The 70,937-nt window shown below is 40.1% G+C and overlaps 7 protein-coding genes and 1 long non-coding RNA gene across 10 annotated transcripts; 6 read left to right on the forward strand and 2 right to left on the reverse strand.

Annotated features, from left to right (window-relative positions):
- Positions 1–31,447: 31,447 nt before the first annotated feature.
- LOC110777647 (AT-hook motif nuclear-localized protein 7) lies at positions 31,448–35,418 on the forward strand. Its single transcript, XM_021982239.2, has 5 exons — positions 31,448–32,142; positions 33,985–34,052; positions 34,174–34,305; positions 34,553–34,714; positions 34,868–35,418. The coding sequence occupies exons 1-5, from the start codon at positions 31,749–31,751 to the stop codon at positions 35,198–35,200; spliced, it is 1,089 nt and encodes a 362-aa protein (XP_021837931.1). The 5' UTR covers positions 31,448–31,748; the 3' UTR covers positions 35,201–35,418.
- A 168-nt stretch (positions 35,419–35,586) lies between these two features.
- LOC110777651 (uncharacterized) lies at positions 35,587–37,487 on the reverse strand. Of its 3 annotated transcripts, none has more exons than XR_008921526.1 (5): positions 36,883–37,487; positions 36,729–36,810; positions 36,329–36,609; positions 36,174–36,234; positions 35,587–36,085 (listed from the first exon to the last, which is right to left on the reverse strand). It is a non-coding gene; the product is annotated as an uncharacterized lncRNA (long non-coding RNA). The 3 variants fall into 3 exon arrangements; XR_008921525.1 differs by having other exon boundaries at positions 36,329–36,489; positions 36,580–36,810; XR_008921524.1 differs by having other exon boundaries at positions 36,329–36,810.
- A 1,011-nt stretch (positions 37,488–38,498) lies between these two features.
- On the forward strand, positions 38,499–39,521 carry LOC130461457 (uncharacterized). Its single transcript, XM_056829571.1, has one exon. The coding sequence runs from the start codon at positions 38,499–38,501 to the stop codon at positions 39,519–39,521; it is 1,023 nt and encodes a 340-aa protein (XP_056685549.1).
- Positions 39,522–43,537: 4,016 nt separating this feature from the next.
- LOC110777646 (uncharacterized) lies at positions 43,538–44,314 on the forward strand. Its single transcript, XM_021982238.2, has one exon. The coding sequence runs from the start codon at positions 43,778–43,780 to the stop codon at positions 44,174–44,176; it is 399 nt and encodes a 132-aa protein (XP_021837930.2). The 5' UTR covers positions 43,538–43,777; the 3' UTR covers positions 44,177–44,314.
- A 5,373-nt stretch (positions 44,315–49,687) lies between these two features.
- LOC130461458 (uncharacterized) lies at positions 49,688–50,152 on the forward strand. The gene is made up of 2 exons (XM_056829572.1): positions 49,688–49,750; positions 49,844–50,152. Exons 1-2 carry the CDS (start codon positions 49,688–49,690, stop codon positions 50,150–50,152), a joined length of 372 nt encoding a protein of 123 aa, XP_056685550.1.
- Positions 50,153–50,619: 467 nt separating this feature from the next.
- Positions 50,620–53,425, forward strand: LOC130461459 (uncharacterized). Its single transcript, XM_056829573.1, has 5 exons — positions 50,620–50,980; positions 51,182–51,325; positions 51,434–51,981; positions 52,295–52,479; positions 52,741–53,425. The coding sequence occupies exons 1-5, from the start codon at positions 50,620–50,622 to the stop codon at positions 53,423–53,425; spliced, it is 1,923 nt and encodes a 640-aa protein (XP_056685551.1).
- Positions 53,426–54,216: 791 nt separating this feature from the next.
- On the forward strand, positions 54,217–57,104 carry LOC110783470 (uncharacterized). The gene is made up of 4 exons (XM_056830361.1): positions 54,217–55,416; positions 55,489–55,761; positions 55,842–56,308; positions 56,394–57,104. Exons 1-4 carry the CDS (start codon positions 54,855–54,857, stop codon positions 57,102–57,104), a joined length of 2,013 nt encoding a protein of 670 aa, XP_056686339.1. The 5' UTR covers positions 54,217–54,854.
- A 10,570-nt stretch (positions 57,105–67,674) lies between these two features.
- On the reverse strand, positions 67,675–68,734 carry LOC110777645 (peroxiredoxin-2E, chloroplastic). The gene has a single exon (XM_021982237.2). It carries the CDS (start codon positions 68,547–68,549, stop codon positions 67,878–67,880), a length of 672 nt encoding a protein of 223 aa, XP_021837929.1. The 5' UTR covers positions 68,550–68,734; the 3' UTR covers positions 67,675–67,877.
- Positions 68,735–70,937: the final 2,203 nt, after the last annotated feature.

Here is a 70,937-nt window from a genome sequence, read left to right on the forward strand (position 1 = left end):
CTGAATTATCACATAATGTTCCCCTTTGAACTCATAGTGAGTAGGAGTTCATTACCTTACAATTCATCAAATGGGCCTCAATCCCATCCCCTCCGACGTTTCCAAAACTAGTGTCTTACATAGGCCTTTCGTTAACGGATCCGCGATGTTCTTTTCAGACTTTACATAGTCCAGTGATATCACTCCACTTGACATCAATTCTTTGACAACCTTATGCCTCAAATGAATGTGTCTCTTCTTCACATTGTAGGCTTGGTTATTTTCCACGGCAATAGCAGATTGCGAATCACAATGAAGTGCAACTGAAGGAGCTGGCTTCCCCCCACAATGGAATATCTGCAAGCACGTTCCTCAACAATTTTGCCTCATGACCTTCCAATTCAAGAGCAATAAACTCAGATTCCATAGTATACATAGTACTACAAGATTGCTTACAAGATTTCCAAGAAACATCTTCACCCCCCTAGGGTGAAGACATAACCACTGGTGTAGTTGACTTCATCATTTCCGGGTACCCAGTTGGCATCACAAAATCCCTCCATAGCTCCTGAAAACTTGGAGTAGTGCAATCCCCAATCCATGGTACCCCTTAGATACCTAAGAAACCACCTCAAAGCACCCCAATGCTCATTGCTTGGGTTATGAGTGTACCTGCTCAACCTACTTACAGAATAGGCAATGTCAGGTCTAGTATTGTTCATAAGAAACATGACACTACCAATAATTTTAGCTTACTCAGATTGACAAACAGGATCACCTTTATTTTTCTTTATATGGATGCTTATATCATATGGGGTCTTGATTGGATCGACATCGAATGAATCAAACTTTTTAAGAAGTTTTTCAACATAGTGAGCTTGACTGAGACATATGCCATTTGGAGTTCTAATAAATTTTACTCCCAAAATCACATTTGCCTCACCCATGTCCTTCATTTAAAATTTTGAACGTAACTCAAAAATTCTTTTGTTTCATTCACTCGATCCAAATCAGTACCAAAAATTAGCATATCATCCAGATAAAGGCAAACAATCACAAAACCAAAAGAATCATGTTTATAATAAACGCAAGAGTCACCTTCATTTACATGATATCCATTACCAGTCATTGTCTTGTCAAACTTGTCATGCCACTGCTTAGGGGCTTGCTTAAGCCCATACAATGACTTGACCAGTTTACAAACTTTGTTCTCTTGACCTGGGACAACAAAACCTTCAGGTTGAACCATATAAATCTCTTCATCTAAATCACCATTCAAAAATGCAGTTTTCACATCCATTTGATGCACAACAAGATCATGAATGCATGCAAGAGCAAAGAAATCCAGATTAGTAATGTAGTAGAACGCATGTCCCGTCATTGTTACATTGAACTAGTAAGGACCATTTCATGGGCTAATACTGGGCACTCCCCTATTAGTAAATGTCCCCCGAACCCTCAATCTCAACTCCGTTTGATGTATGTTGAGCGATCTCCACACCAAGGATCACAAGGGAACCTACAGACGTTGTGGTCAAATACGTGAGCTTGAACCTAAAATCTGCTAATTCAGTATCACAATGACTGGGTTTCGTCAGTTTTTCTCATTGCCGTTGAAAACTGAATGGCGACTCCAAAGACTAGTAAAATGAGGCTAACGCCCATAGTTAGTCTCGTTTTACTTAATATTTCTTGCCACACATTCGCGAGGGAATAGAACGAAAGAGACCCCAAACCTGTCTTTTTCCGACCCCCTCACACTACCATGCATGCAATAAATTATCGTGGTAAATTATCCAGGTAACTACCATGAAAGCATAATCCAATGCATGATAACACCTTTATAAATAGACGTCTGTTTTTATTTCCAATATCCATCACTTCCCTTTCTTTCTCTATGAAAACCACCATCCATATTTTATGTCTTTTCTCCTCTTATTCTCGTCAGAAATTGCTTCCAATGTTCAGTACGTTCATCCTTACACAATTGTCGTGAAAAACTTGCCGAAAGAGTACATCGGAGGGAAGCCAACAAGAAAAAGTCTTTCTTGGCTTAAACATGAACTCATCGGCCTTGGGTTCAAGGTAACCAAGGTGAGGGATCAATAAGACGGGTCTGGTTTCTTAGGATATGCTTTTGTTGATTTTGGGGGGAGCCAAGAACATTTTGAGTCTGCTGCACGGTTGGCCAGACATTATGAGTTGGCAGGACATGGTAGAACACACTACTTGTCTAATATGGGAGCCCCGACTGGGATTTATGCATGGCTGGCTACGAGGAAAAATGCTCGTCTGTTTAGGGGTGCTCATTTGTGCTATCAGTCTGTTGATATAGCAGCAACAACTAGAATCAACGCGAAAATGACGGTGCATGACATCATTGGGACATACGAAGCAGTTTCAGCCGGTTTTAAAAATATGTACATGTAATACCCCGATTTTTTTAAAAACACGGTTTACTATGTTTAATAATTTAATTTTTATTTTTATTTGTTGGAAATCGTTTTAAATCTTAATTTCATACACTAATTTTTAATTAACAAATAATAGTATTTGACTCGGAAATTTTAAATATTTCAGTCGTAAAAATACTTTGAGTTTTATAATTCAATTAGTTTTTGATTTAAATTATAATTATTTTTGAATTATCTTTAAGCTTAAATAGGGAGTAAAAATTCTGAAAATTTCTCTAACAATTCACAATTCCCAAGATATCTTTATTCTCCTAAATAAGCCAAAGTCAGTTTGTCTCTTTCCTTCCTTCTTCTTCTTCACGCAGCTTTTGCTCATTGAAGTCAAACTTCCCTTTTACACCTGTCTCACACATTCTTACAATTTGATCCACGTATCTTTGCCTAACTCCTTTAGTCACCAGAATTGCAGGTTTCTCTTCACATTTGTCATTCCAACCAATCTCAACTGAGTCAATGAACACCAATTCACACTAGAAATAGCTCTCAAAATAGGCAGAAAAGGAGAAAATCAAACTCAAAATCGTGAGTAACAATCAGTTTCAACCTCATTGAATTCCAACAAAAACTAAACACCATTCAATTTCACTTCCTGGTTTTCTTTCTGTAATTTAAACCACCACCACCAACGACCATCATCTGCCTACCACCATCAACCACCCAACACCACTGCAACCACCACATATTCCCCTGCTGCCTCGCTCACCAACCACCACCGCACGTACCATCTACGCCTCCTTTGCCTTCCTCTCCTTCTTCGCCCACCGTGCCATCAACGCCACTCAGCATCACCGACGCAATGCCCCACCACCGTCCAGCATAACCCCCACTGGCGCAACCCTTACGCGCCGCCCAGCCAGCCGCCAACGGCCTTTCTCCTCCCCAGAACTCATCCAAAAACCCACTCCCAAACTCCCCTGTTTTCTCGCCTCCTTCGCACTCCCTCCTCCTTCTCTCGCCTGTACCACCGCCGCACAAACCACCACCACCTTCGCCTTCACCGTCAACACCCGTCGCCACCGAACCCAGCTGTGAGGGGGTCGAAAAAGCACGAGGCTAATGCGTGACCTCGTCCCTCGTGGGTGTGACGATTCTTTTATTCAATCAAGTGTAATTGGATTTCCTGTGAGTATACACCCAATTGACTAGTAATATAGGAGTCGCCATTCAGTTTTTAACGACAATGAGAAAAACTGACAAAACCCGGTTATCGTGACATAAAGGGAGTGCAATTATGTTTGACCACGACAGCCGTAGGTTCCCTTGTGATCCCTGGTGTGGGGATCTCTCAACATACACCCGCAAGGTAGAGATTGAGGGTTCGGGGGACTGTAACTACCGAGAGGAGTATTTCGCTCGTCGATAACTCCAGAGGCAGGATATCCTTACTAGCTCAGCATAAATAATTGAAGGGACATGCGTTAACTATTAAACTAATCTGAGTTGATTTTAGCAATATGCAACATATAATACTAGATCGATCGCGATTATCTGATTTAGATTGCATTAAGGGACCTAGCATGATAATCCAATTTCCCAAAAATATTATATTTGTTAGGCGTGATAGAACAATCAGATTTAGTTAGTTTAACAGTTCATAAAAAGGGCGAGGAAAGCAATTAAATCATCGAGAAGGGACACATTACGACGCACCCTTGAGAGGTGCGTCACGGTTCTCAGAAAACTAACCACTTTGACTTTGCTATTTCTCCTTTTTATTTAACGAATCTCAATTGTGGGACAGGATACGTTCTGTTCGATTTATGGATCGATTGCGACAGAACGCGTGAACAGTTTCGCAGCGTGAGGCTTAGGCTAAGGGTTGGAGTCAATACACAGAATATAATTGTGTTGTGTGTTGTTTTCACGTCGAATTTAGGGCTGTATTTATAGGGAAGAGTTCGTGGAAAGATAGAATTGCAGAGTTCTAATCCATAAAGAATTAGGAAAAAACACGTACCCAGGTATTTTCAGCGCCCAGGCCTGGGCGCCGAAGATTTCGGCGCCCAGAGCCAGGCGTTGAAAATAGGGCCTGGGCTGTTTTCTTTAGTCAGATTTGGATTCCTGAAATCCGTAGAGTTTGAGACTTAATCGAGTCTTTTAGTGCGTACTAACCTTGCAACGGGATGCGTCTGGGCCCGTTACGAACTCTAGGCTCGTTAGGATTTTAATTAAAACGTAACTCTTATTTCCGAATCATATTAGGAATAGGATTCTCGCAGTTTTCTATCTCATTTAGGATTTATGTTGGAATGCAACACCTAATTCTGACAGGTTTCTATCCTTTATGATTTGCCACTTTTAGAAGCTACCTTTTACGGCAGTTACTATTTTTAGCAGGTTTCCATAAATAGCAGTTTTCTATAAATATCAGGTTTCGGGTGAAATGAAAAGGGGAATTGAGATTCGTTTATTTTAAGGAGATGCGTTGTCAAGTGGAGATTTATGTTTTCATCATCGAACCTTCCCCTTTCGGGAATGGGGACAAACGTAGGTGTCTACAGTTAGCCCCCACTTTGACTGAGTCTTGGAGTAAGACGATGGTCAAAGTACTAGACGGAGTGCGTCACACAAGCCATGGTGTATGTGACCTGTTTTGCGAGGGTCTCACGAGCCCCCGAGTGATAACATTTGACTTAAGGGTCATCACTTGAAATGTCGACATATCCCTCACGTGTCATTGGGATTAGTCAACGGATAGTATAGAATACTCCCTCACTTTGTCATTGGAAGTATCTAAAGAGGCGTAGAAACTCCCTCACTTTGTCATTGGGAGTAGCTACAGATATTTTCGAAATCAAAGCTATAAAGTGTAATTGGGCCTGGCCAAGCCCAACCACGAGGTAAAAATGTTTTTAAAGATTCTCATTTTCAGGGCTAGCTAAACGAGAAAACCCCCTTGTTTTTATGGGACGTAAAACGAAGGAAAATCCAGCACATCGCTCTTTTTTGGAAAAAACGGAAAACCAATCCTTTTAATTTTTGGAAAAGGGAAAACCAGAAAAAGTTATCGCTGCAGCGACTAAGGACCTGCACGGTTAGTGATGCAGACCCCGCCGGCTAAAGATGGCGAGCTTGTCCGCTAAGGGTGGACGCCCCCTCCGATAGAAGTGGACGAATCTGTTTTTGAAATTTTGAAAATAAGGACCTACGCGGTTTGTGACGTAGACCCCGCCCTCTAAAGATGGCGAACCTGTCCGCTAAGGGTGGACACCCCGTCCGATAGAAGTGGACGAATCTGTTTTGAAGTTTGTTTGCTTTTTTGAAAATAAGGACCTACGTGGTTTGTGACGTAGACCCCGCCGGCTGAAGATGGCGAGCCTATTTTAAATTTGAAGACTTTATTTTTTCCGAAAACTGAGGACCTGCGCGGCTAGTGACGCAGACCCCGCCCGCTGAGGGTGGGCGAGCCCTGTCCGCTGAGGGTGGACGTCCCTGAATTCGGTTTTTTTCGATTTGGGAACTCGCGCGGTTTGTGACGCGATCTTGCCGGCTGAAGATGGGCAAGTTCCTATTTCTTTGGTTCTTTGTGATTTCTTTTGAGAATTTCTTTTTATTCATTCTTGCAAGAGCGAATTCTTTCGAGGGATGCTCGAATTTAGTTGTAACCTGAATGTGGGCTGACAACGTGTTCAGACGGACCTTTTGTCTTGCGACCGTCTGCTTTCGTGATTTTGAGCTAGTCTTTACGGCTCGACTTGGTCTTCGATCAGAGGACCGTGCACAAGTGTCAATGACGACCTTTCGATGAGGTCGAACCTATTGTTTTTTTTTTGAGATATCCAAACATGATATGGTGTATGGCGCAGTCCGGGAATATGATTTTGATCGTGCGCTCCTTGTTGGAGTCTATTTTTTGCGACCCCCCAAGCATTGGGGCTCGTCGGTCGTTTTTCGCATCTTGTTATCATGTTTGGGGTCATGCTCGTATGTGCGAGCGACCTTTTATAGTAGTGTGCTACTTTAGCGAAGCCGTGGTGTGCGACTTTAGTTTTCAGGCGACATCCGGTTTTAGCTTGGCCCGGATTAATCCTTTGACTGACAAACATTTTTTATTTGGAAAACCAACGACTTAACGATACACATTTTTGGTGTTTCGAAGAATGACCATGATATTTAACTTGTTTTTTGAAAAGTGTACATAAGCATTTTCTGAGACGAGTCTAGGTTTCGACCAAGTTTTTAATGTTTATTATTTTGCTTATTTGGGAGCTAAAGGTACTTTGGGCTTGATCCTACTTGCAATAGGGCCTCGTGTTTAGCAACACGGTCTTAAGTCCTTTCCTGTTCCGTGTTTTGTGAAATCTGGGCCTTGGGCTGCATTTTCAGCGCCCAAGGCCAGGCGTTAAACATTTCGGCGCCCAGCCGTGGGCGCTGATAGTCTTTTCCTGGTGATATTTGACTTTCGGATTTCCTAACACGTTTCCGAATGGGATCAGGATGTCATTGGGTGCGTTCAGCTATATATAAGGGCTAGATACGTCCCTATTTTCCACCACTCTCAAATTCTTTCTCTCCTTTTTGCTGTGCTTTAATTATTCATTGCTTTTGCCATGTCGATCCCTACTTTCTCACTCCAACGGACTGTTAGGCGTTGGCTACGGGCCCTTACTCCCACAGAAAAAGCTTTGTTAAAAGAATACCACTTAGAGGCACTTTTAGGTTTACAACAAATTAATATTGATTATAACTTTCTGCATGCTGCCCTAAGCTTTTGGGACTCCGATCATCATGTTTTTGCCTTTCGGGGCAACGAAATATGTCCTTTGCCCGATGAATTTGCTGCGATCCTTGGTTATCCTACTAATGCTACTCTTGTTACCCCTGGCACTATTGAAGAGGGTAAAACAACCATAAGGGCTTTCCTAGGACTAGATGATAACATGTTTGCTGAAATTGTTGTAGATGATAAGGTTAAGTTGGCAAAACTTGTAAAACATCACTTTAGGCCTAGTAAGAATATGACCGAACAGAAATTGAATATTCGAGCCTTTGTATTTTGCTTGTTGAATCATTATTTGCTATCGAATAACAATGGCGAGTTCGGTGACATAAGGTTGATCCCCTTGATTAGCCAGATGGAAAGTTGATATTCTATCATGCCGTTGGTTGTTGCCGAGACTTTGCTGAGTGCGGATGAGCTGAAGAAGGATGCCAAATCCGAACATTTTAAGGGAAGCCCCCTATTACTGCAGGTGATCGATTTTCCCTTGCGCACGTATACGTCCCTTTTGCATATATTTTTTTGCCTGGGGCTGAGTTTCAGCGCCCGGGGCTGGGCGCTGGAGTTTTCGGCGCCTGGTCCTGGGCGTTGAAACTGCGCCCCAGGGACCATTTTTTTCATTCTTTTGATTCGATCGTACCTGTTTTTGCAGATTTGGCTTGCGGAACGGCTTAGACTTTTGGAAGCTCCTGCCGATCCTAAACATTATCGCCCTATAGCCTTGGGTAACCGAAAATACTTGCACCAAGGCCAGGACGAGGCCGAATGGACCTCCCTTTTTACTTATGGATTTTGTTCTATTAAGTGGGTGGTACCATGGTGGGGTTTGACTACTATGACAGGGGGTTCTGATGTATCGGTTTATGTTTCTTTGTTGGGGCTATCTCGTCCCATTTATATTTTCCCTTATCGAGTCATGCGTCAATATGGTTTAAGGCAGACTATCCCCTTTTCTGATACGGTACCACCTAAGGTAGCGGCCTTTTCACAAACACGGGTCCTAGCGTGGGCCAAGTATTATGATGGTCTCCCGCGTTGGGCCGTAGCTACAAATGGCTTTGTGGGTCTTTCTGAAACTAAAAGTTGTGGATGAGCTCCGATGATAAAGATGTGAGGACCGAGGCTCGTAATGGGGAGCCGGCTGATCTTTTGATACCTTGTATTCGTGTTAAGTATGAGGGTCCTGATTCTGCCAGACCTCGTACCTATAGTATTAAGACTGTGAAAGCTCGTCCTGATCGAAAGCGAAAGGAAGTTCCTCCCCGTTCCAGTTTTAGGCCTAAAAAGATGCCTAACATGAAGGGGCCTGCTGTTGTTAAAAGAAATGCAAGCTTTCGCGAAGATCGTCGCCGGAACAATGTATGGGTTAGGAAGGCTCAGCCGCCTGTAGAAACAGTGGCTAGTCTAGTTGATGATAATAATCCTTCTCCCACCATTGTCTGTGCCCTTGAGGCCGAGCGGGCTATAACTGAGAATGTTTCTGAAGCCTTGGCATCTTTGGAAGTCAGTGTCCAGGAGCCGGTTCTTATGGAGATTGACATTGGGGCAGCGCAGAAGACCGTGGGGGTGGATCCTGCGAACATTGCTCTTTACAAGACTTTATTTGATGATCCGGAAGAACTAGAGTAATGTAGTTCTTGCTAGGGTGTAGGTGCCCTCTATTTATTTCAGTTGTGTTTGTTTTTATTCCTAGCACTTTGTTTTCCTTCTTATTATTTCTCAATAAAGGCGTATTTTTATTTTTCATTTTCATTTATTTTTGTTTCTCCTTTTTTTATGTATTTTATATGTCTAACACTTTTTGCACAAAGAATATTCGTTTTTTTTATTGGACCGAATCCTTGGTAAGGATTGCCTACGTATCTTGTCAGAATCAGGTCGCGCGTAGTTCTAGCTTTAGAATAAGTTCTAGTATGCCGGATTTCGGTAGATATGCCCTGAGGTGGAAACATATTACTTAACCGGTCAAATGAGTGAAGTATTATCATTATTTTCATCTGCCGTTTTTTTTTGCCATAAGTTGCGTAAAATATGAAACTCGAAATCCGACTAATTTGTATGGCTATATTCTTGGTTGGTAAGCCTATTTGGATACTTGGATACGTACTGTACCCCCCAAGTGTTCGTTATTTTTCCGTTGTGTGCGGATAAAATGACGAGCACTTTCTGAAAAGAAAATTTTTGTCAGGCAGAGAGTTTCAACGCCCAGGCTGGGGCGTCAGAAATTTCGGCGCCCAGCCCTGGGCGTTGAAAATGACTTGGGCGGTCGATTTTTGACGCTTTGCTTCACATGTTCTTGCATTTCTTTTTTTTTGTGCCTTGATATTTTGCTCGTATTTAAAGGCCAATTTTGAGGCTACTTTGGAGGCTTTTTTGACTGTTAGCGTGAAATGCGTTTTTGTCCGAATCAATTTTTTCTATTCGTGACTCGAAACAGTTTTGAAAATGGGGTTAGGGTGCGGAAGTTATGAAGATCTTTGTGTAGGTTTTTGAGGTGTTGTTAGTGAAGGGTATGATGGAATCTATGTTTTATGAATCTGTTTTTTTTGGTAACATTTGCATTGTTTTGGATTTTGATTTCCTTTGATTCTGGGTTGCATGGATTGACTCTTATTATGACACTGGTTTGGCTTTTTAGGTTTTGGGGATATGAATGGGATAGTGTGGTTTATTTTGTGGGTTTCGGGAATTGGTTCCCATGGCACTATTTCAAAACCGAGTGGGCTTTGTTTGTTGGGCCTGGAGTGGGCCGCCTCTTTATTTTTGTATTTTGCAAGTACATTTGGTGTTATTTAGTGTTAGAATAAAATATTTAGGAGAAATATTACGCCTTTATTGATTCGGAAAGTAAGGAAAACACACTGAAATAAAACTGACCCATATTCTAAGGGGCCTTAGGACCATCTAAAGTCTCTATTATTTTTTTTTTTCTATCAATCTAAAGAACTACTAGGCGCTTTTTACTAATGGTGCTCTATGTGGCTCAAGCCTGGGGTTTAGTCTCATAAAACTTCGGTCCTTCACCGGTACTCATCTTGAATTCCATTCATTTTGCATTGACCCACTGATATGTCTTCACCCATCCGTTCTTGACCTCTTCTAGTGTTGATGCAGGAGAGATTAACCGGGTTGGATCGAAACCTTCATCTTGTAAAGCTAGGGTAGTCATCACAGTCTCGTTCTCCATAGGCCTCGATTCGTTAAACAATGTCCATAGAGCCTGGTTGTCCAATATTTCAGCTGTTTTAGTCTTGGTGAGGTGGGGTGCCTCATCCAAGGTGTGGCAGTCATGGAAAATTTCAAATCCGGGTTTTAGCAAGCCATCCTGAACGAAGGGTTCAGGGAAATCATAGCATGGGTGTTCTTCTCCTTCCCGAACGAACATCCCGTTAAGGGTCCTTTGATATGGGGGAAGGAGGGTGGTTTGTTTGGCTTTGTTAAGGCGTAGCCTAGACAGGCGGTCAGCAATATCTTCCTCCGTTGGTTCATAACCTAAGCCAAAGGGAGTAAATTTGCCGGGAAAAGGATGGAATGTGTATTCCTTCTTCCTCATGCCCAATGGGGTTCGTGGGAAATAACCTTGAGCTAACAGCATTCTAGGGATGACTCGGGATGCATGCGGGGTCTAGGAATGTTGGGTCATAATCTTCGATGAACTGGATTGTTTCTTCCATTTGAAACCCGTAAAGGTCGTCTGCAGTTTCGGCCGTTCCAACCATAGTGCAACTGACGTCGAGAGGAGGGGCGCGGATTTCTAGTATTACCCCGTTATGGTTAAGTTTAACCATTTGGTGCAAGGTAGAAGCCACACCTCCTAAGTCATGGAGCCAAGGTCGCCCCAAGAGGAGGTTGAAAGTGGGCTTGATGTCGATTATTTGAAACTCCGTGGTGCGTGCCACAGGCCCGGTTTGTATGGTAAGGTTGATTTTTCCCAATACAGGCCTTCGGGAGTTATCATAAGCTCGTACCCCTTGCGTGGAGGTTTGGAAGTTATCGTTTCCTAGCCTCAAGCAATGGGCGGTTCGCAATGGGCAGACATTAACCGCCGAACCATTATCTACGAGCGCTAGGGGGATGTTTTGTCCTTTGCATCCAACCACTAGGTAAAGGGCTTTATTGTGAGCACCCCCCTCTTTGGGTAAGTCTTTATCAGTGAAAACTATGGCCTTTTCTTCGGCATCTCTCGTGACATGGCTAACCAATGAGTCAGGTGTGATATCTGTAGGTACTGAGATGAGGTTAAGTGAGCGAATAAGCTTTTCGCGATGTTCCTTTGAAAGCTTTTCGCGATGTTCCTTTGAAGTACACATAAGATCCCAGATGGTAATCTCGGCCTTGGTTCTTTTTAGTTGTTTCAGGAGAGGATTTTCAATGACTTCCGCGACGGTGGCGTGCCGTCCATTCTCAGGAGTTTGCCTAACCGGGATGTCGTCCATAGGAGGTGGGTGAATATCCGGTTGGTATATTCTTCCGGATCGGGTGAGGTTGTCGACCTCGGGCTCCTGAGGGGTGGTGTCAATGAGAGCATACCCGGGCCAAGTTTCAGTGAAGAGGTCCTGGCCCGACACTTGAGATAGGTAAATATCTTCATCATCATCATTCCACACACCGCACACTTCCCTCTCGATTCGATCCATAGGGACCACAGCGAGTGGTGCACCTTGAGGTGTAATATACACCGTGGGGTCGAAATTCTCTGGTTGGTCGAGAGAGATGTGACAAGAGCCGAGTGGGCTCTTGTTGTTGTTGGGTTTGCCAACGTTAGGGAGAGGTATCACTTCATCCTCTATCATGTCCTGGATCGTATGTTTTAGATTCCAGCAGTTTTCAGTGTCATGCCCATTTCCTTGATGGAATTTGCAGTAAGTACCTTCGACCCAATATTTGCTTTTGACAGGAGGGTCACGGGTGGGGCCTATAGGTCTCAAATTTCCTTGATTGGTTAGTCTTTCAAAGGCTTGTACCAAAGTCGACCCGAGTGGGGCAAACTTTCGGTCTCGGACCCATCTTCCAGGGCTTCTTCGGGCGGGAGTCTCTTCTACAGCATGGACTTCTTGGGCTTGGGATGTGTTACCCCGATTATAGGTGTTGTTCTTATATGTGGGTTTTCTTTGTATGGTTTTGGCGAGGTCGTCCTCGATCTTTATTCCCACATCATAAACTCTTTTGAAAGTGTCAAGTCCCAGGTACCTAAGGTGTTGTCTGTAAGCCGGGTCCAGGTTGTCAATGAATTTTTGGACCAATTCTGTTTCGGGAGGCCTATTGATTAGCTGGGCCGCCTGGTCCCTCCATCTAGCAAAGTAGGTCGTGAAACCCTCATTTTTCTTTTGGAAGAGAACTTCCAGCTCGCGCATGGTGACTTGGAAATCCATGTTCGACGAGTATTGCTTGATGAAGACATTGACAAAGTCTTCCCAAGTGGGGAAGAGCTTAGGGTCCTGGTGATAGTACCATTTGAGCGGCACAGGTTCCAAGGACAAAGGAAAGGCGGGTAAGTACATGGACTTGTCCACGCCTTTCAAGTTCATGGCATTCACAAAGCTCAGTAGATGATCACGGGGGTTGTCCGTGGCCTTGAACTTTGGTAAGTCAGATGAACTGAACTTTTCTGGTAGTTTGCCAGGAAAAGGTTCAGGATCGAGGGAGAAGTATTTGCTCCCTATGGTTTGCTGTAGGACCATTTTTTCAATCCTCTTCTCGTTATCGAGGTCATTTTTGGCTTGCGCAGCCACTAAAGCTTCATTTTCCATTTTTAGTTGGCCCATGAGTCGGGTCATTTGAGCCATCTGCTCTTGCAAATCTTCGATGGACATGTTTGAAGGTGCGAATCGAGGTTGGGGAAGCGGAGATCCTTGAAATGAGGGATGACGGACGGAGCTTGGAGTCACTAAACCTGATGTTGGCGATGTATCTTCGAGACGCACTAACCGTTGATTCCCTGATCGGCACCAAGTGGCAGGACCAGTCCTAGGCATAAGATAAGCTAAAGTTTAGGTTCCCAAAGTTTCAAGCATTACTTAGTCTAGACTTCGTCTCTCTAAATTGGTTTTTCACTCTTTCTTTTGTCGGTACACTTTTTGGTTTTTTTTTTTTTTTTGGCCATTCTTTGGATTTTCGAAACACTTGCCCGTGTGACATTCATAGTTATTAGCACGTTCGGTTTTGGTGCCGAGCATTGTCGTCGTAGGAGGCCTAACAACGACACAAAGAGTTATTAATTTTTTTACGAGTCGCTTTTGAAATCGAGTTCTTTTCTTACGCCCTCGTAGTAATTCTTTTTACGAACATTTTTTGTGCTACGTATTTTCCTTTCGCGCGGGTACCGAGGCTGCTGAGCTTGACCAGAAGGCCAAGCAGCAACTTCAGCGCCCAGCGAGGGGCGTGAGAAATTCTGGCGCCCAGCCAGGGGCGTTGAAAATGCGTCCCTGGCTGGTTCTCGTTTTCTGTCTTCTGTTTATGCGACTTCGATTTGCGTGCTTGCCTAATAACGTCCTTTACGCGTAGCAGCGTTTGTGGGATTCGTTACAGGCCATCCCGAGCGTCGCTTATTTTTGTGGCGATCATTCGGGTTTGCGGAACACGTGTTTCGGTATAACTCTTTGGCAAATTAGTCTATGAATATTTGGGCAATTTTTAAGGTCGTTGGTTTTCCGGGATAGTTTGTCACACACAATCACATATTTCGCTACACATAACTACATTACAAACATGGATTTGAAAGTTAAACATGTCACATAGTTTATGATAGGCTTCTATGGGTAGTTTATCTGCGCCTGGCTTGGTACCGCTTCTATCGTAGATCCAACACATGCCCCGGTCGAGGTAGTGTCTTCAACAGACGAATTTCGCCCAAGAGGCCAACCCGCAAGTGCAAGCCAAGGGGGCATGCAGGCGAGAGGGACCTAATGAGCGAGCGATTGGGTTCGGGATAGGTGTACTACCTGCACGAGTACCGAGTGGGCAACATGCGCGGCGTATGCACCCCCCTATTGGCGGAAAAAGGTATCCTTAGTCCCAACTCCCGAGGGAGCCGAGATTCGTTATGCGGTTTTTGCCCGTTCACATTAATATGCTGATTTTCAGGTCGTCCCAACTTGATGGGGAAATAAACGCGGGGTAGGATCGTTTCACCCTTCGGCTATTTTGATTACCTAGAAGCACGAGTATTTCCTTCACTATCCCCAGCGGAGTCGCCACTGTGAGGGGGTCGAAAAAGCACGAGGCTAATGCGTGACCTCGTCCCTCGTGGGTGTGACGATTCTTTTATTCAATCAAGTGTAATTGGATTTCCTGTGAGTATACACCCAATTGACTAGTAATATAGGAGTCGCCATTCAGTTTTTAACGACAATGAGAAAAACTGACAAAACCCGGTTATCGTGACATAAAGGGAGTGCAATTATGTTTGACCACGACGGCCGTAGGTTCCCTTGTGATCCCTGGTGTGGGGATCTCTCAACATACACCCGCAAGGTAGAGATTGAGGGTTCGGGGGACTGTAACTACCGAGAGGAGTACTTCGCTCGTCGATAACTCCAGAGGCAGGATATCCTTACTAGCTCAGCATAAATAACTGAAGGGACATGCGTTAACTATTAAACTAATCTGAGTTGATTTTAGCAATATGCAACATATAATACTAGATCGATCGCGATTATCTGATTTAGATTGCATTAAGGGACCTAGCATGATAATCCAAATTCCCAAAAATATTATATTTGTTAGGCGTGATAGAACAATCAGATTTAGTTAGTTTAACAGTTCATAAAAAGGGCGAGGAAAGCAATTAAATCATCGAGAAGGGACACATTACGACGCACCCTTGAGAGGTGCGTCACGGTTCTCAGAAAACTAACCACTTTGACTTTTCTATTTCTCCTTTTTATTTAACGAATCTCAATTGTGGGACAGGATACGTTCTGTTCGATTTATGGATCGATTGCGACAGAACGCGTGAACAGTTTCGCAGCGTGAGGCTTAGGCTAAGGGTTGGAGTCAATACTCAGAATATAATTGTGTTGTGTGTTGTTTTCACGTCGAATTTGGGCTGTATTTATAGGGAAGAGTTCGTGGAAAGATAGAATTGCAGAGTTCTAATCCATAAAGAATTAGGAAAAAACACGTACCCAGGTATTTTCAGCGCCCAGGCCTGGGCGCCGAAGATTTCGGCGCCTAGAGCCAGGCGTTGAAAATAGGGTCTGGGCTGTTTTCTTTAGTCAGATTTGGATTCCTGAAATCCGTAGAGTTTGAGACTTAATCGAGTCTTTTAGTGCGTACTAACCTTGCGACGGGATGCGTCTGGGCCCGTTACGAACTCTAGGCTCGTTAGGATTTTAATTAATACTTAACTCTTATTTCCGAATCATATTAGGAATAGGATTCTCGCAGTTTTCTATCTCATTTAGGATTTATGTTGGAATGCAACACCTAATTCTGACAGGTTTCTATCCTTTATGACTTGCCACTTTTAGAAGCTACCTTTTACGGCAGTTACTGTAACACCCCGACAATTCTCTCTTTTCTAAAATAACCTTTTAATATAAAACATAGAGAATTATCAAAGTATTATCGCCCGTGTGAAAACGTTACGGCTTATTCAGAATTTTGCAGCGGAAAACATAAAACTAACTTTTAGGTTCATAAATAATCTATTACATATTAGGTCCAAACCAATTAACTGAATTAAAGAAATACGAATAGTACGACAAATTTCAAATCCAAGTTAACAAATTAAATCACTTAATTAAACGAATAGAACTACAAGCTCTCTAATCCCGATCCCAATGATGCATCATCTTCAAACCTGTAGATGGGCAACGCTTATTGATCCTTAGAGACTGCTCACCAAAGATGGGTCATCACAGGATCAATAAGGCATAGCCATGATCAACACACACAAACAAAGCACGTAATCAGCATAGCTGAGTACTACATACTAAAACAACAACGATCCTAGCATGATACTATCAAACCAACAACCCTAACATGATACTAATAAATATAAGTAAGGACAGGCAAAACATAATAAATTGACGATTATACTTGACTAGACTAAGCTAGGCTTAATAACCATAATATTATTTTAGTTGAAATAGACAATGGACCGAGTTGACCATCCAGAAGTCTTCACTAAGGAAGACGAGGTACGGGCGCGACTCCGTAACCTCAGTGACCTGCGATATCGAGGAACGTTTAAATAAAAATAGGACACGGTGATCAATCCGGTCCCAGAAAAGGCCATGGGCTACCACCATGAACCCCAACTCCTGTTTGTCCATCACTTCAGACGTGCACCGTCTAAAGCTATTGCTATTCAGTTTCACTTTACATGATTTACAAATTGAGATTCCGTTATGACTCAACCATTACATAAGACAGACAATTCACATTTGTTCACAACTGTTTTTATCTTGGAATTAAGTAAGTGATCATAAAAGCATCAATCAAGACTCATTCCAACTTAACCAACCTTTCCTTTAACCATGAGCAACCCTGTATATGGGCATAAAGTTTCAACTTACTAAACAAGGTCCTCCGCCCTTATAAAGTAGTGAAAAGATAGAAAAGGAACAACAACCAATTGATCCAACCCAATCATATAGAATAATCTAGTGTCCCCAACCAACATGTTTGTATCAAACATCCATACTAACATGTTACAGTTCTTATAGTGCAAAATAAGTTCAATAAGTTTGTCCAACAGTATTAAACATGCACATTCAATATAACCAAGTTCGTCCATAATATCAACATCGCCAAGTTCAACAATAATATCAACATAACCAAGTTCAACAACAAGATTCAACATGGTTTCAACAATTAGCACACATTCCAAGCACACAGGTATGTACGTACCTTGTGTAAACAAACTGATAGGCCACTTTAACACTTTCAAAAGTCGCCTAAAGAGAATTCTCCGCCTAAAACAACCAACAAATAATCCCAATAAATTCCTAATCATTGACAACCATAAGAAAGCATTCTAAATGCATCCTAAACATATTTAGAACTTTCCCCAATATCAAAACTTAAACATTTGATTTCCTAGAATCATGATTATTGAATTAGTGATTGAAATTCGTTGAAAACTTTTGCAAACATCGTACTTTAAATTTTCAGCAATATAATTTCATTTAAAAGCTTCACCATGGTCAATCTACGTTCCTAGTATCTCAACACAACCAATTCAATGATCCATACTCAACCCATCATGATTAATAATCATAAAAACCTTGAATTTCATACTTTAAATAATCAAAAATCAATATTTCAATGTAATTAGATAATCTGAAAATTAATAACTTTATTATAAAATCCATATAATCTCAAATTTATAATTTAAATCACAAAAACTGAAAATTAATTCGTTTATAATCTCAACCCAAATCTGAAAATCATGTTCAAACCATAAAAATTATAAATTTATTATCAAGAACATAATTTAAATTAACAATTATAATTAATTAAAATAATTAGTTACTTAGGGTTTAAGAAATAACCAATTCAAGAGGGAGAGGGGAGTGCTGGCCGGCGGACAGGGTGGCGCGGCTAGGCGAGGTGGCTGCGACCGGAGGTGGCTGCCGGCACAAACAAAACACGAATGAGCCATGAACGAAAACAGAAAAAAAAGAAAGAAAATGAAATACAAAGGAGAAGGACGACATTGGTCGGTGTGGGCCAGGAACGCGGCGGCGCAGCGACGCAGGCTGGGCGGCAACGTGGCGGCGATGACTGCCGTACGTGAACAAAAAGAGAAACAAGTAAGGAGAAGGAGGAAAACGGGAGAGGAGGAGCAGGGCAAGACAACCGAAAGAAGAGAGAGGAAGAAGGAGTTACCACGAGGGTCGACGGTGGTCGTCGGTGCAGGTGGTGGTCCGGCAGTGAGCGTGGTGCGGCGGCTGACAAGGGAGAGGAGAGGAGTTGCTGGTGTTGTGCGTGAGGTTGAAGGAGGATGGAGGGGTTTTGGTTTGCCTTGTTTCCACGTGAATTTGAAAAGAGAGAGGGAGTATTGGTTTGGGTTTAATTTTTGTTTTTGGTTTGGGCTTTTCCCAATTGGGCTAGGAGTAGGATTTAAGGTTGTTTGAATCCAAAATGATTAGGATTGTTTTCTAAATTCAATCGATCGTGTTTTCGTAATTCGAATTCGTTTTAACTTAAAATTCTAAAATCATTTTCAATTTCGTAAATCGTTGAAAATATTAAAATGTAATAAATAAGTATACGTGAATTATATATTTATTACTCAAAATTCCTAAATTCTAATTAAATATAAATAATATACGTTAAAATATATTAATAAAATTTATAAATTTACGGGGGATTACAATCTACCCCTCTTAAAAGAAGTTTCGTCCCGAAACTTGACACGAAATTTACCACATTTTCCCCAAAAGCTTTTAACTTATTCTTACTAAAGAAGTACTTGTGCCACCTATGTGCACTCTTTTGCCAACTCAAAGCTGCTTGTGTTACTCATGAACACATTTTTCTTATGCGGAGAATCTATTTACTTGCATCAACATGTATAATTTGCTAAAATAAGCATAAAAATGCATAAAAACACCATAAAAATAGGTAAAAAGCGCGAATTTATATCGCATTCTACCCCTCTTAAAGAAAACGAGTTACGCCCTCGTAACTCATCTCAGGGAATAACTTTGGATATTTCTCCTCAACGAATTATGTCCTCAATACAATATTCTCACTGAACTCATTCCAACAAGTAAGACTTCTACAATTCTTTCCATACAATGCCTCAACATGTGTCATCGTAATGCTTGCATGGTGACTATTGATGCACGAAAATTCAATCGAACCTAGGTGGCCTTCCCAATTACCCTTAAAATCCATAACACACGTTCTCAACATATATTCCGTTAGTAATCTTAGTTTGTCTATCGTTTGCAGGGTGGAAAGAAATACTCATTTTCAATGTTGTCCCCAAGATTCAACTGGACCTTATTGCCAAAATTTCGGACTTTTGTTTTCGGTAAGGATCTTACAAGTTGCCCTATAAAGGTAATGTCTCCAAATATTCGTAGATAACACCATAACAGTTATCTCTAAGTCATGGGTTTGGTAATTAGCCTTATAAGGTTTCAATTGACGCGACAACAGCTAAATCTAGAAAGCTTCCTCACATTTCTCACTTCACTTGAAATTCGATTCCTTTTTCATCAAGTTGGTCATTGGTTTTGCTTACTTCGAAAAGTCTTTCACAACTTCCTATAATAGTCGTCTAGGCTTAGAGAACTTCAAATATCGGACACGTTCTTTGGAGTAGGTCACTCACTCACATCTTGAATCTTAGCAGGATCTACAGAGACTCTTTCTGGTCAACTTTTCCTTTTTACCAAACCTCCTTATGTCATAACTCTTGGTCTTAACTCTTAGCACTTCCACCAATTCATACATTTTCATCTTTTCAAGACAACAAATGATTTCTAACGATCCTGGACCACTCGAATCTTCTCTTAATTTTATTCCCTTAAGTAACGTAGTTTTCAATCAATTTAGTCGTCACTTTTCCGTCGATGTTACTTATACACACATGACTTCAAGATCCGTATACTTAATTCATATAAAATAAATTCTTTCTAAGCGTCTCCAATATAATTCCCAAGTGTTTGACATGCTCTTTCTCATTCCTTGAATAAATCAGGATATCATCAATATAATAACGAACTTAATTCGGAATTCGTGGAAAATCTTATTCATCACATCCATAATTATGGCAGGTGCATTGTTTAACCCAAAAGACATTATTCTAAACCCATAATGACAATAACGAGTCCTAATGAGGTCTTAGGCCCTTATCAGCTATCCTTAATTGGTGATACTTCGAACACAAACCAATCTTCGAGAACACACTCGCCCAATTCAATTGATCCAATATTTCATCTCTCCTATGCAAAGGATACATGTTCTTGATGGTGATTAATTTCCTAAAATCAATGCATAATTCGATACTCTTATCTTTCTCCTTAACAAACAACGCAGGAGCTCCCCACGGTGATGCACTAGGCCTAATATACCCCTTAACGAAACAACTCTTGCAATTGTGTCTTAATTAGCTCATTTCAGGAGGTGTCATTCTATATGGTGCTCTAGATATATGCGTCATTCTAGGAACTAAGTCTATAGGGGACTCAACGGCTCTTAGCAAGTGGCATACCTGCAATCTCACTAGGAAACACATCCATGAATTCATTCACATTTGGAACATCCTCGATCTTCATTCCGACTTCTTAACTCACATCTAGCTCCTACAGAAAAATAGTTCACACTCCTTATCATCAATTTCCTCACTTGCATTGCAGAAATAACCCCAAGGTTCTTGGTTTTCCCAAAACGTTTATATGAGGTCAAATTTCCAATAGGGTTCCTTATACTTAGTTTCTGAATTACAAACTCTAACTTGGCCCTGAACAAACTTAGCCAATCCATCCCCAAAATTACATATAGGTTTCCCAGATTAAACTCTATCAAATCGGAAAGAAAACGCAATCTTTTATCTTCAAAGGCGGATTCTTAAACAACTTGGTACACCTTATGGTTACACCAGTAGGTATACTAACAGGTAAATCAATTACTCAAAATCTACCAAATTCAGACTCTTAACAACAGATGACGAAACAAAAGAATAAGTTGCTCCCGAATCACATAATGTTTTAACTAGCACAGAGTTAATAGAAAAAGTACCATGAACTACGTCTGCAGAATATTCAGCTTCATTTCTAGTCATCAAGAACGGTTTGCCCGGAGTCTTATTCTGGTTGTTGTTATCATTTGCGGGCTTATTATAGTTTCCTTGATTGTTTTGTGCCCCTCCAGGCTTTGAATCTTGTCTTCCAGACTGGTTAAACCTCACTTGATTTTCACTTCCATTACCATTTTGTTCCTTTTTCTGCTTGGTGAAGCACTCATACTCCCTATGGCCCCTTTTCTGACAATAGTTGCATGTCACTAATTCTCCCTTGCAGTTTTTACCAGGATGGTTGTTGTTGCATCTCTTACAGTGATGCACTCTCTCAGATTGGTTGCTATTGTTGTGCCCCTGATTGTTCCTCTGTTGAAAATTTCCATTTCCACCCTCATTCCTGTTCACTTTCGTACTTTTCTTGAAATTCCCTTGGTTTTTCCCAGCATTAAACTCTTTTCTTTTCTCCCCAACCACATTTTTCTTGTCCCTTCTAGACTGCAATTCATAAATATGGGTGGTTTTCTCACGCACATTATCTAGGGATGTAAAGGTTTCTCCATCTAATCCCAACTGAATCTCATCGGTCAACCCTTGCTCAAACCTCTGAGCCTTTAGCTCCTCAGTAGCTACCACCTCAGGTGCAAACCTCGACAAAGTTATAAACTTACTATAGTATTCAGCGATAGTCATACTCCCCATCCCAAGGTTTATGAATTCTTGCGCTTTTCGTTTTGTTATGAAAGGAGGATAAAACTTTTCCCTCAACGCAACAACAAATGAGTCCCAATTAAATCCTTCAACAACACTTAGCCTAGTTCCATTCTCTTTCCACCATAGATCGGCCTCATCTTTTAGGTAAAGGACAGCTTGACCTATTTTCATATTTTCAGGACAGTTTACCACCCAAAATAGTTTTTCAAACTCCCTAATCCAGTTTTCTAGGAAGGTCGGGTCTGCTTGCCCCTTGAAGTATGGTGGCTTAACTTTCGCAAGCCTTTCAAACATGTCTCCTGCAGAATCGGGGCGCTCAGTTCTTTCCTGGGCTAGTTTTTCCGCCAAGAGGCGAAAGACAGCAGCTAGGTCATTACTGTTGGTCATCCTAGAACGCGACCTGAAATTAATATACTCTAATTCAGGTTCAAAACTTTACTTATATTATCCTCTAGCAATGTAATATCACACCAACATCCAAAATTCACATAAAATGAACAATCATCTACGAATGATATTTGCATGCAGAACATTCAGCTGAGAAACAAGGAATAACTTCAATCATCACGAATAATAAGGTAGAATAAAGAAGAAAACATTCCCCTTGCGTGCCCGTAATAAACTTTGATCCTTTGGATAATCCATAATCTAACTTTTATTCCTCAAAAGAATGTCGATAACAATCCTAAATATTAACACACACCTGTTCTCAAAATAAAGTAAAAAGGTTCTACGATATAAACATAAACTATGGTTGGGCGAATTGTCCAACATTTTCTCACACGCAACTAAATATGTAAGCAAAGTTAAAGGGAGACATCATCGGACTTGTCCTTTGATTCGTTATAATCGTCTAGGGTGAACAACTCATACTTAAGTTCATCTTCATCATCCATATCAAAATAATAATCTTCTTTTCTTGGCCTTGAGGATCTTCGTAGACCTTGAAGTTGATGATTATTTTCCTCTAGCTCAGGCTCGGGCTCGGGCTCAGGTTCAGGCTCAAACTCAAACTCAATCTCAGGCTCAGAATCAGATTCAACCCTCAGAAAGGCTTTGTAGATATCCATTTTTGTTTGACCCACAGCACGGTCATACTCACGAATTGCCTCATCATCACTACCATATGCACTTGTTTTCATTACTTCGCGACAAATGTGCTCTAGACTACGAATTCTACTGTCAGGTTCATAATTCATCACCTTTTCATCATCACTCATAATAAGATTGGAGTCACCATCACTTAGAACGATAGGGCTGGAGTCATCATCACTCAGAACGATAGGGTGATAGTTGCTCCCTACTCTATTCTCTTCTATGTCAGACATGATTAGTGATCTATGACGATTAAACATAGTTTCTATGTTAGTAATTAGTACTCTCACTTACCGTACGATCCCACAATACACCATAAGTAAGAATAATAGCAATCGCAAAGCATAGGAAGGACACAAACAGTTAGTAGGCAGATAAAGTACAATCATGTTGATATAATGCAAACACAATGCTTCTATTCTATATGCCCTTTCCTATACTACCCATCTCTCATAATAAATCATAGTAAAACACAGAAACGTTTAAAGAATAAAACGAGAATGAATAATAAAAACGATTTTTTTTTTATATATATATATATATATATATATTTCGAATATATTTAATTAAATTTCGAAAAGAAAAGGAACGTACTTAATTCGAATAAATGAAAAGTTTCAAATTAATAAGTTAATTTCGAATTTAAATAAGAAATATAAATATGCTTTCAAACAAAATTAAAATGAATTTGGTCCCCCAAAAAAAAGTACGCATTTTTTTTTGAATGATATAATAAGTAGAAGCTCAATTCTAGGAAATTTGTTTTAGGAACCTAGCTAGTTTAGGCGCCTAATAATTTGAAAAGCAGACACGAAAAGTCAGTAAAACCTTTAGCTCAAAAATACCACTTTGTAACACCCCGACAATTCTCTCTTTTCTAAAATAACCTTTTAATATAAAACATAGAGAATTATCAAAGTATTATCGCCCGTGTGAAAACGTTACGGCTTATTCAGAATTTTGCAGCGGAAAACATAAAACTAACTTTTAGGTTCATAAATAATCTATTACATATTAGGTCCAAACCAATTAACTGAATTAAAGAAATACGAATAGTACGACAAATTTCAAATCCAAGTTAACAAATTAAATCACTTAATTAAACGAATAGAACTACAAGCTCTCTAATCCCGATCCCAATGATGCATCATCTTCAAACCTGTAGATGGGCAACGCTTATTGATCCTTAGAGACTGCTCACCAAAGATGGGTCATCACAGGATCAATAAGGCATAGCCATGATCAACACACACAAACAAAGCACGTAATCAGCAAAGCTGAGTACTACATACTAAAACAACAACGATCCTAGCATGATACTATCAAACCAACAACCCTAACATGATACTAATAAATATAAGTAAGGACAGGCAAAACATAATAAATTGACGATTATACTTGACTAGACTAAGCTAGGCTTAATAACCATAATATTATTTTAGTTGAAATAGACAATGGACCGAGTTGACCATCCAGAAGTCTTCACTAAGGAAGACGAGGTACGGGCGCGACTCCGTAACCTCAGTGACCTGCGATATCGAGGAACGTTTAAATAAAAATAGGACACGGTGATCAATCCGGTCCCAGAAAAGGCCATGGGCTACCACCATGAACCCCAACTCCTGTTTGTCCATCACTTCAGACGTGCACCGTCTAAAGCTATTGCTATTCAGTTTCACTTTACATGATTTACAAATTGAGATTCCGTTATGACTCAACCATTACATAAGACAGACAATTCACATTTGTTCACAACTGTTTTTATCTTGGAATTAAGTAAGTGATCATAAAAGCATCAATCAAGACTCATTCCAACTTAACCAACCTTTCCTTTAACCATGAGCAACCCTGTATATGGGCATAAAGTTTCAACTTACTAAACAAGGTCCTCCGCCCTTATAAAGTAGTGAAAAGATAGAAAGGGAACAACAACCAATTGATCCAACCCAATCATATAGAATAATCTAGTGTCCCCAACCAACATGTTTGTATCAAACATCCATACTAACATGTTACAGTTCTTATAGTGCAAAATAAGTTCAATAAGTTTGTCCAACAGTATTAAACATGCACATTCAATATAACCAAGTTCGTCCATAATATCAACATCGCCAAGTTCAACAATAATATCAACATAACCAAGTTCAACAACAAGATTCAACATGGTTTCAACAATTAGCACACATTCCAAGCACACAGGTATGTACGTACCTTGTGTAAACAAACTGATAGGCCACTTTAACACTTTCAAAAGTCGCCTAAAGAGAATTCTCCGCCTAAAACAACCAACAAATAATCCCAATAAATTCCTAATCATTGACAACCATAAGAAAGCATTCTAAATGCATCCTAAACATATTTAGAACTTTCCCCAATATCAAAACTTAAACATTTGATTTCCTAGAATCATGATTATTGAATTAGTGATTGAAATTCGTTGAAAACTTTTGCAAACATCGTACTTTAAATTTTCAGCAATATAATTTCATTTAAAAGCTTCACCATGGTCAATCTACGTTCCTAGTATCTCAACACAACCAATTCAATGATCCATACTCAACCCATCATGATTAATAATCATAAAAACCTTGAATTTCATACTTTAAATAATCAAAAATCAATATTTCAATGTAATTAGATAATCTGAAAATTAATAACTTTATTATAAAATCCATATAATCTCAAATTTATAATTTAAATCACAAAAACTGAAAATTAATTCGTTTATAATCTCAACCCAAATCTGAAAATCATGTTCAAACCATAAAAATTATAAATTTATTATCAAGAACATAATTTAAATTAACAATTATAATTAATTAAAATAATTAGTTACTTAGGGTTTAAGAAATAACCAATTCAAGAGGGAGAGGGGAGTGCTGGCCGGCGGACAGGGTGGCGCGGCTAGGCGAGGTGGCTGCGACCGGAGGTGGCTGCCGGCACAAACAAAACACGAATGAGCCATGAACGAAAACAGAAAAAAAAAGAAAGAAAATGAAATACAAAGGAGAAGGACGACATTGGTCGGTGTGGGCCAGGAACGCGGCGGCGCAGCGACGCAGGCTGGGCGGCAACGTGGCGGCGATGACTGCCGTACGTGAACAAAAAGAGAAACAAGTAAGGAGAAGGAGGAAAACGGGAGAGGAGGAGCAGGGCAAGACAACCGAAAAAAGAGAGAGGAAGAAGGAGTTACCACGAGGGTCGACGGTGGTCGTCGGTGCAGGTGGTGGTCCGGCAGTGAGCGTGGTGCGGCGGCTGACAAGGGAGAGGAGAGGAGTTGCTGGTGTTGTGCGTGAGGTTGAAGGAGGATGGAGGGGTTTTGGTTTGCCTTGTTTCCACGTGAATTTGAAAAGAGAGAGGGAGTATTGGTTTGGGTTTAATTTTTGTTTTTGGTTTGGGCTTTTCCCAATTGGGCTAGGAGTAGGATTTAAGGTTGTTTGAATCCAAAATGATTAGGATTGTTTTCTAAATTCAATCGATCGTGTTTTCGTAATTCGAATTCGTTTTAACTTAAAATTCTAAAATCATTTTCAATTTCGTAAATCGTTGAAAATATTAAAATGTAATAAATAAGTATACGTGAATTATATATTTATTACTCAAAATTCCTAAATTCTAATTAAATATAAATAATATACGTTAAAATATATTAATAAAATTTATAAATTTACGGGGGATTACAGTTACTATTTTTAGCAGGTTTCCATAAATAGCAGTTTTCTATAAATATCAGATTTCGGGTGAAATGAAAAGGGGAATTGAGATTCGTTTATTTTAAGGAGATGCGTTGTCAAGTGGAGATTTATTTTTTCATCATCAAACCTTTCCCTTTCGGAAATGGGGACAAAAGTAGGTGTCTACACCAGCCCAATCGCCTCCCTCTTCTTCGTGCCCTGCTTCTCGTGCCTCCTCCCTTTCTCATTCTCACGTGCCCTTTTCCCAGAAACCAAAGAGAACAAAATTCAGTTTTAATTTTAAAACTTAGATTCATTTTCCCAAACCCATATTCCGTTGGCCCAACTCTAAATTTTTTGGGCTTTGGTTAGTCATACTAAGTTTTCAGAATTTCTATAGTATTTATAAATTACTTTTGTGATATAATTATTTACTAATAAAACTGTTTATTATTTTTCAGGTTTTATTATCAATTTTATGAGAATAACATTCTAGTTTTATTTATCAAAATGGAATTTAAATATTAGTTACATGAAAATCGATTTATAAAATGTATATGTATTTCGATTGAAAATTCGATTAATAATAATATTTTCTTTAAATTTCGAAATTATATTTTATTAAAATTCGTTATTTATAAATTCGTTACTCTAAAATTTATGATCTTATAAAATATTAATTTTTATAATTATTTATCGATCTAGTACTAATTCAGTAATTTATTATTTTGAAAGAAATTGGACTCGGAGCTTAGGACGAACGAACCAACGAAAATCCTTAGCAAAATCGTGGAAGTGAGGTAACGGCTATTGCTAGTACCCGCAATCCCCTTATAAATGTATTATGAAATTATGACGTTATGATTGGATTTATGAATTAAATGTTTTGACATGTTTTATGGATTGTGTGAATGAATTATTCTTTATAATATGATTTGATTGAGTTTTCTCATAAAATGATGTTTATATGATGCCATGAATGAAATGATGTTTTATAGATCCCAGGATCTAAATGATGTTTTATGATCTAAAAAGAGTTATGTTATTTCAACTGAAATACAAGCCAAGGCTTAGTAAAAATACATAAAACATGATAAATGAAAGTGAAAGACATAGTTTGTCTGGCGGTATATAAACTACCATCTTCCTATCTACCGGTCATGCATGCACCACGGACACCTGTCCACCCATGGATTACGAGCCCAGGCTCCCATGGTTATGAGCCCAGGCTCAGGGCCTAGGCCCGATGCTATAGTTCGATGATGAGCCCAGGCTCTTATAGGCCCAGGCCCAGTGGAGAATTCCTTCACGGTTCGTACTTGCCGACAACTAGCATGTTAAATTGCAAAGTTTATGAATGAATTAAATGTGATGTTTTATTAAATATTTTACCTATTCTATTCTCCCTGTGTTATGAAATAAAATGAATTGAAATGAATTTACGCTGCTAGAATAGTTCGTTACTGAGTCTTCGGCTAACCGTTTTTGTTTTCTGTTTTAGGTACTGATGGGGACGATGGACACGAGTAGTGGCGAGGAATTTCACTTTAATAATATCCACCTAGTTTATGCTTATAGTTTTAATAGTTTTAATAGTTTTAATTAAAGACTTTTAGTAAGTTATGTACTTTTATTTTGGTAATATAAAGGATTATTATATATTTTGGAGTAGTTAATGGCTTATGATTGATGTTTGCCTTGTAATTTCCAAAAAGGAAGTTAATGTCCCGACCAATTAGGTTAATTCCGCTGCTAATTATGCTTTAATAATTGAATTAGAGGTCGAGGCGTTATAGTACAATATTGTTTGAACATCTCGTCCATGCAGTGATGGTGGTGAAGCTGGTGGTGCTTCCGTGGATGATAATGCAGGCTCTGTTTCATGTCTTGTTTTTGTATTGGGAGTTTTATTTCCTGTTTTCTTTATCTCTGTTTTATTTATCTATTTGCAGCCAAGTTCATCTATAAGATGAGCTATATATGTTGCCTCTACATTTTGTGGTTTTTGTGGTTTTCTATGTTACCCTAATAATAAATAAATTTGTTTGTGTGTTATCTCTTTAATTCAGAATCTTTTTAATATATATGATGTACTTCTTTGTTATCTTAGACGTTTGATAGTGTCCTAACTTCTACATTTATATGTTTGGTAACGTCAATATACCTATTTGGTAATTTTCACTCGTCTACTAGACTATTGAACTTCATGTTATGTGTTCGGTAATGTCCATAAACCCATTTGGTAATGGCATATTGAATTACCATACTGGTTTTTAATCATCATAATGGTTGTAGTGGTCAAAAATATTCATAGACAGTACTATAATCAGGGCTTGTCACTCAACTTTGGTAATTGACACGCCCGAGAATTAATTCTAAATTCCACTACCGTTCACCATCTTCTTCCTTCAAACCCAAAACGCAATTTTCAGCATCTTTTTCCTCGGACTCCCAATAGCTCACATGCCCCCAAACTGTCAATGTATAGCTGTGAATTCAACAAAACAACATTACGAACTACACTATCAACAAAATTTCTAGATCTAAAACATATTTTTGAAACACTTAGATCTGAAAAAATTGAGAAACCAAAAATTTAATTGTGTCGGAATTTCTCAATCTTCGACAACCATTTCTCCTTATTATCAAGTTATTCTGCGTTTGGTAACGTTGCAGCTCTCGTTGACAACCATCGTCCCTCAATTTTTTTTTTGTGTTTGTTTTTTCTTCTGGAGTATGAGCAGAGGTTGAAGATGATGGAAATCATAGAATGGTGTGGTGAGAGATTTGAGAAGGGGAGTGGATGTCAGGGGTAGGAGATGGAGAGAACGCGCTTCGATTTGGTTTTCGCCGAGTTTTCCAGCGCCGACAGAAGAAAGGGAGACGAGAGAGAATTGAACGAAACCCATAAATTAACAAAACTCAAAAGTTAATTGTTTTCCTGATTAGTTTTGGAAATTATTTATTGATTTTCACAAAAATAAATAAATTTATTTTTCATATTTCCCAAAAATCATTTAATTGATTTTTGGATAAAAAAATAAAGATAAAAGAAAATAAAAAAGGTAACATAAAATCAGTTTATGTGGTTCAAATTAATTCCACTACCATGGTCATTTTTATTAAAACTATCTTAAAATTTTCAATAAAAAGATCATACATTTTACCGACATAATTTTTTTTATCTTTTATTTTTATATATTTGCAAGCACAAAGACTCTGTCCAATCAATCGCTAACTGCTGTACCCGGGTACAGCCAGCTCTGGCTGTACCCCCCAAAAACGACACGCTCATATTGTTTGTTCATTCTTGTCGACTGTTTGTTCTTTTTTATTGTACTGTTTGTTCATTCTTATTGTACTGTTTGTTCTTTCTTGTTGTACTGTTTGTTCTTTCATGTTGTTTTTTAAATTCATCATCAAATTTTCATAATTGTCGTATTTTTTGTTCTTTCTTCTGGAATTTTATGTTCTTTTTATATTGTTTGTTCTTTCTTGTTTATTTGTTTGTTTATAATAATCATATGGTTAATGTTCATAATTAAACTCTTCATTAATCTTTTATTCTTTCTTTTTGTATTGTTTGTTCTTTGAATTTTATGTTCTTTTTTATATTGTTTGTTCTTTCTTGTTTATTTGTTTGTTTATAATAATCATATGGTACGTTAATGTTCATAATTAAACTCTTCATTAATCTTTTACTCTTTCTTCTTGTATTGTTTGTTCTTTCTTGTTGTACAGTTTGTTCTTTCTTGTTGTTTTTTTAAATTCATTCATCAAACTTATTGTTGTATTGTTTGTTCTTTCATGTTGGCTTTAAAATTCATCATAAAATTGTTCATAATTGTTGTATTGTTTGTTCTTTTTTCTGGAATTTTATGTTCTTTTTTATATTGTTTGTTCTTTTTTGTTGAATTATTTATTTTTTCTTGTTTATTTGTTTGTTCACAATAAATATATGGTTAATGTTCATAATGAAATTTTTCACTTCATTGGTCTTTTATGTTTTTACAAGCGCCTATATTGTTTATTTCCAAATAAATAAATAAATGTTCATTTTCAAAATAGTAAATGTTCATTCCAAATAAATAAATAAATGTTCAATTCCGAAATAGTAAATGTTCATTTCCGAAATAGTAAATGTTCATTTTTGTAGTTTATTTCCAAATAAATAAATAAATGTTCATTTCCAAAATAGTAAATGTTCATTCCAAATAAATAAATAAATGTTCATTTCCGAAATAGTAAATGTTCATTTTTGTACCAGTATTTTTTCTTTCTTGTTGTATTGTTTGTTCTTTCATGTTGACTTTAAAATTCATCATAAAATTGTTCATAATTTTAGTATTGGCTGTTCTTTTTTCTGGAATTTTATGTTCTTTTTTATATTGTTTGTTCTTTTTTGTTGAATTATTTGTCATTTCTTGTTTATTTGTTTGTTCATAATAAATATATGGTTAATGTTCATAATGAAATTGTTCACTTCATTGGTCTTTTATGTTTTTACAAGCGTCTATATTGTTTATTTCCCAATAAATAAATAAATAAATGTTCATTTCCAAAATAGTAAATGTTCATTCCAAATAAATAAATAAATGTTCATTTCCGAAATAGTAAATGTTCATTTTTGTAGTTTATTTCCAAATAAATAAATAAATGTTCATTTCCAAAATAGTAAATGTTCATTCCAAATAAATAAATAAATGTTCATTTTCGAAATATTAAATGTTCATTTTTGTACCAGTATATTAATGTTCATTTTAAACAACACAAAACGACATCGTTTTGGATGGAGGTACAGCCAGCTTTGGCTGTACCCGGGTATAGCCAAAAATTTGCGCTATCCAATTACTTGATTTATCTCTCATAATTTCAATAAAAAAAATCATTGAAGTATATCCCTTTTCCAACCAATTCTAGAAGTAAATAAACCAATAACCACTATCATATTTCTACATTTTAAAAAGGATTTTATGATTACTAAATAATATTCTATATCCATAAAAAGAGTTTAATAGGAAAAAGTCATTTAATTACCTAGTACTCTATAATTACTATAAATTACAATATTTTGCACATCTTAATTTATCATTTGCCGAACTGCCTCTCAATCTCTCAGAGTCTCACTAGTAAAAAAAATACGAAGTGATAATTAGAAAAAATAAAAGTCGGGGAAAAAAAGCAAAATAAAGAAAGAGAGAAAACGTTCTTCCTTTCATAGTTGTGGCGCCACTCTCTCACCATTTGTATTCAAACTTCAAATCTCCTCCTCCGCCAACCTGCGTCACATCTTCCTCCTTCAACCACCGTATTCTCCTCTCTTTCATTAATAATTATTTTTTTCATTTTCATTGCCTTAAATTTCAAAATCCTAAAAATTTATTTATTAAAAAATGGAGGAGAGAGAGAGCCCCATTTCAGGGTCTCCGGAAAACACCGAAAGCGGTTCACCAATTTCCATGAGTGCCGGCGTTATTTCTGCACCGCCGGATGCAGTTTCCGGTGAAGGAAATTTTAACGGTGCAGTGATTGCGCTTGCAAGTGGTGCTGGAAATTCAGTGGGGTTAAAGAAGAAGAGAGGGAGGCCTAGAAAGTATGACGCTCATGGTAACTTGAATCCTTCGTATGCCTCCGCTGCCGGAAGAAGGATCTCGTCGCCGCATTCGGAAGCTATGTCTCCGCCGCCGGGTTTTACTCTTACGCCGTCGTTTGCATCAGATAATGGGCCGAAGAGAGGGCGGGGAAAAGCTTCTTCTCAAAATAACTGGAACCAATTTGCTTCCGTAGGTGAGCTCTCTATTTTCTCTTTTTGTTTTTGATTTTTATGAGCTTTTCTAATTGGTGGAAAAATAAATTAAAAGGTGAATTCTTGTTTTATTGAAATTTTTTCTTTACCTGATTAATTTATTGTTTGGGGTTAAAATCTCTAATTACTCTCTAGTAATTAATTCTGCATCTTTTGAAATTTATTTTTTTGACTCATAGTCAGATTTTGTCCTGTTTGCTTGACCGATATGTAAACGAAATTGAAATTGAAATTGAAATTGGATTAATAAGTTACATTTCCTTCACTTTTTATGATCAAATCAAAAGACTATCGATTATTGATTGTGATAAATATAAATAGCTAGAGTCATATATGAAAGTACTTCGTACTATGGAGTATATACTCCCTCCGTCCCGGAATACTTGACCTGTTTTCCTTATCGGGCCGTCCCTTAATACTTGACCTGTTTCTAAAAATGGAAATATTCTAACAATATTATATTATTTCTCACTCCACCCCTATTAACCCACCTACCCCCTACTCCATACAAAAAATAATTAAAAATCAACCCCTACTCTCCCCCAACCCCACCTCTTAATCCACCTCCCACTAATTACATTAAAATAATACCCCACTATCAACTACTAGAGTATTTTAGTTTTTTTTTGACAACACAGTACAAAAATACACCGCATATGACTCCCCTATTATACGTTTGTTTGGACCACTAAATCAAATACGGTCTTATATGTTTAGAAAGTAGATAAAATATCGTTTTAAATAAGTAATTAAATAATAGTACTAATTCATTGATTCAATTCTTGAAATCCGTTGTAATTGCAGTCTTTGACCGTGAATATCATACTATTATCCTGATTTTGGAATCTAGAAAGCAGGAATTTCGTTTTAACTTTCATGGGTTTGTTGAGACTTGGAAACAATTAAAATCTCAAAATAAAAAAGAATACGAAGTATAAAAGCTTTCACAAAAATATCTTTCATTTTTAAAACAGATCTTAAAGCAAGACACGAATAGGACTTAAAAAAAATTATTGTGAAGAGTTTACAACTCAATAATTAAACCCGTAATTTAGAAGGTGGATCATAGTGCACAGTGAGCAGATATTTTTTTATATATATTTTTAATAAATAGTGAAATAATATGTTATTTTTTACAACAAAAAAGTGAAATATTATATCGCATGTTCTTTTGTCGTAGTGTCATGTTCTTTTGTTTATGCGCATGTGTTCTTTTGATGCACATGGTGCACCATGCTCACTGTGCACTATGGTCCATAGTCCACGGATTGAATGAAACCGGTCGACCCGAAACGGATCTGTTGAGGATAACGTAGTTATCCTAGAGGATAGAATATCGATCATATGAGTTAGAGTTATGTTATATGATATGAGATAGAAGTCTATAGGACTTATGAATCCTACAAAGTATAGGACATCTAGTTTATAATATAAAATAGAGGCGTATGCCACGAATAATATTAGACAAACAAATATATATTACTCTATATTTTAGCAGGATCCCACGACATGTTTAATTAGATGTGCGCTTTTTATTTCTGATTTTCACTTATCTTTAACTGAACTAATATGAACTAATTTAAATATATCTTAACTTATAAATTGTACTTGGTATTTTGTTAATCATTAGGCAAGAAATAAGTGAAAACGAGGTGAACGGAGTCTAGTTAAGTAATGTTGAGATTTCCCTAATCTGCTAATCCCCTTTTATAGGACAAGAACCGTCGAACACGACTTGACATAACACATTAGTGAGTTATGAGCTTAATTATCTGAATTAATGATGTAAGAATGTTGACCTTTTGATTGTGTGGTGAATGAAGGTGGAATATTTGCAGATACAGCAGGGGTGGACTTCACACCCCATGTCATAACAGTACAAACTGGAGAGGTATATCTTATATGTCCTGTTGTACTAGTTAGTTTTGTCACCTGAATTGTTATACCTAATTGTAGCAGAAATTGGGATTTGGTTGGTGTAACAGATTGTTGTTTTCCCTGTGGGATTGCAGGATGTAGCGGCCAAAATACATTCAGTTGGTCACAAGGGGGCCCGAGGAGTCTGCGTCCTCTCCGCTAATGGTTCCATCTCGAACGTTACCATCCGCCAACCAGGATCTTCTGGTGGCCTCTTGACATATGAGGTACTTGTAGAAACGCTTTTAGTCCGTAGTCCGTACTCTTGAATTGATCTGTTATTGATCAGATATAGAATATAGTGATGTATGATTAACTCGGCATTCTGTTGGAATTATCTATCTTCACGTCAAGAACAAAGCTGTTGAAAGGAGTTCCTAAAAGTTGGATTGAATATCATGTTTATTATGTTTAGTGATTTTATTTAATAACACAAGTAATTGAATAGGGTACTTGGTTGATGTCAACGAACAGGGGCGGTTTGAGATATTGTCTTTAAGCGGGTCATACACAAGGAGTGAAGCTAACGGGGTGACAACTAGGAATGGTGGACTAAGCATCTCATTAGCTGGTCCTGATGGCCATGTTGTTGGTGGCAATGTTGCTGGCTGGATTACTGCCGCAAGCCCTGTTCAAGTAAGCCCTAATCAATCATCTAAGGCAATACTAATTCTAATACTCTCAACTCTATAACTGTATTTGCATCTTCCATTACACATGGTTCTCTCTGTCTCTCTCGCTCTCGCTCCCTCTCATGATGATGATGTTTTATGTTTCCATTTTTATTAGCTGGTTATTGGAAGCTTTGTTCCTTATGCTCAAAAGAGAAGGCAACATCAACATGGCGAATCCCCAGCTGCAATTTCTATCCAGGCTTTTCCTGATACAATGCCTGCAGGAATTTCAAACCTACAGTCTGTTCCCCTAGGTAATGAAATGGGCACACCAAATGTACAGCTAATGCCATTACAAAGTCTTAGTCAGGCAGATGAAAGCATAGGGAACGGGCATAACCTAAATGTAGTCTCTTCACATAATACTCCACAATGGAATAATGGAGTGCAACCAACCCAACAGCAGAAAATTTATCCCGATATCAATGTGTGTGTGCCTGGAGTATGAGTATGAGGTTTTGGGTCTCTTCTCTTTCTTTTTATTAGAGACACCTTTCTTACTCTGGTAGTCGATTTCAGAAAAAGGTTTATATATGGACTGAAACTATAAAATACATTGTTAAGCTGAAGAGTGAAGACTTGTTTGTTGTATGATTCAATCGCATCAACTCCAATTGACTTTACACTTACTGTAGCTGAAAATGAAAGGTTTTCGATCTTTGTTCATCTATCAGTTGCCAGTTTTTCAGGTTTCTGTTTCCATTATGGTTAAGCTTGGTAATCGGTCTTTTGTCAGTTTCCAATGGGCTTTTCGAACAACTAATGATGTGTGGGTTAATAATTTGTTAGTCGCATCTGAGTTTTTTCTCCCAAAGTTGATTACTTTGCACATAAATAATACTCCGTACGAATAACCTAGCTTAATGGTCGATTTATTGAATTGGTTGGTAAACATTTGTAAACAAAAAAACAACCTAATAATACTATGAGGTGGCCTTTCTGTTGACTATTTCAACACTTTTTGCACAAGTTGGAGATTATACACTTATATACATGATAATAATAGCCATCATATCCATGACGCTGAATAATAAGACGGAATATTTTGTATCTGAAATCACAAAACACAGGCGTTACATAGCAAAGTTTATATCAGCAGATTTATCCTAAGAGTCATTTTGATAGTTTATTCAGGTTGTTTGCAAAATTAGCCTGGTTGGGTAATGACTAATGAGTGGTGGCGTGGCACAACGCAGAACTTTGGAGTAGAAGGTCCAATTAGGGTGTTGGGGTCCTATAGCAGGCTGTCCGAAACAATTTGCTTTGACATATGATGGAACATCCTCGGCATCTGCTAACCCTTGTAGATAGGAACACAGGCCCCTCTTTGGATCTTGTAAACAAATACACACCATCAATTAACCACTTAAATCTTCTTAATTAGTACTCCAGTATTTGGTAAACTTGATTTATTTTCTTACCTAAAAAATCATCATTCAGATTTCCTGCATCATATACCCTGGGAAATATGGCGGTGTTTGGCTGCAACAAGAACAAGAACAAGAACAACAAAACTAAATTAATTAAGTTGCTTAAAAAATAAGTCAAACGGACAATTAAATAAAGATAAAGTTACCGGATTAAGGAGGCTTTTGTGAGGTGCATCATCTATCAACAAAGTATTTGATTCTCTAAAAGGCGCCAAGGTCTCCCAAAGTTTGTTGAGCTCTTTGAAAAAAGTGGTTTGTATTTGTTCCCTAATGCCTTAAACCCAAAATCAGAACATCTTTTTTGGTCCTATATATAATATCAACGACAAATCAATACACTAAACCAACTATTACAGTAAACTCAAATAACTTGATAGAATCATCAGTAATGAGTTACCCAAACAAACAAGAAGCTGCTCCTCAATTCCTTGAAAACACAGTCAAAGATGCCATCAATGTTGACATTCATTAAATTACCTTAAGTTGTCATTTGTAAAAGTAGATTAATTCAAAGATATATAATGCATGAATTGATGAATAACATACTCTTTCGCGGAAGACCATATGCCTACTTCAAACCTCTCAAGGCAGAATTTCAAGAACTCGTCAAGGAAAGGCCTCTTATAAACTGTAGACAAAAAAAAGTTGTAATAATAAAAAAAAAACGCAAACTAAATTTGATCATAACAATGAGTACTACCTAAGCGTTGGCCATAGACAGCATCAGGACGGCGATTGATCGAGAGGGATATCAAACTTATTGGCGCGGTGAGTACCATGAATGAGCAAGCCATTCAAATCAAGAACTAACAGCTTCTTCTCCTTCTTAGGAGATACACTTAATGATGATAACCCAACTTCAATTTCTACTTTCTTATCATTATCACCATCAACCTCGGAGCAACTCAAGTTCACACTCAAGGACAAAGGAATTTCGTCTGCCATTATTATATTTTTATTATTATTTATTATTTATTATTTATTATTGTTAAAGGGTCTACAAATCAAAATTATGATCGACACTTCGTATTTATTTGACTAAGAGTAGTTAAAAGGTCTTTAATTATTTACTTTTAGGGAGAAGATGAGACGTTTGATATATAGTCAATGTCGGCATGCCGCAACTCATTACTCATGTACATGCATCTATTATAACTTCAACTCGCCTTTTGTTATCAAAAAAAAAAAACTCAAGTTGGGTTTGAGGTTGCCGTTTCTATCTTTCCACGCTTTTGTTATTGTTATTATTTACTGCACCGATGCTAAGTTTTCTCAATCTAATTATAAAACCGTGATTTCAATTTTTTTATTCATGTTTATAGTATTACAATAATCCTGATTTATTAGGAAACCTAACGTGATTAGAATTATACAATTATACCCTGAGATAATTTTATTCTGTCACACCTCCAAAGTCATAGCGGGGAAGATCGTACCTTAAGACTGTTTCTAAAATCTAAAAATAATTATCACTGAAGGCTTTTCGTAAATCGAAAATGATATCTCGAACAAACATGGACCCGTACTTGACCCCAACGCAACCTTCTATAGTTCCAGGATAGAATCTCCATATCTTGTTTGGGTGGGCCTTTCCGGCACTCATACCAATTCCACAACAGATTCCTCCCAATGATAGGGATCGAGGTGTCAATATCTTCGTTCCCTCTTCCTTCCTCCGGTTTAATTATGTTCTTTATTACTCCCTCCGTCCCGGAATACTTGACCTGTTTTCCTTATCGGGTCGTCCCTTAATACTTAACTTGTTTCTAAAAATGGAAATATTCTAACAATATTATATTATTTCTCACTCCACCCCTATTAACCAACCTACCCCTTACTCCATACAAAAAATAATTAAAAATTCAACCCCTACTCTCCCCCAACCCCACCGCTTAACCCACCTCCCACTAACTACATTAAAATAATACCCCACTATCAACTACGTACTACCTATTAAATTAAATAAGTCAATTCAAGTCCTTTAAACTCTGTGGCGGTCAAACCGGATCGAGTATTCCGGGACGGAGGGAGTATCATCTTATTTATGCTTTTGATCTAATCATTATGTTTATAGTCTTTGTGCTGTGATTATTAGTCTTACGAAACCAAGCAAATTACACGGATCTTCCTTCCCATGTTTCCTCTTTACTTGATCCGCGTTCTTACGCGTGGAATGTTGGTTTAGTGCGGCGTCTTTTCCCCGACTCTATCTCTAGTCAAATTTTAGCCCTGGATCGTCCTTCTTCTTTGGAGGATGACTTCCTTTATTGGAAGTTCTCCCTTGATGGATCTTTTTCAGTTAGGTCAGCTTATGCGATGCTTCTCAGCAATTACCACAATGCCGCCTCTTCGGTTACGATTCCGTCTGCTTCCTGGTGGAAACACTTCTGGGGATTGAAAGTTCTTCCACGGTTTAAGATTTTTTTCTGGAAACTGGTGCGTGATGTGTTACCGCTTGCCTCTTTGTTATGTCATCGAGGCATGCCCGTAGATCCTTTGTGTTCTCTTTGTCATCAGGATTTGGAGGTTAGTTCTCACTTGTTTAGGGATTGTCCGCTGTTGCTTAATCTCTGGTCCTTGGGGCCTCTTCGTCCGTTCTGTCCGTCAAGTTTGTCAGGGTCCTTTGTTCACTGGTGCCTTGAGTTTCTTAATAATCTTTCTCTAGCTCCTGTGGGTCTCTTGGATCTGTTTTTCTCTATGTTATGGACTATTTGGTCGCTCCGTAACAGTGCTCGGTTTCGGAATGTGGTCTGGGATCCGGGAGCGTTTATAGCTATTGTGGATGTCTGGCGAGGCCGTTGCTCTGAGGTGCGGTCCCTTCACCAGCGTACCGTTGTTCGTCATCGATGCCTCGGGGCTGCTATGAGTTCTGCTTCTTTTGTTGCTGTTTGTCCTTCGTCAGCTGTTTCTGATTTTTCCGCTTTCGATATCTGTGTTATTTGTGATGGTGCTTGGATGTCCTCTTCGAATGAGGGAGGCCTTGGTTGGATCCTTCAGAATCCTTCCACGTCAGCTCATGTGGGAGGTGGAGCACAAGCTTGTGTCTTGGCTTCCGCTCTTCAGGCTGAACTCTCTGCTTGTCTTTGGGGGGTCCGAATGGCTATCTGTCGTGGGTATTCTCGGATCTTGGTTTATACAGACTCTAGCTCTGTGGTTGCTCTGCTTTCTGGTACCCCTTCGTGTCCAATTCAGGTCTTTTGGTTAGTTTGCCAACTTCGGGAACTCCTTCAGGACTTGTCAAGGATTTCCATTCGCAAGGTTCCTCGTGCTGCGGTTAAACCAGCTCATACTTTGGCTACTTCGGCTCGTCGTCGCCATCTTTTGCACCATCGGTTTTAGTTGTTTTCTTTGTTGTTGTTTTTTCTGTTTTCTTGCGTTGTTGTTGCTTTGTTAGTCCTCTTGTCAAAAAAAAAAAAAAAAAAAAAAAAAAAAAAAAATTACACGGATCTATTCTATGAAAGTTTTCCCAGAACAGCGTGTAACTCCAGTTTTAACATTTAGCATGTGAAATTGTGAAGCAAATACAATGATTCTAACTGGGGACTTGGATGACGATTTTCAAATCACCCTTATAGCTTAAGATTCTGACACATTTGCATCAAAGATGACGACTTTTTTCACCCTCTTTGATCTTATAGGTTGCAGTGTTATGTATACATCTGGTTTTTTTCTTTTTTCTCGTCTCATCCAATCTCTCCTTTAACATTCAGGTACATTTAAATCCTTACTACCTTCATGATGAAGAGCTGGGTCTTATATTTTTATTTGAAGCTAAGCATTGAAAGAGAACATATTATTATCATAAATTGAAAGGTTAAATTGTTTATTGGCAAAAAGCGATAAACCAACAGGCCGGTTTATTCTAATACATTCAATTTATAATTGAACTCTTATTATTGAGAAAGTAATAAGTAGCCGGCAATGGCATTCTCCATAACAATTGATTTCGAAGATGAACAAGTACTGCTAAGCTAGTTGTTCTTCAGATGACGGCGGCAAACACGGGAGTAGAAGTCCCATTTAGGATGATCTGGCCCTATAGCAGGCTGCCCATAAGTGTTTGCTTTCACATAAGATGGAACATCATCTTCCGTATCTGCTAATCCTTTCAGGTACTCTCCTAGTTCCTCATTTGGATCTACTTGTCAATAAAACAAATTGATCGATAAATAAACCCAATCAAATTTATGATATTACTTACGTAATTTAAACCAGTAATGTAACCTCTCACCTAAACCTTTATCATCGTCATTGTTCGGATCATATGATTCCGGAAAAATTCCAGTGTGTGACTACAAAAACCCCAAAACAAAACAACATAAATTATTAAATTAATAATTAGATTTTTTATAATTGCAATTGGGAGAGTAGGCATATGACAAATTAATTCAAGTTTACGTACCGGATTGACAAGGCTTTTGCAAGGGTCATCATCTACCATCAAAATGTTAGATTCAGAAAATGGCACTCCTCGACTAGAATTAGCAAGGTGTGAGCAAAGTTTACTCAAATCTTTAAAGAACAAAGGCTTTCGTTTGTTCTCCAGTGTCTTGAATCCAGAATCAGTGCATTGTTCTTGGTCCTATTTACAAATTATTTTTCAGTTGAAATCATAGTAATTAATTCAAACTATAATTAACTCACGTACGTACGTATTTTCAACATAAAAATTGATAAAGGTCGTAAAAGTCGCGTCACATTGATGACATGACATGCTTATGTTTATGAACGTAATTGGAAACTAAAATATTATACTCCCTCCGTTTCTTTTTGTTTGTTACGTTTGGACTTTTGCACGTTTATTAATTAACATATAATAAAGATTCTTTTTCTTTTTTATTAAAAAAATAAACTCAAGTAAGACCTCAATCCACTCATCACTACAACAATCAATAAGATTGTTTTATTCATCAAAATGAACCAATAATGAAAAAGCACTAATATTGATAATTTAATAAGTTGAAAAAATTGGACCAATTAAAATTAAAAGTTTGACACAAAAAATAATAGTATAATAAGTTTATAAAAGGAAAGATTCTCCCATGTAACAAACATTGTGAAACAGCATAGAAGGAATACGTAACAAACAAAAAGAAACGAAAGGAGTACATGTTACAAAAAATGTAGAAAAATATTAATATTCTAATTTATTATAAATATAATAAATACTCCATTTGAATTCCTATTTGTACCGACTACCTCATTTATATATTTTCATAGTAAAAATATTGTATTGATAGAAAAAATATTGACGCCTATATGTACAATTTAGAATCTGACACGTAAGATTGCGACAACACAGCTTACTATTTTTTTCATCACCCATTCAACATTATACTAATACACAATTAAATAAAACTTTTGTGTCAAAGTAAATCTAAATTAGTCTATTACTTTTACGGTTTACCCCTTATTTAAATGTGCAAAAGTATTACGTAAATACAAAATATTACTATGACTCACCCAGATGAACAAAAACCTTGTCTTTAAACCCTTAAAAGCGGTATCCAGAACAGCATCAACATTTTGCCTGATGTAACGACAATGTGCAAACAAGTTACAAGTATTAATTAAGTTAAAGACACAAAAAAAACTTTATAGTATAAAAAAAAAACTCAATGTTTAAATAAAACTTACTCTTGAGCAGACGACCACAAACCCACCTCAAATCTCTCAAGACAGAATTTCATAATAATAATTATTAGTATGATTATAATGATTAGAAATTTTTAATTTTGTTATACAGATAAAAATTGGATAATAATAATAGACCTAATTTGTTGCCATTGTTATAGACTCCATCAGGGCAGCGATTAGCAGGAATGCTAGAGTTGTCGCTCTTGTGAGCACGGTGAATAAGCAACCCGTTGAGGCTTAACACAATGAGTTTGTTCTTTTTAGGACCAAGGTTCAGCTTCTCTATCATAAGCTCAAGTGTTTGATCTTCTTCCTTATTGTCATCCTCGCTGCTGTTATCACTGTAATTATCATAGTAACCACCGTCATCAGAGGAGTTGGATCCCATAATTTTGACAACTAAACAAGGGAGAAAAAACAAGCTAGGTTGATATTTTATTTTCTTAAGTTATCTGATTAGATAGGAGTAGCAAATTCGAAGGGATAAAAGCATGCATTTATATGGTACAACCAGAACCAGTAGGAGTTACCTAGTTAAGAGTGATTAATTTATTAATTAATTCATTCATTTTTAATAATAATAATGTACGTAGTAGTTAGTATTGGAATTGGGAGAGACTGAGACTGCATACGGACTTGTAGCTAATTCTAGTAAATTGGTTTAGACTGATGACTGATGACTGATGACTGATGACTGATCTGTATTATGATTTATGATGCATGCCTTTCTATCTTCTCGGGGACGTCAAGGGACGAGTAGTACTCTGTAAGTTACTCGATCCGTCCTAACTAGCTCCGTGTCGTGCTTTGCAACGGTTGTCAATTTTCAACCCGAACTGTTGAACCCATTGATTTAATCGGATTGTTTAGAATCTAAATTGTTAATAACTCGAGAGATGAAACTCGAAACCTAATCCCATTATGTTCAACCCGAACCCGAATCGACCTGAAAATATTAACCCGATAACAAACTGTTCCGCCGCAACCAGAACCGAAAGGTTCTGAAATCCGTTTCAATCCAAACCGTTTCTACCCAAGAAAAACCCGATCGATCCAAATCGTTTACAACCGGTCTGTTTCAACTCATAGCCCGTTTAATCCGAATCGTCTACAACTTGTAACTCGTTTAAGCCAAACCGTATATAACCTGTAACACATTCAATGCAAATTGTTTACAACCCGTTTAACCGAACTATTTACAACTGTAACCGTTTTATTTGATCCAAATTAAAAGGTGTACTCTATTGTACGTTTTATAAATTAATGTTGAGATAAGAAGAATTTCCGTTTAGTTCACCTTATCTCTCCTGATCTGATCTGATCTAATATGATTTGAACTTATTTTTTCTAATCTGGTATGATTTTTTAGAATTAAAATTAAATAAAAATTTACAATTATTAATATTAAAATATTAAAATATAAAATAAATGTTATCCAAATTTATAGTATTATTGCTATTATAATTTTACACTATTATTTAACTTAATTTGCTGATAAATTATTTAACAACTCCTTATATTTATAAACTTGGACAAGATAAATTGGTTCTTTTCTAGACATGATTTGGACATATGGATTTTTATCATTCAAATTAATTTAAGTGGATCAGATTAACAGTTTAAAAATGGAGGGCTAAGATATTTTTTTTTTTTAAGGGACTCGTCCACATGGGCAGTGCGGTGTTTTAGGTACAAAATTGATGAAATGGAGGCTTATTAGGGAGAAAGGTCCCAGCTAGCACGTGTTAAGCTTAGAACGTTCTAGTAACAAGTGTCCACTTGGGCCTTGTTCTCATCCTAATCCTAATTCCTAATTCCTAATTCCTAAGGTTGTTCTAGCATTTTCTACAATCTAATCGTGAACCCACTATTAAAACGTCTGCGTCTGCGTCTGCGTCTGCGTCTGCGTCTGCAAACCCAAAGTCATACTCCGTAGTTCCAAATTATTGCATACGAAGATGAACACAATAAGAGGGGACGAGTCAGTGGTAATCCGAGGAAAACACCGGGACGAGGAAGGGAGAGTAGTGGTGGAGAAAGTAGAGGTGCACACCCACGATAAAGACACCCTGAAGCATCTCGAGAAGAAGCTCGTAGACACGGGACTCCACCGCCTTGAGCGTCACTCTGCTGATAACAGGGCATCGGTGAAGAAGCCACCTCCAAAGAAAGGACACGGGGGTAAGTATACATGGGAAGGGCCTGACCTTGAGGTTGAGAATGAGTTTGAAGCTGACCTTGTTCTCGACAAAGGGGATCCTAATTATGTTGATCAAGAAGAGGAGCTGGATCATGAGGTCAAAGAGAGGATCAAGGGTCAACTGGAAGTTGCTAAGCTGCCTCAGGCTAGAGAGTAGAGATTAGAGAAGGTGTTAATTGCTACCCTTTAGAATTGAGACGACGACTTTATAATAATATAATGTAATCACCACAACTAGTGTCTGATATTATGTAATTGTTTTTCTTATGCCTTTTAATTACGTAGTAACTGCTTATTTTGGTTTTGCGCCCAACAACTTTGTCTTTTTTTTTTTTCTTTTTTTTTTTTAATTTACTGCTTATCTTGTAATTTGTAGTTTTCTTTTTTTTGTTTTTTCCCGTCTCCGTAACCAATTTTGCATAGCTACGTTATGATTACTTTAAAATGATCATAACTTTAAAATAACATAACACGATCTAATGTTTCCGACTCTGGTGCGATTTGTAAGCATCACTAAGGGCGTGTTCGGCGGTAGCGTTTGAGGTAGCGGGTAGCGTTTTGACCTAGTCAAGACGCTACTTGTAAAATCTGTAAGTGTTTGATAAAGTAGCGATTTAGGTAGCGGTTAGCGGTTAGCGGTTGAGGTAGCGGTTGAGTAGCTTTTGTCAAACGTTAAAATTAGTAGCGTTTAAGGTAACGGGTAGCGTTTGACAAATTTATAATAAAGTTTTAAATAATATTCTTGCTTTTATTTTTATTTTTATAATATCAACCGCTACTTTTACCGAACACTCATATTAGTTACCGCTACTTCGACAGCTAACCGTTACCCGCTATTATTCACCGCTACTCGCTACTCAACCGCTACCCGCTACCGTTAATTTTGCCGAACAGGGCCTAAGTTTCACATCTGAAACATGTTACAGAGTAATAAGTTCCAATCCTGACTTATAAATTGATTTTTCATTATACTTCGATTTGATCACGTTAAAAATTTCAATCAGATTCGGTCGGCTTTAATTAAAGTTAAAATTATTCTGATCAAATAAGTTCAGATAAATTCTGATTTTATCTGTGAAAAATGTCGTTAAAATCAAATTTAATAATTTCACATACATCCTAATTTCATATGGCGAAAAGAATGCCCTTGAAATCAAATTGTCAATAAATAAAAAGGATAGCCTACCAAGTACAGAGTAGGGTAAAACTAGTCATCTCAAGTCTCAACAGGGTTTGTCGAAAGAATCAAAACACTCAAAAGGCCCAAAGGGTAAGGTAGCAACAATTGCTTTTGATAAAGGCCCAAAGCGTAAGGTAGCAACAATGAATAACCCTGTAAGTATGGCTGAGCAAAATTATATGAAAATCCGAATATCCGATAATCTGATTCGTATCTGACCCGATTTTTTGGATATCCAATCCGAAAATTGAATTCGGATAAGATATCCGATCCGAAAATTCAAATACCAAATACCTATTTAGATATTGATTTTCATTATCTTTTCGAAATAAAAATAAAAATCTAATGCAATTTATTTTTAATTTTTACAATGTGAACAATTTATGAAGTATATGCTCCGTAACACATTAAAAGTAAGCAACACTAGGAACTTGTTTAACACTAGGGCACAATTAGTTGTTTGTTTGAAATCGTCGATTAATATATATTTTTCGGAGATTTTAGCTCTTTTACTTGTTTTTTATACAAAGTAAGAATTTATGTATTATTGAAATACAGATCTCCATTTCATAATAAGGAACTTTATTTATTTATTTTGGATAGTGAACGGTGAGATTGCAGGTAAAAGTAAGAAATTAATGGATAACAAAGTTAAATTTTTTTAAAAAACATTAAGAAATTGGATGTCGGATATCCGGAAAACCCGATCCGAAAATTTTCGGGTATCGGATATTGAATATCCAAAACTTTTCGGATCAGAAACAAATATCAAATTTCACAATTTTCGGATTCGGATATCCGATCCGAAATCAAATTTCGGATTGGATATCTGATCCGTGCTCACCCCTATCTGTAAGTAATTAGAAGTTAACCTTAATAAAGACGAGTAGATCACACCAAAATGCAAAGCAAAGTAGTATCAGAATATCAGATCATGAACCATATAATGGTACATGGAATGACAATTTTATAACACTAGAGTACATTGGTACTGATTCGACCTGAACCGACCAAACCTGTAACCAACCATTATTCGAAATTACAAGATAAGGTAACATGTTAATCGAAATGTACCCATTCGAGAAAACTGATAATTCGATTTTAATCAGATGTTGTATAACCCGAACCTGAAAAACGATTGATAACCGAACTGACCCGACTGGGTAATGATCCTAACCCGATTCGATACCCGACCCGACAAGGATTTTAAACTGATTATTACCAGACATAAGCTGCTAGGGACCCTACCTCTGGAGTAAATATATTACGCTTGAATATTTTGAGATGACCAAACTAGTTATTGACTCGAACTCGTATTAACTTTATATATAATATGTATTGATTTGACAAGAACACACGATTATTTGAAAAAAAAAATCAAATTTTAAATAAAATGAACATTAGTTTTTAAAAGAAGGAAAAGATAATTGTTAAAAATTTGATCCGACTGAATAGTTATCGGTCCAGATCTTGACTGTATCCGAGAGTGAACCGGACCTGAATTTTGATCGACCCGGTAATTACCAGATCTAATCTTGACCCGAATCTGAAATTACCTGCTAGAAAAATCGGCTAAACCTGATTGGATAACACTGAAGCCCTGAACATGACCCGATTCCAACCCGACCTATACCCGAAATGGAAAATTAAACCGACATGACCCAAGCGAAAACCAACCCGACTAAATCCGAGCTGAATACGGGTGATAAAGTGACCCAATACGATCCATCATAACCCGAGACCCGAACTTACCCGACTTGAACCCGACCCGAATAAACATTTTGACAACTCTAAGTCCAACTATCATTTGTCCTAGCATAAACAGGTATAACATGTATACTCGTATAAAGGTAGGTATAAATTGGTTGCACATGTAAAATTGTGTCTTTTTTTTTTTTTTTTTTACATAGGCTTAGAGATGGCCAACGTAGCGAGTTGGGTGGGTCAAGTCGTTTGCTGTATCGGAAAAAATGAACACAAAACATGATGGGTCGTGGGTTACGTGGGTCATGGATCAAGGTGGGTTGTACCACATAGATAATTAATTAAATGCAGGGGATGCTCAGGCCAACAGCGAGCCACCTCGGAATGGCGGCGAAGTTAGGGTTTGAGATTGGAGTTTTAGAGAGCACGGAGAATTTTTTATTTTTAGACACTGTTATCCCGCTTTTTGGACTAACGACATAACTGCTCTGACGTTTGATCATGTCGTGTCGACCAGGTTTTGTCATGTCACAGGTAAATGTCGTGCCAGGAAGACGTGTCGGACGTGACACCAAGCGACGAAGCACAAGCGACAGTGGACTGGCGACAAAGGACCAGCGACGTTCGACGATGGAATAAACAGAGATAGGTCAAGAGCCAGGCCCAAAGCCCAAGTTATATTGCGCCATCACAATGGAAGAATAAGTCAGAAGAACCATTCAAAGATCACGGGAGTGGTTGAAGCTGGGAGAAGATCATGGGCAACGGCTAATGAGAAATCCCTATCTTCTAGGGATTCTCCCAACCAACAAAGCTGGATGACTCGCGTATAAAAGGGAAAGAACGATGACAAACAAGGGAAAAGTTAACAAAATCTCTCAATACTCAAGCATTATTTACATTCGTACTTGAAAGGAATTCCTTGTATTAGTTATTTTGATTAAGCATAAACGTTCATAAAAATTACAGAAGATACTTAGTGGATTGATAGCCTCATAGCTATCCGCGGTTTTTTACCTTATTCCTGGGTTTTCCGCGTCAACACTTCTCTGTGTCGTGTCTCTTTTACTTGCTTTATTCGTTCATTGCTTAAATTAGTTAGTGTCGACCCTAGCCGAAAGTCGCCCCTAGACGAAATTTGGCATAAACAGTTTGGCGCCGTCTGTGGGGAAATTAACTAGGTTTCATACAAAATTTCCCTTCACACCATGTCTACTGAAGAGATGACGCTCGCAGAGATGAAAGCAGCTTACGAGAAGGCCCAAGCAGAGCTGGCCCAAGAAAGGGCATCCATTGAAAACCTCCAGAAGGAGCTCGACTCTGTGAAAAGTACCAAGTACCAGTCACGTTACAAGCCAGGTGCAAAGCCGAAGAAATTGAAATTCGAAATGACTGAAGACTCCGAAGACCTGTCCGACTGCGAAGAGCTACATGGAGAGGAAGATGAAGCAACACCAGACCCCGTAACCAAGCGCCTGAACAAGATGGAAACCCATATGAAGAAGCAATGCTCGCTGATGCTGAAGCTGATGACCAAGCTGCCAGGGGCACCCACACCTGTGGAAATGGAACCGACCGACGGGTATGCAGCGTCGCCATTCTGTGAGGCGATCTCCAGGGTGACGGTCCCGCACCAGCTCCGGCTCCCTACCTGGACCACCCTGTATGACGGAACGTCCGACCCACACAGACACGTCAACGTCTACAAACAGCGAATGTGGCAGATCGGCATCCCCTATGACCTGGTCGAACCCGTCATGTGCAAATCGTTCGGAGGAACCCTCGACGGAGCAGCTCTGGAATGGCTCATGAACATCACCCCTGGATCCATCTACTGCCTGTCCGACCTCATCAACGCCTTCTACCAGCAATTCGCCAGCAGTCGCCAGTTAGAGAAACAAACGAGTGACTTCTATCGGTTGGTCCAAGGACCAACCGAGTCGGTACGCGATTACTTTAACCGTTTTAATTGTGAAAAAATTAGTATAAAAAACTGTGATGTCAGGACAGCCATCGAAGCATTCAAAAGAGGTCTCATCCCCAACTCGGAATTGTACCGGGAGATAACCAAATATCCCTGCGCAACCTTCGAGGAGGTCAGATCGAGAGCCACTGCCCAGATGCGGATTGAAGACGACGAGATTACGCAGATGGCTTCTCAGCGACCAGCAGGGGGCAGCAGCGACAGGCGGTCGTACACCCCAAGGAACAACAACTGGCGACACCAACCGTACAACCGCCAGAACCAGGTACAAAATGTCAATCAATATGATGATACTAACCATGTTTACAGGAATGAACGGGCCGATCACCCCAACATCTCCGAATACGGCTTCAACGTCGACATCGGAGGCATAGTGAACGCCCTTCAAAATGTAGGTGGAACAGTCAGGTGGCCCCGGAAAAGTGACAGACCAGATTCCATGAAAGACATGAGCAAATGGTGCGATTTCCACCGCGACAACGGTCTCAAAACTGAGGAGTGCATCTCCCTCAAAAAGGAGGTCGCATTCCTCCTAAAACGGGGGCATTTGAAGGAGCTGCTGAGCGACAAAGGGAAGGAGACATTCAACAAGGAACAGACCGCCCAACCCGACCCGACAACGAGCAGCGACCGACCAGACCCACCTATGTTCAACAAAGTGGTAAATGTTATTTCAAGTGGATCAGATATTTGTGGACTGACCTCTTCTGCAGCTAAAAAAAATCAACAGAGGAGAATCAGGAGCCGTCGAAGAGGGGCAGACAGAGGATGAAATCGTATTAAAAAAGTCCTTGACATCAATGGCTATCACCTTCGACGACTCAGATTCAGTAGATACACAGCGAGAGCACCACGACGGACTGGTAATATGACTTCCAACAGGCAACACCCTGATCAAAAGGATATTTGTCGACAACGGAAGTTCAGCAAACGTGCTATTCTTGGAGGCACTGCAGGAAATGGGACTCGAGGAAAAGAACATCATTAAGAGATCAACAGTCTTGGTAGGGTTCAGCGGAGAATCATTGCGAACTGTTGGAGAAATATCATTGTCCACCTATGCAGAAGGAGTCAATGTCATGACGAATTTCAACGTCGTCGATTTGGGACGACCATGGATCCACAAAATGAAAGTAGTACCCTCGACGTACCACCAGTCAATCAAATTCCCAACCAAATGGGGGGTCATGGAGATCAAAGGGCAGCAAAGAGATGCAAAGAAATACTACGAAACCGCACTGAAACCATCAAAATCCTCCATCTAGCAATTACAACCCGGGTCGACCACAGATGAGCCAGACGATCAACAGATCGACGAGGTAGCGTTAGACCCGACGAAACCAGACCAAGTCGTAAGGATCGGAGCATCACTGCCTGACAACATTAGAAGTCAACTAGTGTCGTTCCTAAGAGAAAACTTGGACTGCTTCGCCTGGTCGCACGAAGACATGACAGGAATTAACCCGTACGTCATCACCCATAAGCTCAACGCCAACCCCAACTTCAAACCAGTAAAACAGAAACGACGAAAGTTTGCACCAGAAAGGAATAAAATCATAGATGAAGAAGTTCAAAAATTGATAGACTTGGGGAAGATCAGAGAGGTCAAATATCCAGATTGGTTAGCAAACGTCGTCGTAAAAAGAACGGCAAATGGAGAGTGTGCATCGACTTCACCGACATCAACAAAGCATGCCCTAAGGATCCATTCCCACTACCACATATAGACGCCATGGTCGACGCCACCGCCGGTCACGAGTTACTCACCTTCATGGACGCCTATTCAGGATACAACCAGATACTTATGTACCCAGAGGACCAAGAAAAAACTTCTTTTGTAACAGATAGAGGAAATTATTGCTATAAAGTTATGCCTTTTGGTCTTAAAAATGCAGGTGCGACGTACCAACGACTGGTCAATAGGATGTTCAAAGATCAGCTCGGAGACACGATGGAGGTGTACATCGACGACATGCTAGTGAAATCAAAGAAGGCGAACAACCACGTGGAACATCTGCGACAGTCGTTCGAAATTTTAAGGAAATACGGTATGAAACTTAACCCAACTAAATGTTCTTTTGGAGTGTCGGCAGGTAAATTTCTAGGCTACATCGTCACCCAACGAGGAATCGAGGCCAGCCCCGACCAAATAGTAGCAATCATCAACATCCAATCCCTCAGGAACATAAAAGAGGTACAACGCTTGATAGGACGGGTGGCGGCATTAAATCGTTTTATATCTCGGTCGTCGGACAAATGTTGTCTATTCTATGACGTCTTGTGCAAAAACAAAGGCTTCAGTTGGACCGACGACCATGAAACAGCTTTGCAAAACCTAAAGAAATATTTGATGACGCCACCCCGGCCTCCTGTCCAAACCCAAAGAAGGCGAAGTCCTGCAACTCTACCTCGCCGTCAGCACGACAGCAGTCAGTGCGGTATTAGCCCGAGAAGACGAAAAACAACAACTACCCATTTACTACATCAATAAGTCCTTATTGGAAGCAGAAACCAGGTATTCCTCCCTCGAAAAACTTGTTTTCTAGTCACTGCCGCCAAGAAATTAAGGCATTACTTTGAAACTCACCAAATAGTGGTGATGACTAACTATCCAATCAAGTCTGTGATGCGTAGGCCAGAACTAACAGGTCGAATGGAGAAATGGACAATGGCACTTGGAGGATTCGACATCAAATACCAACCAAGGACAGCTGTAAAGTCGCAAGCCCTTGCAGATTTTGTGGCAGACTTCAGCCCCGACTTGGAGAAGATAGCAGACGACGAAGTCAAACTCATCAACAACGTAGAGGAAACATGGACACTCTTCGTCGAAGGCTCATCTAACTTTCGTGGTGCAGGTCTAGGCGTCGTGCTGAAATCACCACAAGGGGACATGATAGCACAAGAAATATGCTGCGACTTCAAAGCGACAAATAACGAAGCAGAATACGAGGCACTAATCGCCGGGATGACGTTAGCTGGGGAGTTGGGAGCAAGCGGACTAAACATCTTCAGCGACTCACAACTAATCGTCAACCAAATCAACGACGACTACGAAGCCAAAGACCTGAAAATGACCTTATATCTCGAGAAAGCAAAAAAGTTAACCTCCAAAACCCTTCTCCATCAAACAAGTACCACGAGACCTAAACACACAAGTCGACGCCCTCGCTAACCTAGGATCCGCACTCAGAAAATCACCATTCTCAACCATACCACTAGTACACCTACTGTCGCCCGCCATCGAAAAAGACATACCCCATAATGCTAGCCTCGTCATGTCAACCACAAACACGGATAGCTGGACCAAACCCATTCTTGATTACCTAACACACGAAACCCTACCCGACGACAAGCTCGAAGCCAGAAAGATACTTTTCAAAGCTTCACGATATGTTATTTTGCAGGACGTGTTATTTAAGCGATCGGCAAACGGAATGTTGATGCGATGCGCAGAAAAAGTCGAATGGGAAGGATTACTGAAACAATACCACGAAGGAGAATGCGGCGGACACGAAGGAGGACGAAGCTTGTCAACCAGAATCAAAAGGAACGGGTACTATTGGCCAGCTATGCTTAAAGACGCCATGAGGTACGTAACTAAGTGCGACAAGTGCCAACGACACACAGGTATGACACGTAAACCATCTGAATTCTTACATCCCACTTTAACTCCGTGGCCTTTCATGAAATGGGGAATGGACATCGTCGGGAAACTACCCGTCGCCCCAGGACAAAAGGTCTTCATGTTAGCTCTAACAGATTACTTTTCTAAATGGATAGAAGCAGGCGCGTTCCAACAAGTAAGAGATAAAGAAGTATGTTCGTTTATATGGACTAACATAATATGCAGGTTCGGAATACCATCAGAAATTATATGCGACAACGGGTCACAGTTCATCAGCGACAAGACCAGGGCTTTCTGCAAAACATGGAACATCGAGCTAAAGACGTCGACGCCAAGATACCCCCAAGCCAACGGACAGGCGGAGTCCAGTAACAAGACAAGCATCGCATCACTAAAAAAGCGCTTGGACGACAAGAAAGGACGATGGGAAGAAGAGCTGCCATCCATCCTATGGGCCAATAGGACGACGCCTAGGACGGCGACGAGGCAGACTCCCTTCTCACTCGTCTACGGGTGCGAAGCAGTACTGCCTCCCGAAGTGACGTTGCCCAGTGCACGATATGGACTCATGACACCAGAACAAAACGACGTGGAACTCAGTGAAAACCTTGACAACACCGAAGACTTCAGGGAAGCAGCGTTGATAAGGATGGCGTCGCAGCAACAGATCGTGGCAAAATGTTTCAACAAAAATGTCAAAGTAAAAATGTTCAAGGAAGGCGATTGGGTGCTGTGCAAAGTATTTCAAAACACGAATGAACTAAACGCATGTAAACTCGCACCAGCTTGGGAAGGACCGTACTTGATCGATAAAATCGTCGGAAAGGGGGCATACAGGCTCGTCAACAAAGACGGCAAGTCGGTCCCCCGAAGCTGGAACGCCACCCACCTTAAACTTTATCACTTTTGAACACCCGTCGTGTCCAATTTTATCAGTCGTCACCCTGTCGTTTCTATCTTTTATTTATTTTTTATCGCTTTATTTTCATTCAGAATCATTACTGACTTAAGCATCGGAGGGTCGTTGGCATCCCCAACGGCCAATCCTCCTAGCAACCCATGTTTTCCTTTTGCAGAACGCACGACGGACAGCGAACTCCGACCAGAAACGACGATATTGGACACAAAGTAAACCATGAGCAACGACAAATAAACAAAGTAACACAGGTACTGCTTTACATACACGCAATTCTGTCGATTCATTATCTACCATTTGTAAACGCCTGTTACGTCGCACGCAACAAAAAACCCAGAACACTATAAGAAAATCGCAAGAAAAAACACGATTGAAACAAAAAACACACTTGTCATATGATAAACAAACTGCGCGACCCATAAGGCCACGACTTTCAAAGTACAAACTGTTTATGCCAAAATTCGTATGGAGACGACTTTCGGCTAGGATCGACACTAACTAAGCAAAGAATTAATAACACAAATAAAGGAGACACGACACCGAGAAGTGTTGACGCGGAAAACCCAGGAATAAGGTAAAAAACCGCGGATAGCTATGAGGCTATCAATCCACTAAGTATTCTATATGATTGTTTATGCTCTTCTTTTCTGAGAATTGATATTGAAAATCTAAAGTACAATGATGAACGCTAGAGACAATTGATAGCTTAAGAGTTTAAGTGCTTGAGTGAATGTGTCTTCATCACGCCGTTCTTTATGCTTTTATATGCCAAACGCTAACGGTTCTATTGGTTGGGAAGATCCCTAGAAGATAGGGATTCCTCCTTGGCCGTTGCTCACGTCTTCAACAAACTCCCTAATCTTCGGTCAAAGCTTGGACCTCTTCCCATCTTATGACGGCGTGGCCCATGTTGGGCTTCTGGGCTTGGAACTTGACCTATCTCCTCTTGTCGCCAGAGCCTTGTCGCTGGTCTTACGTCGCCCAGGCTTTGTCGCCTGTCGCTTCACTCGACAGGCTCACTTGACACGACGCCACCTGCGACACGATGATACCTGGATGGCACGACAATATCAGACGTCAAAGCAGTTATGTCGTTAGTCCAATAAAGTGGGATAACAGTTTGCCCCCAATTGTGAGTTTGCGGAGTGCATACAAAGCAAAAGAAACAATTCAAAATTCAAAAAGTAAACCGTCTACAACCGTCCAGTTCGTGGGACGGAACCGTTCCGATTCTCGAAGTAATAAATGCCAATTTTTCGCGACATGAAATAAAGTGTCTTAGAATTTTTCGAAGGAAGTTTCCAGATCTGAAAACAAGAGAGAGAAAAGGAAGGGAGGAATTGCTTTCGTTGCTTCGATTTAGCCATACCCAGGTAAAATTTCGATCATTTCCTTCGATTTTCTTGTAGATTTTAGTAGAGCGATGGCAAAAACTAGGCCGACCGTGGTTAAGGATAAGGAAGATGTTGGGGTTAGTCGGGCCAAGTCACTCAACCCGATCTACTCTACTGTTGAGGATCCAGCGGCTTTTATAACTCTCGCCGGTCTGCCGCCGTCGGCTGAAGTGAGGATTCCTGGTCAAGAGGATGAGGCCAAGGATTGCCCGGAGGGTTATGTGGTCATGTATGAGTACCCTTTTATTCTGGGGTTTTTGTTTCCTTTTACACCCTTGGCTAGATCTTTTGTTGAGGTGTTCAATTTAAGCCCTGGCCAATTGATGCCCCAGATCTGGCGTATTTTTACTGTAGTGCATAGGGTTACTTCGGGTTGGCGAACACCGTTTGACTTGGCTGATCTGATGCATGTTTATGATTTATCCTTGAAGGAGTGTTGTCGGTATACTTTGGTGACGAAGAAAAAGAAGAAGAATTTGTGTGTCGGGTTAGCTGTAAATGATAGGGGTTGGCAAAGTCGTTTTGTTTATGTGAATAAGGCGTCTCTGGGAGAAGTAGGAAACTTCTTAGTGGAAGGGTGGACGACGGAAGGTACTTTATGTTTCTGTACTTTTGATTTATGATGTTTTACTGAACGTTGTCTTACTTGGCTTTGTCTTGCAGTTGTTGATACGTCGTTAGCTGGTTTGAACTCTGACTCTCACGATAAGTGTTTGAGGTTTCTGGGTTGTTCTGTCGTGGAGAGATCGTTCAGCCGTGACGGAGGTCGTTTGGGAAGTCAAGAGGGGAGTCAAGTTGGTGACGTTGACGAGGAGGAGGCTGAAGACGAGACGATTTGCTTAGTTCGTCGTCGACGGAGGTTGGACTTACTCGAGGAAGTCGTTGCGAATTCGTCGTCTGCATCAGAGGAAGAGTTTGAGATGGCTAACACATCAGGTATTTTTGGTTTGGTTTCTTATATGCTTGATTTATCTGCGGGGTGTGTTTTTGATGGTTTCTCGCTTTGTTTGTTGAAGAGAATACGCTGTCGTCTAAGCCAGTGTCGAGGATGTCACAGAGCGAGATGATGGAACGAGCTAGGAAGCGGTTGAGGTCGAACAGTAACGCTGGTGGGCAGGGTGGTCAGGCGATGCCTCTCGTGCCTCGTTATTCTAAGATAGGTGCGTCGCCTGAGACGCCCGTTGTTATAGGGGGTGAAGGTTTTCATCCTCTATCATCGTCGTCGCCGCCGAGGCCGTTTCAGGTGTCGTCGACTGCTGTTGCTGCGACTAGGCCCCCTGCTGCGTCGGCCAAGAAGCGTCCTGCTGACAAAAGCTCCGTCGAGGATACTGTTGTCACTCTGCCCCCGAACTTCTTGGGCGACGGTGAAGATGCCGTTGTTTGGCCGCATGCAGACCGATTGATATTGCCCTCGACGTATCAGCGTTATCATGAGGTCGTACCTCTTTCTGTCGCGTCGGACGCTGCTGAACTAAGCCTGCGGGTAAGTGTATTTATGTTATTTTATTCAGTTCATAGTATTTGTAAGCGCGTCGTGTGTCGCTTTCGTGACATGTTTTTCTTTACAGGCGTCACAGGCTGCTTTGGCCGTGCGTAGGCAGTGCTCCTTGTTGTGCGACGAGCTTATCTCCTCGAAGAACCAAGTGGCTATGGAGAAGAAGGCGGCGACTTCTTGGGAAGGTAAGTGGATGGCTTCTGAGAAGAAGTTGGTCGATCTTGCTGCGGCGGTTAAGTCGAAAGACGAACAATTAAAGGGCAAGGACGACCAGATTGCTGACGCGTCGAAGGAGTTGGAAAGGGTAAAGGGGGAGTTGGCGTCGACCGTGGAAGAAATGCAAGGGTTAAGGATTTTATACGACGCTTTGCAGGAGGAGTTTAAGGATTGCGAGGCTTTGGCTGTGTGGAGGACGAGGGCGCAGATGATGTTCTCGTGTTTGAAGGGGGAGGTTAGCCTCTGGCCATGCCAAAAAGAGGTGGATGACTACCTTGCTAATGGTGGTACCCTTGAAGAGTTGTCGGTGCCGGTGGTGGACGCGGATGAGTTGGCGATGGAAGCCGACACTGCTGGTACTAACGGAGCTGATGCCGATGTCGCCCCTCTGGTCGAAGACGTTTCTTCCGTTGATCGAGAGGGTGAAGCGTCCATGGAGCAAGGCGAGGGAGATGTTCCCGTCGTCGCCCCTCCCGAGGTGGATTTGGCAGACGCGACGGTCAATGTTGACATGCCCCCGATATCGGATCAAGTTGTCTCGACCCCTCTTCCAGACGAACATATGTAATGGCTAGTTGATGTTTTATGTAATAGTTAGTGGTATGGATATTTTACTTTTCGTTGTTGCATTTTGGATGTTTTTACTCGTCGTCGATGGCGGCGGCGAGGTGTTTGGATATTTTGTGTGTTTGTGTTTTCGCTTGATGATGTGAAAGTCGTGGCCTTTGGGGTCGCGCGTTGTGTGGTGTTTGTGATAAATTTGTTTTTCTTTTCCTTAGTCGTTTGTTTCTTATGGTTACCCCGTCGTGCAGTAGATGCTTTGCAACCAAGTGGAACTGTCAAGTAATAAGTATCGGATCGACTGATGTGTAAAATCATACCTGCGCTGTTTTTTCGCTGTTTCTCGCGCTCTCGTCCTGCGTCGTACGTCGTTGTTTCTGGCTATCATTCGTCGTGTGTCTTGTACTCTGCAAAAGAAAACATGGGTCGCTAGGAGGATTGGCCGTTGGGGATGCCAACGGCCCTCCGATGCTTAAGTCAGTAATGGTTTTTAAACGGAAATAAAACGATAAAGAAAAATAAAGACGACGATACGATGTCTGATAGAATTGGTTACGACGAGATTTCAAAAATGGTAAAGTTTAAGATGTGTTGCGTTCCAGCTTCGGGGGACCGATTTGCCATCTTTGGTAATGAGTCTATATGCCCCCTTTCCGGCGATTTTGTCGATCAAGTACGGTCCCTCCCAAGCTGGTGCCAATTTACCTGCGTTTAATTCTTTCGTGTTTTGGAATACTTTGCGCAGTACCCAATCTCCTTCTTTAAACATCTTCACTTTGACATTTTTGTTGAAGCATTTTGCCACGATCTGTTGTTGTGACGCCATTCTTATCAACGCTGCTTCCCTGAGATCTTCTGTGTTGTCGAGGTTTTCGCTGAGTTCTACGTCGTTTTGCTCCGGCGTCATGAGTCCATATCGTGCACTGGGCAACGTCACTTCAGGGGGAAGTACTGCTTCGCACCCGTAAACGAGTGAGAAGGGAGTCTGTCCTGTTGTCGTCCTAGGCGTCGTCCTGTTGGCCCATAGGATGGATGGTAGTTCTTCTGCCCATCGCCCCTTCTTGTCGTCCAACCGCTTCTTCAGCGACGCGATGATCGTTTTGTTGCTGGATTCCGCCTGTCAGTTTGCTTGGGGGTATCTGGGCGTCGATGTTTTTAGCTCGATGTTCCATGTTTTGCAGAAAGCTCTTGTTTTGTCGCTGATGAATTGTGATCCGTTGTCGCAGATGATTTCTGACGGTATTTCGAACCTGCATATTATGTTAGTCCATATGAACGAGCATACCTCTTTGTCCCTTACTTGTTGGAATGCACCTGCTTCTATCCACTTGGAAAAATAATCTGTTAGGGCTAACATGAAGACCTTTTGTCCTGGGGCGACGGGCAATTTGCCGACGATGTCCATCCCCCATTTCATGAAAGGCCACGGAGTTAGAGTTGGGTGCAAAAATTCGGATGGTTTATGTGTCATACCTGCGTGTCGTTGGCACTTGTCGCACTTGGATACGTACCTCATGGCGTCCTTAAGCATTGCTGGCCAATAGTATCCATTTCTTTTGATTCTGGTTGATAAGCTTCGTCCTCCTTCGTGTCCTCCGCATTCTCCTTCGTGGTATTGTTTCAATAGTATTTCCCATTCGATTTCTTCGGCACATCGCATCAACATTCCGTTCGCTGATCGCTTAAATAGTACGTCCTGCAAAATAACATATCGTGAAGCTTTGAAAAGTATCTTTCTGGCGTCTAGTTTGTCGTCGGGTAGAGTTTCGTGCTTTAGGTAGTCGAAGATGGGTTTGGTCCAGCTGTCTGTGTTTGAGGTTGATAGGACGAGGCTGGCGTCTTGTGGTATGTCTTTTTCGACGGCGGGCGACAGTAGGTGTACTAGAGGTATGGTCGAGAATGGTGATTTTCTGAGTGTGGATCCTAGGTTGGCAAGGGCGTCGGCTTGCGTGTTTAGGTCTCTTGGGACTTGTTTGATGGAAAAGGGTTTGAATTTGGAAGTTAACTCTTTTGCTTTCTCGAGGTACAAGGTCATTTTTAAGTCTTTAGCTTCGTAGTCGCCGTTAATCTGGTTGACGATTAGTTGTGAGTCGCTGAAGATGTTGAGTCCGCTTGCCCCTAATTCCATAGCTAATGTCATTCCGGCGATTAGTGCCTCGTATTCTGCTTCGTTGTTAGTTGCCTTGAAGTCGCAGCAGATTTCCTGTGCTATCATGTCCCCTTGTGGTGACTTCAGTACGACGCCTAAACCTGCACCACGAAAGTTCGATGAGCCGTCGACGAAGAGTGTCCATATTTCTTCTATGTTGTTGATGAGTTTGACTTCGTCGTCTGCTATTTTCTCTAAGTCGGGGCTGAAGTCTGCCACAAAATCTGCTAGAGCCTGCGACTTTACAGCCGTCCTTGGTTGATACTTGATGTCGAACCTTCCTAGTGCCATTGTCCACTTCTCCATTCGACCTGTCAAATCTGGCCTACGCATCACAGACTTGATTGGATAGTTAGTCATCACCACTATTTGGTGAGTTTCAAAATAATGCCTTAGTTTTTTGGCTGCGGTAACGAGTGCTAAAACGAGTTTTTCGAGGGAGGAATACCTGGTCTCTGCTTCCAGTAGTGACTTACTGATGTAATAGATGGGTAGTTGTTGTGCTTCGTCTTCTCGAGCTAGGACCGCGCTGACGGCCGTCGAGCTAACGGCTAAATAGAGTTGTAAGACTTCTCCTTCTTTTGGCTTGGATAGGAGGGGTGGCGACATCATGTATTTTTTGAGGTTTTGCAAGGCTGCTTCGTGGTCGTCGGACCAGTTAAACCCCTTGTTTTTGCGCAAGACGTCGTAAAATAATCGACACTTGTCCGAGGACTGTGATATAAAACGGTTTAGTGCCGCCACTCTTCCTGTCAAGCGCTGTACCTCTTTTATGTTCCTGGGGGATTGAATGTTGATGATCGCTCGTACTTGGTCGGGGCTGGCCTCGATTCCTCGTTGGGTGACGATGTAACCTAAGAATTTTCCTGCGGACACTCCGAAAGAACATTTAGTCGGGTTAAGTTTCATACCGTACTTTTTTAGTATGTCGAAGGATTGTCGTAAGTGTTCCACGTGATCGTCAGCCTTCCTCGATTTCACCAGCATGTCGTCAATGTATACTTCCATTGTGTCTCCGAGTTGGGGATGAGGCCTCTCTTGAATGCCTCAATAGCGGTCCTGACATCACAATTTTTTATACCAATTTTTTCACAATTAAAACGGTTAAAATAATCGCGTACCGACTCGGTTGGCCCTTGAACCAACCGATAGAGATCACTGGTTTGCTTTTCTAACTGGCGACTGCTGGCAAATTGTTGGTAGAAGGCGTTGATGAGATCGGACAAACAGGAGATGGATCTGGGGGGGACGTTCGTGAGCCATTCCAAAGCTGCTCCATCAAGGGTGCCGCCGAAAGATTTGCACATAACAGGTTCCACTAGGTCGTGCGGAATCCCGATCTGCCACATGCGCTGTTTGTAGAAGTTGACGTGCCTATAGGGGTCGGACGTCCCGTCGTACAGGGTGGTCCAGATTGGGAGCCGGAGTGTATGCGGAACTGTCACTCTAGCGATCGCTTCGCAGAACGGCGACGCTGCATACCCGTCGGTCGGCTCGGTCTCCACCGGTGTAGGTGCCCCGGGGAACCTGGTCATTAACTTCATCAGGCGGGAATAGTGTTTCGTCATGCGTGCATCCATCTTGTTCAGGCGTTGGGTCACCGGATCGGGAGCTTCTTTGTCTTCTTCCTCACGGGTCTCCTCCTCATCGTCGGTCACATCTTCAAAGTCATCGGGCATCTCGAACGTTAGCTTTTTCGGCTTCCCACCTTTGTAGCGGGACTGGTGCTTGTTGCTCTTCACAGATTCGAGCTCTTTCTGGAGGGTTTTATTGGATGCCCTCTCTTGGGCTAGCTCGGCTTGGGCTTTCTCGTAAGCCGCTTTCATCTCTGCGATCGTCATCTCTCCAGTAGCCATGGTGAAAGGGGTGCTTTTGTGTAAAACCTAGTTAATGTCCCCACAGACGGTGCCAAACTGTTTATGCCAAAATTCGTATGGAGACGACTTTCGGCTAGGATCGACACTAACTAAGCAAAGAATTAATAACACAAATAAAGGAGACACGACACCGAGAAGTGTTGACGCGGAAAACCCAGGAATAAGGTAAAAAACCGCGGATAGCTATGAGGCTATCAATCCACTAAGTATTCTATATGATTGTTTATGCTCTTCTTTTCTGAGAATTGATATTGAAAATCTAAAGTACAATGATGAACGCTAGAGACAATTGATAGCTTAAGAGTTTAAGTGCTTGAGTGAATGTGTCTTCATCACGCCGTTCTTTATGCTTTTATATGCCAAACGCTAACGGTTCTATTGGTTGGGAAGATCCCTGGAAGATAGGGATTCCTCCTTGGCCGTTGCTCACGTCTTCAACAAACTCCCTAATCTTCGGTCAAAGCTTGGACCTCTTCCCATCTTATGACGGCGTGGCCCATGTTGGGCTTCTGGGCTTGGAACTTGACCTATCTCCTCTTGTCGCCAGAGCCTTGTCGCTGGTCTTACGTCGCCCAGGCTTTGTCGCCTGTCGCTTCACTCGACAGGCTCACTTGACACGACGCCACCTGCGACACGATGATACCTGGATGGCACGACAATATCAGACGTCAAAGCAGTTATGTCGTTAGTCCAATAAAGTGGGATAACACAAACCAAACACACACAAACACAAATTATCCAAAGCACCCCGTCATCGCCATCGACGACGAGTAAAGAAATTCAAAAACAAAACACAAAAACCAACAGAAAATATCCAAACTACAGACTATTACACTCCTTCTTCTTGGGTAGAGGCCAAAATCTCCTGCTCCGGCTCCTGCCCTGGGGGCACAATAACGTCAGCCACGACCGATAACTCCACAGAAGCTTCCCCTTCATGCTGCACGGCTAACACCTCCCCCTCCTGCCCCAAAACAGGAGCATTCTCCACCGATAAGACAGCGCCCACCTCAATCGCCCCAGTGCAGCTGGCAGTGTCGGCCGTCTTCGCCAACTCTTCCGTATCCACCACAGGCACCGACAAGTCAGCCATGGTGCCACCATTAGCCAGAAAGTCATCCACCTCCTTCTGACATGGCCAAATACTGGTCTCCCCAATCATGCAAGAATACATCATTTGCGCCCTCGTCCTCCATATAGCCAAAGCCTCGACATCTTTCGCCTCCTCCTGCAGGGCGTCATACAAACTCCTCAACCCCTCTAACTCCTCCGTGGTCGAGGCCAATTCCCCTTTCACTTTCTCCAACTCCTTAGTCGCGTCGGCAATTTGCCCGTCCTTACCCCTCAGCTGCTCATTCTTCGCCTTAACCACCGCAGCAAGATCGACCGCCTTCTTCTCAGCAACCTTCCATTTAGCCTCCCACGACGCAGCCGCCTTCTTCATCGCCGCCACCTGCTTTCCAGCATTAGACAGCTCGTCGCACAACAGCGAACACTGCCTGCGCACAGCCAAAGCAGCTTGAGACGCCTGCGCAAGAACCATGCCAAAACAAATTAACATAACACACATTTTACACACGACGAACGAAAATAAAATAAAACTCACCTACAAGCTAAGTTCAGCGGCGTCCGACGCGACAGGAAGAGGATCCACCTCATGATATCGCTGGTACGTCGTGGGTAAAATCAAACGATCAGCGTAAGGCCAAATAACAATCGTCTCACCGTCGCCCAAGAAGCGTGGGGTAGGGAGATAATCGTATCCTCGACAGAACTTTTCTCGGCAGGAAACTTCTTGGCTGACGCAGTAGAAACCTTACCAACGTCCACAACAGTAGATGACGCCTTGAACGGCTTTGGAGGCGACGACGAAGCAATTGGATGAAATCCTTCGACTCCTATGACGACAGGCGTCTCAGCTGACGAACCTATCGAAGAAAACCGAGGAACAATCGTCATACTTTGTCCACCAGAAGTCGAAGACGACCTTAATCGCTTCCTCGCACGCTCTTGTATCTCGCTTTGAGACATCCTCGACACCGGCTTGGACGACAAAGTGTGCTCTTCACCCAATACAAAACATAACAAAAACACCAAGTTCAAACACTACCCAAAACAAAAAGAAAAGGCCAAAACTAAACAAACACCAAATACCTGAATTGTCAGCCATGTCGCCTACTTCTCCTTCGGTAGACGACGAGTTTGCCACTACTTCCTCGAGCAAATCCAACCTTTTTCGATGACGAGTCAGTTGACCCGATTCTTCTTCTACCTCCTCCTCCTCGTCGACGCCGCCTGACTGACTCGCCTCTTGAACCTCTAAACATCCACCGTCACGGGTGAACGATCTATCCTCTATAGAGTAACCCAAAAACTTAACGTATTTGTCGTGCGAATCCGCGTTCAACTCAGCCAGCGATGACTTGACAACTGCAAAACAAAGCCAAGTAAGGCAACATTCAGTAAAACACCAAAAGCTAGAAAACAGAACCAACTGTACCTTCCGTCGTCCACCCCTCGACCAAAAATTTTCCTACTTCCCCCAACAACTCTTTGTCGACATAAACGAAACGACTCTGCCACCCTCTATCGTTTACCGCCAGACCAATACCAGATTCTTTTTTCCCTTCTTCGTAACCAAAGTGTAGCGGTGCTGTTCCTTCATCGTCAGGTCGTAAGTGTACATGAGATCCGCCAGATCAAACGGCACCGACCAACCGGAAGTAACCCCCTGCACCACGGCAAAAATCCGCCAGATCTAGGGCATTATCTGACCTGGACTTAAGTGGAAAACCTCCATGAACGACCTAGCTAAAGGCGTGAAAGGAAACTTAAAGCCAATTCCAAACGGATATTCGTACATGACGGCATAACCCGCGGGACAGTGAAGCGCTTCCTCTTCTTGGCCAGGGATTTTCACCTCCGCTGACGGCGGTAAGCCAGCGAGCTTAATAAAAGTCGCCGGATTGTCCACGGTAGAGTAAAATGGGTTGAGAGACTTAACCCGGCCAGATCCGGTCCCCTCTTTCTCCTTAGCCGCAATCGTTTTAGATCTAACCATCTTTCCTATGAAATTCTACAGGAAAATCAAAAGAAATGAGCGGATTTTACCTGAATTCGGACGAACTCAGTGCGGAAATCAACTCCTCGTTCTTCCTTTTCTCCTTTTTTCTCTCTCTTGTTTTTAGATCTGGAAATTTTTTCAAAAATTTGCTGTGTGACGAACTTATTGCATGTCGCAGATTAGTATTTACTTCTTTAGAATTTTGAACGGTTTATTCCCACGATCTAGGCAGTTGCGAGCGGTTTGTTTTTTGAAATCAAATTGTTTCTTTTGCTCGGCGTGACTCCACAAATTCACAATTGGGGGCAAACTGTTATCCCGCTTTTTGGACTAACGACATAACTGCTCTGACGTTTGATCATGTCGTGTCGACCAGGTTTTGTCATGTCACAGGTAAATGTCGTGCCAGGAAGACGTGTCGGACGTGACACCAAGCGACGAAGCACAAGCGACAGTGGACTGGCGACAAAGGACCAGCGACGTTCGACGATGGAATAAACAGAGATAGGTCAAGAGCCAGGCCCAAAGCCCAAGTTATATTGCACCGTCACAATGGAAGAATAAGTCAGAAGAACCATTCAAAGATCACGGAAGTGGTTGAAGCTGGGAGAAGATCATGGACAACGGCTAATGAGAAATCCCTATCTTCTAGGGATTCTCCCAACAAAGTTGGATGACTCGCGTATAAAAGAGAAAGAACGACGACAAACAAGGGACAAGTTAACAAAATCTCTCAATACTCAAGCATTATTTACATTCGTACTTGAAAGGAATTCCTTGTATTAGTTATTTTGATTAAGCATAAACGTTCATAAAAATTACAGAAGATACTTAGTGGATTGCTAGCCTCGTAGCTATCCGCGGTTTGTTACCTTATTCCTGGGTTTTCCGCGTCAACACTTCTTTGTGTCGTGTCTCTTTTACTTGCTTTATTCGTTCATTGCTTAGTTAGTGTCGACCCTAACCGAAAGTCGCCCCTAGACGAAATTTGGCATAAACAGACACCTTGGCGCTCTTCAGGTATCTTAAAATGTTATAATAGAATCAGTGTTGTCTCTAATTCTATTATAACATTTTAAGATATTTGAAGAGCGCCAAGGTTTGCATCTCTCTTGTGAAGCATGTTTTGGAAGCATGTTTTGGAAGCATGAACTCTTAGTTAGAACTACTGCGTAAAAAAAGACAAAGATGTTTTGATGTTTGATGTATGATGTTAGATGTTTGATGTATAGGTGGACAATGAATTGCCAAGTAACTTGAAAGCCTACCGATTTAAGCACCATCGATGGTCCTGCTAACTTGTTTAGAAAAATGCATGGTGATGGAGATGATAAGAAATGAGGTAAGTACGTGTCTCCTTGACAATTTTGTTGTCAGAAACTGAAGAACATAAAAACTCAACTTCTGATTATTATTTTGTCCCACGCAGAAAGCTCATGTTGCAGATCACTTCAAGGTAAGGTTACGTCTGTCTTTTTTCTTACTTGTTTCTTTTAGCTTGATTTTCTCAACATTAACTGTTCTTATTGCAGAAGTGCACTTCATCTGCTAGTTTTCTGGATTCTTTCTGAAAATGTTATATCACTGCACCGTACTAAAGCAACTTTTATCGGCTTATTGGAGGGTGTAAGAATGAACGAATGGGTCGTTGCTGAGAAACTTGGTGATGCTCTCAAGTTTAAATCAGCTGTTAAACCATCATCGTTTCAGGTTTGGAGAAAGGTATAACCTACTACGAATACAGACCTTTTTCTTACCCTGCTTATTCAAGTTTAAGAACATCTAGGATACACCAACACATGGAACCAGAAAGAAGATTGGTTCTCCTTTCCTTGTTAAAAAAGGATTCTCTCTGAAAAGTGAAAACTAGACCGCCCAATTACTGAGATAAATCTCAATGGTTCCTTTGTATACATCATCTGTTGTCTGATTATGCTCTGTTTTTCACCAAATTAAACAAGCTGCATATATTAGACCTCGGCGTTGGGGCTTACCTCCTCTTTTGTGGCTACTACGACCTACTATTTGGGAAGAACCACCTCTTCCTCTACCTTTTCTTTCAAGCCTTTGCCTTCTTTGTAGCGGTATTTGGATATATGGGCACCTTTGTTACAGGCTCCTAATTCGGTGTGACAGACATGAGACAACGTGACTACTTAAACTCTTGATCACCATTTATTTTCTTTCAACAGCAACTCCCTTGAATACGAGAATCAATTTTGTAAATTCAAGGGTGAATACAGAGAAACTAACCAAGTTTGGAGCTGCTTAAGTTTTATTAGCTTGCAGCAGACCAAGATCTGAGTAGTTTGTGTCTAAAGTTAGGAAAACTTGAGGACCATATTATTATACTCTCAAACTAAAGAGATAAGAGTGCAAGCTGCAAAAATATCCCAGGTTTCAAAGGTGTTGACTTCTAGCCCTTCACAAAAATTTCCATTGTTTTCACAGTCCTTTAGGCAGGAAGTTTTTGTTTTATCTCTGCCATTTTCATCGAAAAGAATTTACCACGTAGTACTCCCTCCGTCCTTTTTTGTTTGTCCCATTTTACTCTCTCTTTGATATTGCTCCATAACTTAAATGGTAAATTTTTGCACTTGGTTTCTCTGTATCTCTCTCCTCATTAGACCACTTTAATAAGATATGTGTTTTATTTACACCGAATTCCTAATAAAGTGAAGTTTCTCCGAGCAATAAAAAAGGGACAGAGGGAGTAAAGGTTTTGATGGCGTAACCCTTGTTAAACTGTCGATCCATCTAAATTGACTGCTAGAAGATGGTATATCACGGTATCACCATCAGAAACAGCAAATTGTAACTGAACCCACCCCGGTGTCTATAACTAAGCAAACCCACATTGCATCAACTCAATTGCCATAACCCAGGCGGAGGCAGACTTGTCAGGCAGAGCATCCACCGTGCACTGAACAAGCAGGCAGTGTTAAGAACAAGCACATCCTCAAAGGAAACAGATCCTGTCCAAATCTCAGGATCTTTAAATTTGGTCGATGTTGCCATTTTGACTTTGAGGTGTTCTAATATGAAGATGAAAAGTGGATGAAAAGAACTGAAGAGGATTCCCAGTTCATCCCCAAATAGTAAATCAAAGAGAACAACACCTAGACTCAGGAGATTTTCATCAACAAAACTAGTAAGGATTCATGGATGTAATCAGTTTAAACATCAATAAATTCTCTGAATCACCATCCAACTCTTCGTCAACCAAACCAACACCAACAGAGTAAAACAATAAATTATACGACCTCAGCACTAACAATTCAGCACGACTACATGTCAATCATCATGTTCAAAACTCAAAAGTATGTTATCAAGGCCAAAATTGAAATCCATTATATCAATTAAAGTCATACTCGGCTATAATTAACCAAATCAATCTGTTTTGCCAAAAATCTTAATCACGACATACGAAATTTTTTCAAAAATCCCAGTTTGGGGTTCTATTCGAATTAATAAACCAAGAATCCAGTAAACAACACAAAATACATTCTCATTACTATTAACTACACGAATCCAATTACAATAACCTGAAACAATGGTTTGTTTCATACAACATTATTCAACCTCAACTGAAAACATAAGCTTCCCTCAAAAAACAAACAAACATAAGCTTAAAAAAACCTCACATTTGGAACTCCAGAAAACCACTAATAATTCCCAAACATTAGAGGCTTAGAGCAGCTTGAGCATATCCTCAGCGCCACTAAAAGTAAAAGCGCCGCCATCTTCCATATTAAGCACCTTAACGACGCCATCTTCAACCAACATTGCATACCTCTTCGATCGAACGCCTAATCCAACAGGCTTATCGCTCAAATCGAGCTCCGCGCCGATCGCCCGAGTGAAATCACCATTACCGTCGCTTAACAAAAGAACTTCATCATTGATGTTCAGATTCTCTTTCCAGGCTTTCATCACAAAAGCGTCGTTGACGGAAATACAAGCTATGGTATCGACGCCTTTGGATTTGAGTTCGGCGGACTTAGCGACGAATCCAGGGAGGTGTTTTTGGGAACAGGTGGGGGTGAAGGCGCCGGGGACGGCGAAGATGATGGCTTTCTTGGAGGCGGTCAGGTCAGCGATGGTGACGGTTTGGACTTCATCGGAGGCGTCGAGGTAGGATAGTGTGGATTCGGGGAGTTTTGAGCCGACGGAAATGGCAGCAGTGATTTTAGGGGTGGTGGTAGAAAAGCGGAGGGGTTTTAGAGCGGGTGAGGATTTGAGGGAGAATGAGGGGGTAAGGGTGGAGCGGAGGAGGTGGGTTTTGGGGCGGAAGATAGAGGATTTAGGGGTGGAGAGAGAGAATAGGCGAGATACGGCGGTGGTTGCGGTGAACGCCGCCATTGTTGTGGTGATGGGGAGAGAGTGAGGTTAAAAGAAGGTAAGAAAAAGTGGATGGATAGCAGTTCAGAGTGTGAGATTCAGAAACTTTGGGGGAATGCTTCTAGAAAAGATAACCAGAAGGGGTTGAATTTAACGCAAATGTGTCACCTACTCATTAAATTATGCAACTCTTCGTTTGCTTGTGAGTCTTGAGCTCCTCCATTCTTTAAAACTAAATATTGTATGCACGTTATGTTTGCGTGGATTTTAAAATATTTGTAAACTAACATTAATAAATAAATACTTCATCCATATTTGAAAAACATATATACTTTTCTTAAACGATCGTATTTTAAAAAGAGATTATTTATCTTTTTTAACATGTTTTAGTAATCACTTATCACTATATTAATATTTATTTCTTTCTTGTGTTCTTATATTTACTCACATCATTTTTTAACTATAATAAATAATTCACCTACTACTCCACTTTCATCTTTTTCTCTCTTCTCTCTCATCTTCTCCATTCTCTCATCTTTTTCTCTCTTCTCTCTCATCTTTTAGCCGCTCTTCTCTCTCCTCTTTTTCTCTCTTCTCTCTCATCTTTTAGGGTTTCAGTTTTCTTTGTCGTTTAGGCCGAAAATAGTCTAATTTCGTCGAAAATTAGACTATTTTCGACCCTTATTCTTGTTTTTTCATTGTTTTCTCTTTATGTATTGTCTTGTTTTGTTTTTTCCGTTGTTTTGTTCCCAATTTATTCTTGGGTTGTTCCCAATTTATTTGGGTTTTTCCTAGAGTTTTCTAGGTTCTTGATTCTCATCCATGGATGAGAATTTTTTTAGGGTTTTTAGGGTTTCAATAATTGGGAAGGAGATTTGGATTCATACAGGTTTAGGGTTTATCATCAACTCGTCAATCAGAACAATTCGTGCGCATATTGCGAAGGGCTCTACTAGGAAAGATGCGAAAACATCGAAAATCACTGCTCGCGTTAAGCTAGAAGCGGTGGAGTACGGGATGTGCTTTAGGATGCAGAATAGTAATTGTTTTGATTGTAACAGTTATGTATTTTCTTTGAATCTGTGGTATGAAGATCTATTTTATTATTGTAGATGTCGTATGGCTGATTATTAATGAAATTGTTCTTCCCCGTCAAAAAAAAAATCTTATTTAAATAAATCCAACTCACCTGCTAAAACTATGTGTTGATCAAAGTATATATCTCTTTTTAAAATATAGAGGGTGTATTTATTATCGTAGAATGACTACCTTTCTCTTTTTCTTCAGAAAATATTTTAACCAATGGTGTAATATCAATTGGAAGATTTCATCGCAAATGCATAATAAAAAAGTTAAGAAATTGTTAAAAATATCTATACAATCCAACTTGTACGTGATTTTTGTTGTCAAATAAAAGTTATACTCCCTCCGTATTTAAATAGAAGATACACTTATCAGTTCCGACCATATTTAAATAAGAGATACACTTTTCATTTTAGTAACTTTTCAACCCAACCATCTAATTAAATAATACTCTATCACTCTATGACCCACTAACACATTAAACAATTAATTTCATAAACTCCACGCCCCACACCACCCCCAAAATTAATGGACCCCGCTTATTTTACTTGATTAAAATATTTAACCCAACCCAACCTCACTTACATTATTATTTATTTCATTCAACTATTCTTCCTTAATACTCGTACCTGACCAAGTGTATCTCCTATTTAAATACGGATGAAGTACATATTATTCATCACGATTTTGGTTTAAAAAATAATTACTCAATTTTTTTTTATGAAAAGCGTAATTTCTTTGGTCATATACTTTTTCTGGTTTTATTGATGACATATTGAACTATCAAAGAAGAAAAAGACAGATTGTCAATATCTTTTGAAAGGTGTTTCTTGTAGTAATAAGTCATAAACAATTTAGTACTACGGAGTACATGGATTATTTTTTTTTAACAATTTCATTCATAAAGATGGATGAAAATGTAGAATATATGTTGAATAATTACTTTAACAATAACATATGATTAAAAATAATGTAGTAGGTGTTAGGTTATGAACAATCTAATTGCCACGCGGAAAAACTATAAATAGCCAGAATCCAAATTAATTGCAAATAATCAATTAGCATAATTCAGAATACATACTATGTGATGCATGCCTTCCCAATCTGCTCTCAAACCGAACAAGAACAAGTATAGAGCTCCAAATGTCGCCCCTCCATAGATAGTCCACAACACGTTCGGATCCGCCTTAGGTTCAACCAACTAGGATATAATCTAAGGTATTATGGAATTGGGATCTCACTCTATGCGATAGGCATATTCAACTGAATTAAAATATATAAAATATGTCACCCTAGGGTCTATTTATAGTGCATGAAGTATTCTAG

Source organism: Spinacia oleracea, chromosome 5 (genome assembly GCF_020520425.1).
Source record: "Spinacia oleracea cultivar Varoflay chromosome 5, BTI_SOV_V1, whole genome shotgun sequence".
NCBI classification, from domain to species: domain Eukaryota; kingdom Viridiplantae; phylum Streptophyta; class Magnoliopsida; order Caryophyllales; family Amaranthaceae; genus Spinacia; species Spinacia oleracea.

Excerpts from the sequence above, each read along its gene's own strand:
- LOC110777647 (XM_021982239.2), top strand. The coding sequence starts at position 31,749 with ATGGAGGAGAGAGAGAGCCCCATTTCAGGGTCTCCGGAAAACACCGAA. Across the intron at positions 34,053-34,173 it reads TAACAGTACAAACTGGAGAG|GATGTAGCGGCCAAAATACA; the intron begins GTATATCTTATA and ends GTGGGATTGCAG. Across the intron at positions 34,715-34,867 it reads CTGCCGCAAGCCCTGTTCAA|CTGGTTATTGGAAGCTTTGT; the intron begins GTAAGCCCTAAT and ends CATTTTTATTAG.
- LOC130461457 (XM_056829571.1), top strand. The coding sequence starts at position 38,499 with ATGCTTCTCAGCAATTACCACAATGCCGCCTCTTCGGTTACGATTCCG.
- LOC110777646 (XM_021982238.2), top strand. The coding sequence starts at position 43,778 with ATGAACACAATAAGAGGGGACGAGTCAGTGGTAATCCGAGGAAAACAC.
- LOC130461458 (XM_056829572.1), top strand. The coding sequence starts at position 49,688 with ATGGCTATCACCTTCGACGACTCAGATTCAGTAGATACACAGCGAGAG. Across the intron at positions 49,751-49,843 it reads GAGAGCACCACGACGGACTG|GAAATGGGACTCGAGGAAAA; the intron begins GTAATATGACTT and ends GAGGCACTGCAG.
- LOC130461459 (XM_056829573.1), top strand. The coding sequence starts at position 50,620 with ATGGTCGACGCCACCGCCGGTCACGAGTTACTCACCTTCATGGACGCC. Across the intron at positions 50,981-51,181 it reads TTCTTTTGGAGTGTCGGCAG|GCTTCAGTTGGACCGACGAC; the intron begins GTAAATTTCTAG and ends GCAAAAACAAAG. Across the intron at positions 51,326-51,433 it reads GCACGACAGCAGTCAGTGCG|TCACTGCCGCCAAGAAATTA; the intron begins GTATTAGCCCGA and ends CTTGTTTTCTAG.
- LOC110783470 (XM_056830361.1), top strand. The coding sequence starts at position 54,855 with ATGGCAAAAACTAGGCCGACCGTGGTTAAGGATAAGGAAGATGTTGGG. Across the intron at positions 55,762-55,841 it reads TGAGATGGCTAACACATCAG|AGAATACGCTGTCGTCTAAG; the intron begins GTATTTTTGGTT and ends TGTTTGTTGAAG. Across the intron at positions 56,309-56,393 it reads CTGCTGAACTAAGCCTGCGG|GCGTCACAGGCTGCTTTGGC; the intron begins GTAAGTGTATTT and ends TTTTCTTTACAG.
- LOC110777645 (XM_021982237.2), bottom strand. The coding sequence starts at position 68,549 with ATGGCGGCGTTCACCGCAACCACCGCCGTATCTCGCCTATTCTCTCTC.